This window comes from Carassius auratus, chromosome 22 (genome assembly GCF_003368295.1).
Source record: "Carassius auratus strain Wakin chromosome 22, ASM336829v1, whole genome shotgun sequence".
NCBI classification, from domain to species: domain Eukaryota; kingdom Metazoa; phylum Chordata; class Actinopteri; order Cypriniformes; family Cyprinidae; genus Carassius; species Carassius auratus.
Genome location: NC_039264.1, coordinates 8,161,444 through 8,228,953, shown reverse-complemented (window position 1 = coordinate 8,228,953; position 67,510 = coordinate 8,161,444). Strand labels below are relative to the sequence as shown.

The window sequence follows — 67,510 nt, the reverse complement described above, 5'->3', positions numbered from 1 at the left end:
GAATAGCCTTCCTGATAATGTTCGGGGTTCAGACACACTCTCTTTGTTTAAATCTAGATTAAAAACACATCTCTTTCGCCAAGCATTCGAATAATGTATCTTTTTAATTGTGAGTGTAGTTGCATCTGATCAAAGGTGCATTTTTATTCATTAGCTTGGGTTAAACTAATTTTACTTTGTTGGATCAGCAGCTATGCTAATGATGTCTGTATTTTGTTTCTATGTTTTGCCACGGGATTCACATCCCGTGGTAACTAGGATTTACACAAGCTCCAGTCTGGATCCAGAACACCTGAGAAGAGATGATGCTGACCCTCAGAGGACCTCAGATGATGCTAACCCTGAATGAACAAACAGAACTAACAATTATTCCTAAATGTGTGACTTAATCATATAATAACTTAATTAATAATATTGATAGTTCATCGTCTAGCTGACTACGTCTTGTATTATTATTATTTTTTAGTTTTTCTAAAATCCTGTCAAATGTGCACAAACTACTAGCTACTACTAAATATTGTAGAAACATAATTTTCTGTAAAGTTGCTTTGTAACGATTTGTTTTGTAAAAAGCGCTATACAAATAAACTTGAATTGAAACTTGAATTGAATTTCAGGCAAGTCGTGCCACTCGGCCGCCATCTTGGTAACGCCTCCGGGCAGCTATTTCAGAATAACAAGACCAGCTCCTATCTAAATGAATGGGTAGAGAGTCAGAACTGCACTTTCACTGGTCACCGGGACATAAAAACAGCATGTATAGAAACAGCAGTGAAATATGATAAAATCGCTGAAATAATTTGATGACTTTGCCCCAAAATAAGGTTTAAAATGCCTTTTTCCCCCACAGGTTATACCTTTACTACGCATGCGCAAGGGTTCCTCAACTGTGCGCATACGTCAGAGGATCCAGACGATAGGCTTAAATGTTTCTCGGCTTGACTGTTAAAAGCATATGATTGGCTTTCCAGCGGGAGGGGGCGGGACATGTGCACACAACCGCCATCTTTGCCGTTACGGGTTTTCCTTAAATATGTGTATTGAGGATTGAGGAAGTGACATGTCTCTTATAAACTGCCTCTGCTAATCCTCAGCCGAGTGTACAGCTTAGGGTGCCCTCTATTGGTGAAGCTGAGTTTCACAACGGTAACTCTTTTTCTATAAATACATCATAACAGCATTATCACCAAATGTCACTGTAATTCTTTTCATCAGAACTCCGTTACTGAAATCAAAATTTAAAGGGGCAATGTTTATGTGTCTTTTAAAGGGGCAATAAACACTCAGGGCTACACCTCTTAATTTAGACGTGTCTTTGTATTTTGCAATATTTTTTATCAATTATTAGTAGGGCTGGGCAAGTTAACGCGTTTTTATCGCGTTAACGCATTAATTAATTAACGCCGACAATTAATTTATCGCGCGTTAACGTACTTTTGATTTTGAAAGTCCGTTGCTCACTGTGCTTGAATACACATAGATAGACTGTAATAATACAACCGAATACAACACAAACCATGGGTCATAGGAGGGATGGGATGTTTATCAGTAGGGTAGGCTACTGCGGCTGCTTGGGATGAGCGTCATCGCGCGTCTCAACCAATGAAAGCATTTGTTGTGTGCCTAAGAGAGCTACAGCGCGAAACAGAAAATTTCAGGTGCGGACAGAAAAATGGAAAAAGGTACCGAAATCTTAAATGGGCATTTTTATTTTAAACCTCTTCCACACGGTGGAGTTGATAAAACTAAAGCTATCTGTAACCACTGCAAAGCTGAATTTTCATATCATCGGAGCACTTCGAGTCTGAAGTATCACTTAAATGCAATGCACACCGTTGATGCCAGCAAATCACCCACCCAAACAAACAGTGGAGGAAGGCTTCGGCAGACCACATTGGATGGAGCATGTGGGAGAACTATAGATAAACAAAAGAAAGACAAGCTAGCAAATGCCATTGCGAAGTGGGTAGCTACAAACTGCAGGCCGATTAGTATTGTGGAAGATGTCGGTCTGAAGAATGTTATTAGGATCGCAACGAATGACTGCACATATGAGCCTCCGCCAAGACGCACCATCGGAAGAAAAATACATGAATTGTATGAAAAGGAGAGGACTATAAAAGCGACGGCGTTGCAACGTGCACCAACTGTTGCCCTTACCGGAGACTACTGGACATCGCTGGGTAACCATAATTACCTCGGAGTTACAGTGCATTACATTGATGAACAATGGGAACTGCATTCACATGCTCTGACTGTAATGAAGACTCATGAGAGACATTTTGCTGAAACGTGCGCTGAACATTTTATTCATGTTGCACAGCAGTGGGACATTTCAAATAAAGTCAGCACACTTAGCACAGATAGTGCAAGAAATATGATCGCTGCTGCGAGACATCTGCCTTTTGAACACGTCCCCTGCGTCGCGCACAGTCTCCAGCGTTCTGTCACAGTATCTCTGCACAACAGCGCGTTTGACAACGTCCTGGCCAAATGCAGAAAAGTTGTGGGCCATTTTAAGCACAGTCCAGCGAGTGCTGCAGAATTGGAACAAAAACAAATTGAACTTGGACAAAAGAAGGAGTCGCTTACACAAGACATTCCAACCAGATGGAATTCGACTCTGGACATGATAAAAAGTGTCCGCAGAAACGAACAGCCACTGAGGGATGTCCTCACCACACACAACACGAAGATTGCCATGCCAACAACAGCTGAAATGGACAAACTGCAGAGGTTGGAAATGCTACTGGAGCCCTGCAGGTACATTTTACGTCATATATTTCTCACTGTCTTGTCTGAGTGCATGTGAGAGAGAATTAATGTTTCTGTATGTGTGTGTAAGCATGAATATGAGGAAAATTTTTGTGTGTATAGGTGAATGCAAAACATTTGAGTGAAATGGGTTTGATTTTTTGCAGGTATGTGACTGAACTTCTGGGTGGAGAAAAATATGTTTCATGCTCTGTAGTTCTGCCTGCTTTTTGCCATCTCTCTCGGGTGATGGAGAGCTCAGATGACGACCCTGCCTATGTGGTCAAATTCAAGTCTACATTCAGAGCAGACCTGGAGACACGCAAGGAAAATGCCAACATTGCATATCTGAAGATTGCAACCGCATTGGACCCGAGATTCAAGGACCTGAAGTGTATACCCAGAGCTGAGAGAGGTGAGGTGTGGGCCTCAGTCACTAACTTACTCAAGGAACAGAGGGTTGTTGCAGAGGAACCTGTGGAAGCAACAACATCAAAGCCATCAAAGAGAAAGTTTGCCCTATTGGCTGCTTCATCAGAGTCTGATTCTGAACACGAGGAAGACTCAATTGAGAACGGTGTGCGTCGATACAGAGCAGAGCCCACCATCAGTACAGAGGCCTGTCCATTACAGTGGTGGTCCAAACATGCAGGCTCACACAGCAGGCTGGCCTCAATTGCACAGAAGTACTTGGCCACACCTGCAACATCCGTACCCTGTGAAAGGTTGTTTTCTCTTGCTGGTCATATTGTACAGAAGAAGAGAGTTTCTTTATCATCTGAAAATGTGAATGACCTTGTGTGTCTTAGCAACTGGCTAGGTGCAGATGACTAAGTAAATGTAGAGTTGGAAGAATGGATAAATGCAGTTAATTTTGTCCACTCAACCTGCATCACTGAAATATATATATGTTTTTTGTTCTGAGATTCTCAGTCTCTAAAAGGAGATTGATGTTCTTGCTCGGAAGTGGTCAGTTAAAATGTTATGATCGAGGTTCTGGACATAATATATATATATATATTTTTTTTGCAAACTAAACAAAACTTTAATGTTTTATTTAATAAAAAATTAATGTTTTAATGTTTTATTTATACGTTAATGCTATATTTAATTTGATTAAATTAATGTTTAAGTTTACAAGAGATTTACAAGAAATGTTAACTTAACTTTTAACTGCTGTAAAAAAGCACTTTATTTGTTTAAAGTTTTGACAAACCAAATGTTATTGCACTTTTGTTCATACAGCAGAACTTTGAAAGAATAAAATGACACAATACACTACTTTTGATTTCATTATTGAATTTTGCGCATGCTGCGATTAATCGTGATTAATCGCAGAAAAATCATGCGATTAATCGCGATTAAAATATTTAATCGTTGCCCAGCACTAATTATTAGTTGATGTGTTGACAGCAAATTGCTTGTTCAGTTTAAATGTGAATGAAAGTGTTGTCTCTATCATTAAATAAAATACATTAAAAAAGTAAGGCATTTGTTTACGATTATTGATCGAAGTAAAAAAAATTAAAATCCCAGTTGACACAACATGATTTAGTTGACTGGACTAGAAAATAATAGTCAAGTCAACTTAAAGAAATGTGTTACCTGGACTTATTCCACTCTAATATGAAGTTGCTTCAACAAGAGTTTTTTTTGTCAAGATAACAAAAAATCTTTAGGCAGCGGGATAACATTGTATTTTAGTTGACTCAACAAATAATATTTTACAGTGCAGAGCAAATAATTGCACATTACAGACTTATAAATCCAAAAGACTTACAGAATTTAGAGTAAACTCATGAAATGAAAATATAAGTTGCTTTATAATATGTACAGACCACTGATCTATAATATAGAACTGGATTGCTCATGACGTCATTAAAGTGAAGTCACTTCGCCATATTGGTAATCCCTAGTGTGCGTAAACGTTCTATTGAATTAATAGGAATTTGATTTTAATGAGAAAACATCACCTAACAAGTCAGCGTTTATAAATCTGAAGTATCTCTGTACATTATTACAATGCAAACATCCTAGTCATGTAAACAGTTATTATTTTAAATGTTGGGAATTTCCCCTACTTATTAAAAAGCTATGTTCATTACAGTAACGAGCATCATGAGCATGATAAACATCAGACACGACCTCAACACATATAAGAAACGACAAAGTGTTCGTTCTGGAATCTGAAAAAAAGATTTATGTTTTTATCCCTTGTACAGTTGTGGCGATTTGGAAGAAATCCATGCCAGCTTTTCACTTTTTCTAATGGGCGGAAATCAATGAAGGAAATTTAATATAAAAGCGAGTTTAGAAACGGAAGTGAGGAAGAGGGAAGTAAAAACAAAACACACGTAGGTTGTATTGGAATGGGACGCACGCTACCTGAAGGTCGTTGCTGTTTTGTGCTGGAATCTGTGCATGCGCTGACTGGGTGCGATCGCCGAAGTGTCGGAGAAATTGAGCTCTACTACATGGTTCGGTCGCCTGCCTGGGGATACACAATCCAGACTGGTTCGTTCGCCTGCCTCAGGTACTAGTGATGTTGTCCATCATTTGTTAACCTCACGTACTCTGTCCCCGGCCCGGGATTAGCGGCCGCTACACGGACTTCCCACAGCCACCACACACACACACACACACACACACACACACACACATACTCTCATTGCACACGCATACACCCATACACAAACACTCGTTGGGATTATTTAGTTTTCTTTGTTATGTTTTTTTTTTTTTTGCATTTGATTAAAAAGGAACATGTGAAAAGAACTTTAAAGAGGAAAACGAACTTTAAGACACTTGTGAATCAAGGACTCTCCTGATTTTGTGATTTGTTTATGAAATCTTGAATTGAACTTGAACCGCAATATTGTTACTTTCTGTTTACACGTTTCTTCTGTCATTTGTTATGTGAAGTAACGGAAGAAAATACAAATGGTATGAAAATTTAACTTCATGTAGTTTTTTTTGGAAACCTTTCTGTTGTTGTGTAACAGTGGCTTGAGCTATTTACGGGGAAACCGAAATTAGTTACGCATTATAAATAAATAAATAAATAAATTATTTTATTTTCTTGACAAGTTTTGCTTGTCTGGCGCCCGAACAATTTAAATTAAATATACATTTATGAAGTACCACTCTTTTTGGGGCAGCCACCGTTACATAAATGGCGCCCAAACAGGGACTTGAAAATTAAACGCTTTGATAAACCTGGACGACTTGAAACTTAAACATTTATATCGTGACCACTTAAACGGGTCACTGGAACTTTGAATTATAGTTTCCCTAAAGGATTACTTGAGTGTTGGTTATTGTCACTTAAAACTGCATATTTTTGTGTTTGTGAAATGTATACTGAACTGAGACAGTTTTTCTTTATTGAAGGGTTTTGTGGGAAGATTTTTTTTTGTTCATGAACTTACACGTTGTTAAATATATAATTGTTACCCCTTAGTTGTCTTGCTGCTATACTGATTGACCTAATTAATGTGAAAGCTGGGGAAATAATCATTTGTGTTATTGAAATCTTATTATTGTTTGTGAAATTAAGGGAATTGTAGTGTGAATTGGACAACTGGACAGACATTTCACACTGAACTGTTAGAGTATTCTGTTCCAATTTATTTTTTTTCAAACATTTGTACATTTGTTGTTTGTTTTTTTTCACTCAACGTACATTTCACTACATTTTTACACTGACTACACATACATTGACAATCAAACATGGCTACCACTCCTCTCTCTCCATCCACTTTTGTGGAGATTGAACCACCGGCACCCGATGTTGCTACCCCAGTCTGGCCTCCAGCACCTCGTCCTCTACTTTCTCCACCTGGACTCTCTCGTGTTCCTCTCCATGTCACTCCTACTCAAGCCAGCACCACTGATGTACCAGGAACCCAGGTGCGGTTTGCAACTTCACCACTAGCTGGCAGTACTCCTGTTCAACCCTTCATCTGGGAGGAGGAACCGAATGGCGACTCTATGCAGATATGTACATTACTTGACCCTTCATCTCAATCTTCGGCGGCACAGCAGGACTTGCCTGGTATCCTATCAACTCCTGGAAAAGGAATGCATCAACTCACTCAAGTTAAAGAAAACTGGGAAACGTTGACACAACATATGCAAACCCATGAGAAAACCATTGGTGAAATTGCCATAGAACTTAAAACCCTGTCTGCACGCCAAGACAGCCTGATTTCTAACCTTGCTGATAAACTCAAGCACAATCAACAAGAAGTGCTCACCCACATTTCTGAAAGTAAGAAGCATGTGAAGGAAGAGGCTGATCAACTCACTAAATCACTTAAAGTTATGATTTCTGATGAACTTCACAGAGCTGAGACTACATATGTGTCTGAAGTGCGGTTTATGATCGACCAACTTCAAGTGGAGTTTCAGCAAGACCTCAAATCCTACCTGGTAACCCATCAAAGAAATCATGATCAGTTATCTACAGAGCTCACCCAGTGTACCCAAATCACAAACACATTGTGTGCAACTGTAAAGAGCTTACAAAGTGAACTTGATAGAAGACTCGAAAAGCAAGAGAAACAAATGACTGACCTGCAGGCAAGAGATTACTCCCCTTTGCCTCTTAACGCTCCAGTTTCAGCTGTATCACCAGTGACCACCAGTGCTCCTTTGCTTCCTGCTCCTGTTGTAAAGAGTGATCATCTTAAGATTACATTTCCTACTTTTGGGAGACAGTCAGATGACATGGACCCCTTGCTCTATCTAACTCGATGTCAGGATTTCTTAGCGTTACATCCTCTTACTGATGCTGACATTCTGGCCACTTTCCGCACTGTCCTTTACGGTACTGCCCGGGACTGGTGGGAAGTTGCACGATCCTCAATAACCACGTGGGAAGAATTTGAAGCTGCTTTCCTCTCAGAGGATTATGAAGATGAGTTGGCTGAACGGGTAAGGACACGAACACAGGGAGAAAGAGAGAGCATTAGAGACTTTGCATTTACATACAGAGCTCTCTGCAAAAGGTGGAAGCCCTCCTTGACGGACAGTGAATTGGTGAAAATGATTTTAAAAAATATGAACCCCTATCTTGCAAGCCAGATTCGCAGTCGGGTGAACACAGTCGATGAACTTGTGAAATTGGGCCAACAGCTGGAAAAAGACTACGAACAACAACTGCAATATGAAAAACGTGTGAGTTCTAAGCAACCCTTATCCATGCCTCAAAGACCTATTGCCAACCACCCGGCAGAGAAGCCTTTAGTGCAATGCTGGCGATGTAAAGGCCATCACTCCCCTGGCCACTGTCCTCACTTTGTCTCTTCTCCGTCCCAGTCACCTCAGTCCACCAGCAAACACCTTTCCTCTAATAGCGAGCGGACAACATTTCCAGCTTCTAAAGGTACTGGTCCACCTGGCAATCGCTCTGTGTCTGCCACCTTTCCTCAGAAGTCACCCACAACTGGTAAGAAAACACCACCTACTGAAATTGTTCCACAACAGTTAGTGATACCACTCTGTATTGGTACCTGGAAGGGAAAAGCCATTGTTGATACTGGGGCTAGCTACACCCTTCTACATGAGAATCTCTGGAAGGAACTCTCTTCACAAAAACTCAATCCATGGACCCAGGGTCCACTCTACCTCGCCAATGGGGAAGCAGAAATTCCTTTAGGTTGGGTAAACCTGCCAATTACCCTACATAAAAAAATATTCACCATATCTGCTGTGGTTCTATCAGCCAAAGCCCTGGCCTATGCAGTCGTGTTAGGACTGGACCTTATCTTTTCCAGTGGGCTGCAGATCAATGTTGCTGATCAAAAGTATTCATTTCAGTCCAATCCTAAAGAGTATTATCCTTTCCAGCCAACAAATGCCAGTGTACCAGTTATCAGCTCCCAACATCCAAGGGGAAAGATTGGAAGTAAAAACTCCAACAGTCTCTCTCTACTATCTTCTGTTCCTCCTCCTCAACTTAACATGGTTCAACCAGCCTGTCTGGATGACAAGACCCTAATTGACACTGCTGTACAGCATGCCCACTTACCTCCGGAAGGAAAGCAACAGTTACTGCAGATCCTCGAGTCAAACCCTCAAGTTTGTACCCTTCGCCTGGGACGTACCGAAGTTACACAGCATCACATATATACTACCCACCAAGTGCCTATAAAACAAAGACCGTACCGTACAACACCTGCCAAACAAGCTGTCATTACAGAGCAACTGGAAGAGATGTTGACTGCCGGCATCGTAGAACCATCACATTCTGGATGGGCCTCACCTGTCGTCTTGGTCCCTAAAAAAGACGGAAGCCTCAGGTTTTGTGTGGACTACAGGAAAGTTAATGCCATTACAGAGAATGATGCTTACCCTTTACCCAACATCACTGAGATCTTAGAGTCACTATCTGGAGCCGCCATCTTTTCCACGATTGACCTTAACAGTGGCTACTGGCAGGTGAACATGGATCAAGAAAGTAAACCAAAAACTGCTTTCACAACTCCATCAGGATTATTTCAGTTTAATGTTATGCCGTTTGGGTTAAAAAATGCCCCAGCAACCTTCCAAAGACTAATGGAGACTGTTCTAGGAGAATTGCGTGGAAACATCTGCTTTGTCTACATTGACGACATAATTATTTACTCACCATCTGTAGCCCAGCACTTCTCCGACCTCCAGGCTGTCCTCCATAAACTGCAAATGGCTGGCCTCACCATTAATTTAAAAAAAAGCAAGTTCTGTCTTAAAGAAATAACCTTTCTGGGACACATTGTCAACGTCCAAGGCATAGCTGCAGACCCAAGTAAAGTGGAGGCTATACGGGAATACCCTGTGCCCACCAACATCAAGGAGGTCCAGCGCTTCCTGGGGTTAGCCGGGTGGTACCACCGGTTTGTACCAAACTTCTCCAGGATCGCTGAACCCATCAATGCACTGAAAAAAAAAAGATGTTCATTCTTCTGGTCACCTCCATGTCAGCAAGCCTTTGAACATTTGAAATGCTGTCTAACCTCTCCTCCCATTCTTGGCCATCCGGACCTTCAATTGCCTTTTACTGTTTACACTGATGCCAGTGACAGTGGTTTGGGTGCTGTGCTGACCCAGCGCAAGGAAAAGGGTTTAGAACAAGTTATTGCTTATGCCAGCAGAACCCTGAACAAAGCGGAGACCAATTATACAGCCACCGAAAAAGAGTGTTTGGCTGTAATTTGGGCCCTGGAAAAATGGCAGCACTACCTAGAGCACAAATTGTTCACCGTCATCACAGACCACTCAGCCTTACAATGGGTAATTTCTTCCACAAAAACCAAGAGTCGCCTTATCCGGTGGGCCTTGCGACTTCAGAGATTTGATTTTATCATTGAATATCGCAAAGGAAAACTAAATATGGCACCTGATGCTCTGTCTCGGATTCGTACCAGTTGTAACCTGTACACCAACCAAGACCAGCAGGAGAATGCTGAGTTTCCGATGTCTCCAGCCACAATCTGGGAGGAACAGCACAAAGACCCTCACATCATCAAAACACTTCAAGCACTTGCAGAAGATGATTCCCCTCTAAAAGATCAGTATGAGGTAGTGGAAGATAAACTCTATCACAAAACTCACCTGCCAAACAATCAAGTTCATTACAGAGTGTACATTCCTAACAGCCTTGTGTCGTCCATTCTACACCACTACCACGCAAATCCCTGGAGCGGTCATGTAGGTATTTATAAGACCTACAAGCGTATCCATGATGTTGCATTCTGGCCTGGAATGTGGACTGACATAAAACACCATGTTAAAAAATGTGTCAAATGCCAGACTCTTAAGGGAGAAAATCAGAAACCTGTGGGCAAACTACAACAAGTCACCACCACCCATTCCAACGAGATGCTTGGAGTGGACATTATGGGCCCAATGCCACGCAGCACACAGCAAAATGAGTACCTCTTAGTCGTTGTAGACTATTACTCCCGGTGGGTGGAATGTTTTCCCATGCGCAATGCTAAAACTCAGACTGTTGCATTACTTCTTCGGAAGGAAATTCTAACCCGTTGGGGGGTACCGGACTTCATTCTGTCGGATAGAGGAACACAATTTGTGTCATCATTGTTCAGAGAACTCTGTCAAAAGTGGAGTATCAAACCTAAATTGACAACGTCATACCATCCACAAACAAATATGACGGAGAGGGTAAATCGTACGCTCAAATGCATGATTTCTGCCTATGTGGACAATAATCACAGGAAATGGGACCAATACTTACCTGAACTCCGTTTCGCTATTAATTCAGCTGTCCAGGAAACGATTGGGATGACCCCTGCAGAGCTTCATTTGGGAAGGAAACTGCAAAGTCCCATGGACAAGTTGTTACATGGCAAGAATATAACTCCAGATTGTCTATCTTACGATACAGTCCACCATCTAACTGAGCTTCAGACCAAGGCCATGGAATGCTGCAAAAAAGCACAAAAGAGACAGCTTCGGAATTATAATAAAAAAAGACGAGAGGTTACATACAAGGAAAAGGATCGTGTGTGGATGAGGACTTTTCCCCAGTCTAGTGCACAACATCACTTCACTGCAAAATTGGCTCAGAAATGGAAAGGCCCCTACCGTGTCATAAAGCAGATGGGTCCATTGAATTATCGAGTAGCACTAGAGTCCACTGGCGAAGATGTTCGCATAGTGCATGTGTGCAACCTGAAACCATGCTTTCCCACGGCTGAAGAGCTGGAAAGCCAGGAGAAGAAAATACTCTGCCAAATATTCAATGAATCGTCTGATGATGAGGAATTCATTGGATTTTAAATATGATTAATATTTCAACAACCATAGGTTGTTTTCTCCAGGGAGGGAGAGTGTGGCGATTTGGAAGAAATCCATGCCAGCTTTTCACTTTTTCTAATGGGCGGAAATCAATGAAGGAAATTTAATATAAAAGCGAGTTTAGAAACGGAAGTGAGGAAGAGGGAAGTAAAAACAAAACACACGTAGGTTGTATTGGAATGGGACGCACGCTACCTGAAGGTCGTTGCTGTTTTGTGCTGGAATCTGTGCATGCGCTGACTGGGTGCGATCGCCGAAGTGTCGGAGAAATTGAGCTCTACTACATGGTTCGGTCGCCTGCCTGGGGATACACAATCCAGACTGGTTCGTTCGCCTGCCTCAGGTACTAGTGATGTTGTCCATCATTTGTTAACCTCACGTACTCTGTCCCCGGCCCGGGATTAGCGGCCGCTACACGGACTTCCCACAGCCACCACACACACACACACACACACACACACACATACTCTCATTGCACACGCATACACCCATACACAAACACTCGTTGGGATTATTTAGTTTTCTTTGTTATGTTTTTTTTTTTTTTGCATTTGATTAAAAAGGAACATGTGAAAAGAACTTTAAAGAGGAAAACGAACTTTAAGACACTTGTGAATCAAGGACTCTCCTGATTTTGTGATTTGTTTATGAAATCTTGAATTGAACTTGAACCGCAATATTGTTACTTTCTGTTTACACGTTTCTTCTGTCATTTGTTATGTGAAGTAACGGAAAAAAATACAAATGGTATGAAAATTTAACTTCATGTAGTTTTTTTTGGAAACCTTTCTGTTGTTGTGTAACAGTGGCTTGAGCTATTTACGGGGAAACCGAAATTAGTTACGCATTATAAATAAATAAATAAATAAATAATTTTATTTTCTTGACAAGTTTTGCTTGTCTGGCGCCCGAACAATTTAAATTAAATATACATTTATGAAGTACCACTCTTTTTGGGGCAGCCACCGTTACACAGTTATTCATCGTTTATATAATTTAGTTATAGTGTTTTTATTCCTACAGTAGCTTACAATGATTTCATTAAAAGCATTAATTTTGAAGCAGGTAATGTTTAAACGGTGGTTAAATTCACTATTTATTTAGCATACAACAGTTTACATGGAAACAGTAATAAACATATCAAATCATAAATAATCAAATCCATTTCTTATACTAATAGGTTCATATTTAATAATTCCTGAACAATAATGTTAATAGACATAAGGTATATTTTGTGTTGGATCAGTTATCTGTTTCATCAGCGCGCAGCACCTAAACAGTTTAAATATATCGCTTATAGTGCCCCAAAAGACCGTAAACACTGCAGATAACACCTGAAGTAAACATTAATTTATTACACATAACATAACGAGTCCCGTTTGACTGATTTGCTTCAAATAGAGTGATTTTAGTACAGCGCATTGAATGTGTCTCAATGGTGCCCTCTGCTGGTAGGGTTTAGTAAACGGATCGAACACTTCTGGTTGCTTCACTGTCTGCTGGAAGTTTAGAACGTGATGAGTGATCCAGTCATATATAGATCAGTGGTCAAGACGCATTCAGTTAAGGGATAGTTCAGCCAAAAATCATCATTTACTGACCAGGAGATTTATTATTTATTATTATGATTTTTTTATGAAGACCAGAAGTCTCACAGTGGGGACCAGAAACAGTTTGGTTAACTACAATATTTAAAAGATCTTTTGTGTTCTACAGATCATAGAATTTCCTGCAGTTTTAGAACAACTCGAGTCAAGTCAAGTCACCTTTATTTATAAAGCGCTTTAAACAAAATAAATCGCGTCAAAGCACTGAACAACATTCATTAGGAAAACAGTGTGTCAATAATGCAAAATGATAGTTAAAGGCAGTTCATCATTGAATTCAGTGATGTCATCTCTGTTCAGTTTAAATAGTGTCTGTGCATTTATTTACAATCAAGTCAATGATATCGCTGTAGATGAGGGTAAATAAATGATGTCATGATTTTCATTATTGGCTGAACTATCCCTTTAAGTGTGCCATACACTACTCAACCTTTGGTTATCTCATATCGTTTAAATTTACAATCAAACTCTGTCTGTTAAATACACTGTGCTTCAAAACACTGCACAATAAGATTTACTTAACACAAGGATGAATCCAAAACACTCATATACTATTTGCTTCATGCTTCAGAATATGTCCAGACACATTCATTAAAGGGTAGTTCACCTCAAAATGAAAATTATGTGACCCACAAGTTGTTCCAAACTTGCAGGAGTTTCTTTCTTCTGCTAAACACACAAAAAGAGCTGAAGTACATGGGTAACCCAACGGTTTCTGGTACCCTTTGACTTCCATAAAGCCTTTTATGTCTTGAATTGTTTTAGAATCAAGAATGGGGTGCTCTGCATTCTCACAATGGGTACCAGAAACTGGTTACCCACAATCTTTAAAAGATATTTTTTGTGTTCAGCAGAAGAAAGAAAATCCTACAGGTTTAGAAAAACTAGTGGGTAAGTAAATTTACATTTTGAGGTGAACTATCCCTTTAAGTGTGTCATGCACTGCAGAACTTTTTGTTAGAAAAAAATACACAAAAACTTCAAACTGTCTAAACAAGACAGAAGTTTGATTTGATTGTGCAAGTCAAATTGTGTGAAATAGTACAGAAAAGAGAAGAAATTTAAAAACACATCTGTCTCATGTGAGCTATACCCATGTTCTGAACAAAGTCTCGTATGTTTTGAGTTGTCCAAGAAACAAGAATGGGGTGCTCTGCCTCTTGCAATTTCACATTCTGGTAAACTTGCCAGCTTTCCTTTGCTGATGTGCTCCTAGAGAGTGCTTAGTGACCTTTGACCTCTGACGTGGACCATGGTCTTTTCACATAGGTCCTTTTATTCTTTTGCTTGTCAAGCTCTTTAAAAAAATACAATTAGCTAACAAATATACAACATAGTTTAATCCGGCATATACAGAAAAAGTGGTCAATGCCAAGTTTGAACAAAACCAGTTAACTAAAAAAATGTATAGACTAATTTTTCCAAATTTCATGGCATATTAACAAATAAGCATGATCAGATTTTATTTGCCTCTCAAAACTCAGTTTCATAGGGCAAAACATGAGCTATGCATGAGCTTTAAAGCCTTGCCAGTTAAACATTGTATTTACATACGTTTCTGACATGCACCTTTTCTAAAAAAGTACCCCCAATAAGGTCCAACATTTTTTAATTTTACATTGTTGCCAATGGAGGCAAGACACTGTGGTGGTTAAACGATTAAATCTAATTAAGTAACATAACATACAGGGTCCTGTTTTGATCTCTGTTGTTTTCTGTGAGCATGCTTTTGATATAAGCATTTATATAACTCACTAGCAAAAAAATTGATCACCCGCGTCAGTATCTAACTACCGCGGTTATAGGGTAATGTGTTTATCGTCACATCCCTACTGTAAGTCATCTTTAGGGGAAAAAGAAAAGACCCACAAATCCATGGCCACAGAACAGCAGAATATGAACACATAGGCTTTTATTAAGGGGATTTATATGTATTTTTGGGGGGGGGGGGGGGGGGGGTTATGTTGCGTTTTTATTAATCTTTGAAATCTAATCTTTTCACAACTTGTGTGCTTTACCTTAATGAACTGAAGCAAACTTCTGCGCTAATGGGCTAGTTGCATATCTCCGGCATCTTGGATTTACGGTCTTGCGAGTGTGTGCATAGATATTTCCGGTTGTCCTTAAAGTCAGTGCAGAGAACCGGAGAAGTCCAAATATTACCTTCTATATGTATCTTGTGCACCTAGCCCATAGTCTCATGAATAGTTGTGCACAGAGACCAAGGATCAAATGCAATCAAAATATAGTTAATGCAAACATTTAACTGCACAGTGAAAATCGCAGTCTTGAATCCTAACGGTCACCCCCCAAAAAATACAACTTTTTAGTTTATAAATATAGAAAAATCAATAATAAAAAAATAATGTAACGCATTAAGTCATTATTTGTCTTCTGAAGATTCACCTTTGTCTTGTGTAATATAAAAGCAATGACAACAGTCAATAGACTTTTAGTAAAGGGGTGATAAAACACAATTTCACTTTTCTAACTTTAGCTAGTGTGTAATCTTCCTGTTTGAGCATAAACAACATCTGCAAAGTTACAACGTTCAAAGTTTTAAGCAAAGGGAGATATTTGCTTTTAAAGAAATCCATTTCTAAGGACTACAGCAAACGGCCGGTAGGGACTACACAACATTCCTCCAGGGTTGCTGACGTCGCTAAGCCCAATATTTACATAAACCCCTCCTCCGAGAATAATAAATTAGGTGGGGGGCGAGGCCATATTATATTGCTGTGGAGATTGAGAAGAGTTGTTGTATGCTGGAGTGTCTTTGCCGCGATGCCGACGAAACGCTGTTATTTTCATCATATTTATTGGCTGTATTGCTAATTGTACGTTGTATCAAGGAAGTGAACAAATAACAACGCTGTTTGGCTCTGCAAACCAGTTTGTTAAATGCTTATTCATACTTAACGTTATGCAACAAACACCCTAACGTTACAACCTTTTTTTCTTAATCTCAACAACGAACTTGGAATTAGTGTATATTATTCTTTGATTAGAGTGTTTATGTATTGTTTATCTACATGTTTGTTAATCTGCAGGCATGCTAAACATGGTTCTGTGTTTGATTTGGCTACTATAGTAAAGCCAATGTTTAGTGTTCATTTTGGGTTAATAGTTATAGCGACAGATATTTGGCTAGAAGCGTTCTAAAAATACAAAAGTAACGATTCCATTCAGTACGGATTACTATAGATCTTCACTCTTTAATCAAAAAAATCCCTTTGAGGACTAATATAATTTATCAGAACAATTATATGAAAATCTTGCTTATGAAGCTTATTTTTTGTGGTCCAATGATTATTATCCAGTAATTAAATTTTTTCCTACTATTTTACCTGTCAAATGTATGTTTCAAGCTGTAATTTGATCATTGATTACATATTGTTATTATTTCTTACAGACAACATCTCAGCAGGGTGCGAGTTCCCAAGAGCTCCCCACTACATCTACACTTCATGAAGTTGGATGTCAGTCAGACCCTATAGAGACCGAAACTGTAGCCACAGAGATAAAGCCGAAGATGCGATCAGTGGGCACACAACTTTCAATGGGTACATTGAGCAGTTTCCACTTAAGGAGCAAAGGTATGAAATACAGACATTAAATGTGTATGTGTTACTTTATCATATGCAGTTCTAGTACATATTGTCTTTTTTTATTATAATTGTTATACCGGCTGCTGAAACTTATGTGTATTAGAAAGTGCCTTATGTTTCTCACTGTAAAAATAAATTGTAACAGCATGACCGACGTTTATGAGTAATTGTATTTTTTACTTTTTTTTTTTGTACTTGTAGGCATTCAGTCAACATATTATGGTCATGATGTGGGCACCCAAACAACTGACATGTTTCCTGATGTGCAGCTGTCTTCAACACCAGTAAGGGGCTCAGTCTTCAGGCCCAGTAAGAGACCTCGTCTGGTGTTAGATGAGGAAGAAGAATCAGAATTAAATGTCGAACCCACTGATTCCACATATAACCCAGATTCTGTTGTCACTGAAGAATCAGAATTGGCGTAAGATATAGATACATATTTACACCCTTTTTTTTACCAATACATTTGTGTTTAAAAATATATATAAAACATGTAAGCAACTTCCTAATATTTATTCTTTTTATATTGCCTTAGGATAGATCCACAGCCCGACCACAGCGATAACAAATACATTGTTTTTGAAAGCTGTCTTCAAGAGTGTCCTGTCCAATTTGTAAGACAAAGTGTGTTGTCCAGAGCAGACGAAGGGGGACTTTTGTTGCATTGACCCAGCTTTGTGAAAAGTGTAACTACTACAGACAGTGGCAGAGCCAGCCCATTGTTGGGAGTACCCCACTTGGAAACCTGCTATTGTCTGCTGCAACGTATTTTACCGGTCGATCTTTTAAACAACTAGAGAAGGTATTACAATTTACAATAAATTTCACCAAAAAATACTTTTGTTGTTTCAGTATGTATGTACTGTATGATTTCTATGTTAATAGATTTTCAAAGCCATGAAGCTCCAGATGATGCATTTGGTAACTTTTAGGATTCATGCCAGGAATTTCATTGAGCCTACCATAATACACCAGTGGAACCAAGATCAACTAAATCTTATAAGACAGCTGCAAGAGGGAGGAAATGTTGCTGTGGCTGGAGATATGCGTGCTGACACGCCAGGTACGTTTAAAAAATCACGCCGTTTATTTTATAGTCTTTGAGTTTTCCTAAAATATTATGATACTGATGTTCTCAGTGATGTTCTATATCTGATTATGATGTTTACAATAGGACACTCAGCTAAATTTGGCAGCTACACCATTATGCACATGGAAACCAACAAAATCTGGATCTTCAACTAGTTCAGGTTAGTAATTAAGCATTTAAAAATAAATGTTACATTTTCTTTTATCTGTTATTGTTTATACCCACTCTTTTTGTACATTTGAAATGTTGTGTACCCAACAACAGAGCAATGAGGTTGGTGGCAGTTATCATATGGAAAAGGCGGGATTGAAGCGTTGTCTTGATAAGCTGGAGTCTAATGGTTTAGCTGTTGACTACATCGTCACCGATCGCCATCCGCAGATTCAGAAGTACCTGAGGGACCGCAATATCACTCAGTTCTATGACGTGTGGCACTTTGAGAAAGGTAATTATTTATCTTTGTATTATTCATTGATACTTATTCAGTTAATTGTTAAACCTAACATGTACTTTTTTATTTTTGGGGTAATTTGATTTTCTTGAAATAAGGATTGTACAACCAAGCTTTTACTTTGTACAGGTTTATCTAAGAAACTTGACAAACTTTCAAAAATGAAGGACTGCGAGGTGCTGAAAAAATGGTTGCACAGCATCAAAAACCATGTTTACTGGAGTGCGATTTCCTCTGAGTCTGGGCCAGAAAAGGTGGCTGATGCAAAAAATTAGAGACTTCAATCTTGGTCAGACGGTGGGGTGGTATTTTAGTATGCAAATTTATTCAAAGAATATAGGAAATGAGAATACAACTCATAACTTGCAAACAGATTAGTAAGTATTAAAATCAGCTTCAAATATAGAAAATACAAATCCCAAAATTAATATAGTTTTAAAAGCAATCCATGTATGATGGATGTTGCCCAATTAAAAGTAATACAAAATGCATTATAATATTCAAAAGTAATCAAGATGTTAAAAATAATAATACAAAGTATACAACAATACCTGTATATCCAAAGTCAAAAGTTATACTAATATTCATATAATAACAAATAATATCATAATAATCATATCTGAGATGAATAAAACCTGAGAGAAGTTCAAAGTATTCAAGTGAGCCCGGAATCAAAGATAAAGAAGATGAGAAAAGACTAAGTCCAGCTAGAAGGGTCTAGGCTGAACTCAGTCTGAGCGAGAGAGAGGAGGGGTTTGCACCTCCTTATGTAGTCTCTTCAAGCAAAGAGTCTCGTGATCCAGAAATGAAGTCATGTCTCAAATAGATAGAAAGACATTGGTCATATGCCTCTGGTCCATATAAAGATACCAGATGAGCCTTGCAGTCCAGTTTAACTTCCACATTTTAGAAGATCAACAGATAGTTGTTGCCTTTGGGTGTTGCTCAGCTAAATGCAGGGTTGCAAAGACCTCAGGAGATATTGTATTGTATAGACCTCAGGCTGTATTGTCTCCCTTATCAAAAACCCACAAGGATCAAAAATAACTCAAAATACAGACGTGTGAAGCCAAAACTCAGACAAACAGCGTCATAAGCGCAAAACATAAACGTTCTGTGAGACTAGATGGAAATCTACATCTTTTTGTTTTTCTATTTCTATATTAATACAGAAGTCTTCTAAAGTCTAAAGTTCAGCTGAGGCCTTCGGAACAGACTGTCCTGTACTTTTAAGCACGTAGCAAATGCACACATGACAGAAGTCAGAATTTGGGTTACATCAGTCCCCCACTCGAGTCTTGACAAAAAGACTCGCACCCAAAATCCTTTCCCTTGAAAATAAGATATATAATAGTCAAAGGTAACAAATACATATGCAGAAAAATAAGTAAGTAAAACATTTCAGATAAGCACTTAATCGTGTAAGCATAAAGGAAATATAAAAGTGAATGAATCTTTTCAGGTAGACTGTAGATACCTCTTTAACCCCAGCCGCGTTAAGTTGACAGGAATTCTTCACCAAGCTGATCAGACGAGGAGCACTAAAAGCATCCGACCCCTGACCTCACCTGGACTTTTGCTGGGTCGAGGACTTACTACAGCATACCCTTCTTTCCATCTCTAAACTTATCATCATACTTTCTCTTCTTAATGGGTAGCTTCTTAAGATATTTGTCCTTATCAGATTGGGGTATCATGTCGCAAATTTCCAAACTTTCGTTGATCTTTTTCAACATCTCGTATCTTTCCTTACCCTTCACCTCTAATTCATAAATTTCTTCATCATTGCTGATAGCAATAGGAGTAAAAGAATCTTTTTGATCAATAATCTTGTCAGGCATCTTGATGTAGGGATTTGTAAATCTATATATCAGCTGGTAGATGAAAGCACAAGTCTCTCAGATGATGTAGAGTTAGCGTGCGATGTGATGACGATGCGTCCAGTTCTTGGGATCAAACACTGATGTCCAGCTACGAGCACAGCAACCACTCCCGAATCGTCGATGAGCTGCACTGTTGCAGAAGTCACACCAAAGGGTCACCCTTAGAACCAGTCGTGTGGTAAATGTACGCAGGATAGGTCCGTATCAGCATGCACTCATACCTGTTTAGTTTTAGAGTAGTAGGGACAGAAATATGTGGAAACAAAAAGAACACAAACACAAACACAAACACAAACACACACACACACACACACACATAATGCCAAAGCGAAGCGACAAACATTACATATAACATTTACACACACACACGAACAAGGACACAACAAGACAGATAAAACAACATTAATCACAATTGTTACATGTAAACATTATGGTTTTCAGTTTCATTTCATCATTTTATAAACAAATAAATACATTAGATCCAGGGGAACTCAGCATTGGAAACCTGGAGAGAAGTAAACAATTAATCATTAATCATTGTTCGTCCTTAGCAGCAATTCGTCTGATAGAGCTTACACCTGTTGGACAAATTCAAAGTGAAAACGGTATCATCAACAACCTAAGGAACAGATATGGTGAATTTTGGTTAATTTTGATTCTCTGGAAGCAAGTGAACAATCACTGAATAAATAATCGATAAATGAATCAATCAATTCTTACACTCCTGACATAAGTCAGACCCTCCATCACCTCACAGAGGTTGAAAACAAACATTAATTACAACCTTAATTTTAGAAAGGGTACCCTTAGTCTATAAAAGAAAATCTATTGTGCATTGAGAGATATTGTTAGTATAAGCAAGCTGCAACAGGGGCTTCACTTGTGCAAGATGCTTCCATCGAGTCAAGCCTGGCTCGATTTCAATGAGTAGAGAGAAAAGTTGGAGTAGTCAGCAACACTGAGTAAGGACCTTCATACCTGGAAAACATTGGACCTAAATTCCCTATTTCTGAACCATTACTTTGTCCCCCACTTGTACAGGATTTTAGCCGTTAAATTAAATGCAGCAGTCTTTAAGTCTCCAGCATTTTGGACGCTGAGGGCCCTGAACGGGCATCCTTAAATGCGCATGATGTGTACCCATGATCAGAGGGTACAAAAATAAAATCTACCCGTCAATGTGTAAAAGGTCCTCGCGGGCGAGGACTGTGGCTTATTGATATCATACCTCTTCATAATCGTGGCTTTGTTTGTAAATGATGGATATATCTGGACAGTCTGTCCCTCACAGTTCGTAACATCTCTGGTCAAAACCATGTTTGTTGTAACATAGTATTAGTTTTATGAACCCCTTGGTGTGCAATCCTGTGGTATAGATCAATTAATATCTGCTAGGCGGAACACCCTTTTCATTTAGAGCATTAATTCCTTCTTCAGTTAAAATAGCTCCTAACCTTTTTGACATATTTCATTATCTTCATTTGTGTACAATTTAGAGAGTTTCTGATCCTGCACAATTTGGATGAACAGGGAAAATTGCAGTTACCTCTCCAAGTGATGCACCCCTGGCCGCCTCTCTCGCAGCCTTATCAGCTAGCGAGTTTCCTTTTGCCCACCAACCATTGAAAGTACTGTGACCTGTAACCTTGCAAACCGCAACACTGTTAGGTGAAATTTTCTTGCAAGTTTCAAGAATTTCTTTAATAATGGTTTGATGACTTATTGTCGTACCGGCGGTGGTCATATAACCGCGACGTTTCCAGACAGGGCCATAACTCCGCACTACATGATAACTGTAGGCACTGTCAGTAAAAATATTCACATAAATGGAGCTATTTTCGCTTGCAGTTAATTTAAGTGTAAAATTTAAAGCAGCTTTCAAAGCATGCAGTTCAGCGGTCTGAGCACTTCCTCCCCGTAGCGACCCTTCAGCCAAGACTTCGCCCATCCTCCCCTCTACTACCGCCCAACCTGTGTAGCGTGTTTCCCCCTCATAAAAGCTGCTGCCATCCACGAACATGTCCATGACATTTGCAAATGTCTAATTTCTGACGAAATGTCCTCTGTCACAAGTAACCACCACAGCACAGTCATGTGCCCTCCCTTCGTTCTCCATCAGGGAGGCAGGGTTCGTCCGGTTATCTGTAACAACAGTAAGCTGAGGACTCATTAGAGCAGTTTCCCACTTAGCCCGTCGCTGATTTGAGATCGACTTCACCTTTGTTTCAGGTAGCAAATGTAAAAAGCGATGTGGGGTATGTAAAATAGTCTGGTTGTAGCCGACGATGTGCTCAGTGAACTTCAGTGCTCACTCTGCACAGTCCAACGCCATCAAGCATGGCATCTGTCCTTTCATAGAAGAAGGAATCACAATCGAATAATATCCAACAGTTCCAAAACTTTTGTCACTTTTATGCTGTCCCAGCACGCAGTTGTAAGCATTCGGGCCTACATGTGTCCAAATGTGGAGCGGTTTTGTTCATGTAACGCAGGAGAAGAGGCTAGTGCGGATTTGAGAAGAGTGAAAGACTCAGCCATGTCTGCTGTCCACTCTAGAGGGGAAGCACCCGGAAGGCCTCCCTTAAGAGCCTCGGTTAGAGGTTCTGCCAAATCAGAAAAATCAGGAATATAAACCCGATTAAAATTAAATAGCCCCATTAATGATCTTAAAACCAGTAACTGTGGTTGGCTTCTTTAATTTTGTAATTGTTATGACCCGATCTGGAAGAGGTCTTTCTCCCTCACGACCAACACTCTGACCTAAAAATGTAATAATGGTTGAAACAGCTGTACTTCCCGTTTGTTCAGGAGGAAGCCAGCCTCTTGAAGTGCTCTCAGCAGGAGAGTGAGTACACTCAGATGCTGCACCTTATTTGGAGATGTAAGAAAAATGTCATCACAATATTGAATTATAACAGACGGCACGCACTATTCTTTTAAAATGGTTGAATGATTGGCAACAATGGGGTTGCTTTGGTGGTCACAGCATTCAATGCGGTATAGTCTATAGTAAGCCTATAGTTATCGTCTGGCTTTCTTACAGGCCACATGTGAATCACATTGAGAGGCACATCTTACCACAATCCCTTTCTCGAGCTGGGTCACAATTTGCCTGTGCCGCTCTCTCTTTCTCTCCGAAGAGGATACTGTAATACTGGAGGAGGTGCAGGACCTGAAACATTCAGAGGTTTAAATCTGCAAAGACCAACATCAAGTTTAGAAGTTGACCACAAATCTGAAAATTTCTCAGAAAAATATTGTATCATTGGAGAGCCAGTAGACTCTTTCTCATTTGCTGTAATAGCTCCAATGTTAAATTTAGGAGTTCAATTTTTCTGACGACTGGAATGGGAACTGGCAAAAATTGACTAACTATTTGATTTAGTTAATAAAATATCTGCTTCTAATTTCTCCAATATATCCATTCCCACTACAGTGCCAACTTGACTTTCTCCAACCCAGAACTGCACCCGAAAGGGTTTGCTTAAGTGGATAAATTATTAAGGGAATTAATTGAGACTGTGTGACTGCCATCAGATAATCCTCGAAGAGTCATGTGTTTATTTGTAAAATGTAAATTAGAGTAGCTAAATAAATATGTAGCTATGATCTCAAGTGCTTTGGTCAGCCTGTGGCATCAGCAGCTTAAGCTGTGCCTGCATGTCGATTTCCTTTTTTCTGCATCACCTCTATTTTCAGAGCGAAGCCGAAGGGGGGGGGGCTACTTTGGTAGCCGTAGCTGTTGCTGAAAAGAGGAACCTTTTTAAACATTTTTAAAACCCTCGCTCTCCATCTCGCTCAGGGCACCTATTTACGTAGTGGCCTGTTTCCTGACAATTATAACAGGTAATTACAGAGACAGAGGGCGATCCAATCGCATCATCTGCTCTTTTCGTTTGGTCAACAATATCTTGAGCTCTGGTTCCCCACGTGTGCCGTGTGTAACAGTATATGAGATTTCAAATCAACAGCTTCTTTTGTAGCAGCAAACTCCTTCAAAGCTCATGTGAAATGCTCAGTATATTTAACAAAGGGCTTGTTAGGGCCCTGTCTGATCAATGTTACATTAGTAAAAATTTGGATTCCTGATCCAATCACATGCTGTACTTCAATACGCAGTTCGTTAAATTAAGTAGCAAAATCATTTGCGGTTGTAATTAGTACAGTTAGATTTCATAATTGGCAGCGTGTTTACAATGCTAGGTAAATCACGCACACCAATAGTTCGATAGACCCCCACTTGGCCACCTGCTTATAGCATGGTAACCTTGAATATAATTTCACATATTTGCCCCACTCAGCCTCAGCTCTTCCAAATTGCCAGGAGAAATAACAAACTGTATTCACAATTCTCAGAAATCTGTTACATTTCTGCCAGTTATAAATGTCATCAATCTTAGGAGCTTTGCCTATATCGGCTCTCGGCTCCTTTGTTACAAGATTTTTAATAAATCCCACATATCTTATAGCCTCTCTAGCTGCTTGCGCTAAATTATAAACCTGTACAATTCTACCATTTCTGTCTGTCAAAAGCCCTTTGACTTTCCTTATCTATAAACAACATAAAACACGTGCCTATATCTTCTGTTCTTTGTGATCAGTAATTTCCTTCAACCTGTTAACTGTCACCCCGTCCCGAATACGGGACGCCTGCGCCGACTACACCACACCACAATCAAATCAAATCCAATCCTGACAAACTATATACCATTGGAAAAGTCCAAGACTCTCAAACATATATTTTACCAATATTCTTGTTAAAAGACTATGTAGGAAAAGTAATAAAATTCATTTATGACAAGAGTACACACTCAGAAATCTACATTACAAAAGAAGACTTCCTCGTTGCCTTTTTCTCTATCACATTTCATAAATCATCAGAAGTGATATATCACTTGAAAACATAAAATCTCAAAATTCATCCTTTAAATCCCATTTTAAAATCAGACAATTACATTACCATGTAAATGGCACATCAAAATCATGTTACAAAATATTTTTGGTCATGAATTGTAAAATTTTAGGTTTGTATTATGCAAATTCAAGTCTATCTTCAAAAACGTGAGTGACCGTTAAGGGGTCAACACCCATTCACTCTGTCTGCGTGGAACCGAAATCTCTCTAAATCCATCTTTAACCATTTTCTGTCTTATTTCTTCTACATCACATATTCATTTGGAGTTTCTTTTATTTGAACAGGTGCCATTATCTCATGTGCTGACAAATCCAACAAGGAAAAGGTTTATTCAATTCAGATACACTTAATTAAAATTAATTATTTATCTATCTTAACTTATTTTTACTTATCTTTACTTATTTTTATTTATCTTTACTTACTTTACTTAATTCCTTTACTCATTCTACTTAATTTCCACCCATTTTTACTTAATTTCTACTTATTTTTACTTAATGCACCGTCTGACAATTTATTGATCTAAATTTAGTCGCAAGGTGGGGTTCTGTTTGTGTCGTAAACTGCCAAGTCTAATCCCAGAGACTATATCCAAAAACAAGAGACGGCATTCAGACCCGACCAGCACGCTGTAAGTAAACCCTCACAGCGCGTGTCTCAAAATACTGTTGCATTTTCGGTTTAACCCAAAAGTGCTCGCAATACACCCCCGGTAACCCCGCAGGATGTAAAGCACAGATATTTATCCACACTACCAGTAACCCTCAATAGTGAACAACACATTTAATGCCGCGGATCGCCGTCTCGTCCCCCAGCGCGCGCTGATTTTTCAAATACGGTTAAACCACCGTCTACGGTTAAACCACCGGCTATGACCCAGGCTCGTTCTCTTGCTGCAGTCAAGATTAGTGAACGAGGTGGGTCCACAGATATATCTCCTAGACCCGGCAGGCAACACCACAGAAGCCCATAAAGAGAAAAGGATGAGCTACTCACCTCTCTTTATTTTGTCTTGCGTTGCATCAAAACTTAATAAAATGAAAACTTCAACGATCTCCAGCGGGTGCCTCCAAAACTGATGCAAAAAATTAGAGACTTCAATCTTGGTCAGACGGTGGGGTGGTATTTTAGTATGCAAATTTATTCAAAGAATATAGGAAATGAGAATACAACTCATAACTTGCAAACAGATTAGTAAGTATTAAAATCAGCTTCAAATATAGAAAATACAAATCCCAAAATTAATATAGTTTTAAAAGCAATCCATGTATGATGGATGTTGCCCAATTAAAAGTAATACAAAATGCATTATAATATTCAAAAGTAATCAAGATGTTAAAAATAATAATACAAAGTATACAACAATACCTGTATATCCAAAGTCAAAAGTTATACTAATATTCATATAATAACAAATAATATCATAATAATCATATCTGAGATGAATAAAACCTGAGAGAAGTTCAAAGTATTCAAGTGAGCCCGGAATCAAAGATAAAGAAGATGAGAAAAGACTAAGTCCAGCTAGAAGGGTCTAGGCTGAACTCAGTCTGAGCGAGAGAGAGGAGGGGTTTGCACCTCCTTATGTAGTCTCTTCAAGCAAAGAGTCTCGTGATCCAGAAATGAAGTCATGTCTCAAATAGATAGAAAGACATTGGTCATATGCCTCTGGTCCATATAAAGATACCAGATGAGCCTTGCAGTCCAGTTTAACTTCCACATTTTAGAAGATCAACAGATAGTTGTTGCCTTTGGGTGTTGCTCAGCTAAATGCAGGGTTGCAAAGACCTCAGGAGATATTGTATTGTATAGACCTCAGGCTGTATTGTCTCCCTTATCAAAAACCCACAAGGATCAAAAATAACTCAAAATACAGACGTGTGAAGCCAAAACTCAGACAAACAGCGTCATAAGCGCAAAACATAAACGTTCTGTGAGACTAGATGGAAATCTACATCTTTTTGTTTTTCTATTTCTATATTAATACAGAAGTCTTCTAAAGTCTAAAGTTCAGCTGAGGCCTTCGGAACAGACTGTCCTGTACTTTTAAGCACGTAGCAAATGCACACATGACAGAAGTCAGAATTTGGGTTACATCAGTGGCGAAGTGGAATTCACTGCAGAACCACATACAAAATGTACATGTTCATGAGAACCACCTCTTCCCCAAGTGTGAACACCCAGACAAAGTTTCCAGGGATCCAAAAAAATGGTTCCAACCAGGTATGACTGTATAGAGAGACAAATGACAATAGAATGACAGTAAAATAGTAAAATTTTGAGATTTTCTTCATATTTTATCTGTTTGACTACAGGATCAATAGCACTCCATAAAGTGGAAAAGCTATTATACAACAAGAGAGTTCTCAAGGATATAGAAAAGCTCAGCCACAACTTTCAGACGTCATCACTGGAGGCTTTCCACAGTCTGATTTTGCATTTTGCCCCAAAGAACGTGATTTTCCCTTTCATAGGAATGTTGTGCAGGTAATAATCTTTGACATGTTCAGTAATATTTATAAACATTGTTTCTAACAATTGTTATGGAAATGTTTTTTTTTATTCATTATTTTATTAATATTAATAATCTTTCCCTATAATAAATAATGTTCTTTCCTAATAAGGAAGAAACAGGTAAAATAGGTTAGGAGCCTTGCCTGTGGCCCTATGTTATCTATGTTATGAGTAGTAGATATATAAAGAGATCGAGAGCCTCCCATTTTGGCGAGCACTCTCACATTCTCTTGACTGACTGTGCGACTGTGAGCCTTTCTTGCAAGAAAGGAACCATTATAATCATTGATTGAACATTTGTCTCTTATTCTGAATTGTTTGTTTATTTGTCACAACACAGTCTACTAATCTTTTCATATTTTATGGATTGTGCACTGATTACAGGCTGTATCTTGCAGCAATGCACTATAATGAAAATGCTAACCGTGAGCAGGCAACAACAACTGAAGGACAGGCTGTGTATAAGTTCGTTTTTCCAAAGTCCAAAAAAGGGGAATGCACAGCAAAGCCAGTGAAAATAGAACCAACATACAGTAAGTTGTAAAATGTTTTATTAACAATAATATAAAAAAGCTATAATAAAATAAATATAAGCTTACAAAAAATATTTATAAATATTACACAAAGGTTAATTATAAAACAAAGGTATAATTAACGATTCCCCTGGAACACATGATATGTAAAAATTGATAGCCTGAATGCACTGTAAGTCGCTTTGGATAAAAGCGTCTGCTAAATGCATAAATTTAATTTAATTTAAAATATATTAAAAATAATACATTTTAAAAAAAAAAGACCATTAACATATGTTACAGTGCACCCCACAAACACAATCAAGCCTTCGAAAAACCGTGTTTTACCACCCGAGGTTTTTTTTAGAGAGTAATCTGTGCTCTCTAAAATCTGCAAATCCAATTCTTTTGTGTGAAATTAATCGTTTAGATTGATTAATCAATAAATTAGTCGATAGATTAATAAAAATAAAAAGTCATTAGTGCCAGCACTAGACTACAGCAATGCTCTTCTGGCTGCACTTCCATCATGCGCAATCAAACCTCTACAAATGATACAGAATGCAATAGTATGACTGGTTTTCAACAAGCCCAAGATCCCACGGCACACATTTCCAAATCTAGTCATTGACTTTTGGTTGCAGCTCACATCAGGTTCAAGACACTGATGCTTGCATAGAAAACAGCCATGGCTCTACACTTTCCTACTTCCCCTTGCTCTTTAAGTCTACATCCCCTCCAGAAACCTGCGGTCGGTGACTAAGTGTCACATTGTGGTACAAGTACAGACATGCAAGAAAAACAATTTCCAGAAAATGTTTATTTACTATTACAAGCTGGTAGAATGATCTTCCGATCCCAAATCTGGAACGCCAAATCCCTGACAATATTCTAGAAAACTCACCTCTTCCATGAACATTTAATTGAATCCTGCAAAAACAAAAATAAATAAAAACCTCGGCTTCCACTACTTACTTAATTCCTCCCTATTCTACTTTGTATTGTTGTATCAATGTCTGACATTTGTAAGTAGTTTTGGATAAAAGCTCCATAGGAATAAATAATTAATAAATGTAAATATAAAAACTTATTGATATTTGGATGGTGTTCAGTGAAGCTATGTTAACAAATAAAATTAAGTGGATGTTAAAAATATAAGAATATAAAAATGTCATGTTGCACGTTGCCACATAGTTTCAGTTTTGTTGACAGTGAGAGGTGGTACAAAATTTGACAAAGGCAGCCACTTTGAAATTCTTTATGCAGGAACACTGATCTCTCATATACGCATGCATTACCAGATCGTGTTATGATATGATTTGGTTCAGATTGCATCTGATTGTTAGACAATTTATATTGTGACCAGGATATATCATATCATTCAGCCCTACCCTGTGCCTCCCCTGATGTACTTTGGCAATCCCTCGTTTACATTTTGTAAACCCGTCTTGCTATATAAAGATAAGTCATGCAGACAGTATTTCACATTATGGTGTTTAAGCCAAAATGCTGATGTTGCTGATCAGCCACCTAATGACTGCTCCAGTACAAAAACAAACTAACAGTACTATAATTACTGTTGGATCTTATGATATATTGTATCCAATGTTCTGTTTTTAAGTTGGTTTGGATAAAAGCATTTGCTAAATGGGTAATTTCAAATGTAAACCGTAACCTGCATCAGTTCATCAACCTCAATGTCCAAATTAGGGTTGGCTAATTTGGCATCCCCGTCTGACGGGGATGGCTGATAGACAACACGGTGTTGCACCGACATCCTGACACCCCACCCTTTGAATGCATGATCGCTTTTTAGTTTCAATATCTCTTTCAAGATTCGTGATAAACTCCATTTATACTATGGAATGGCAGTACTTCCCACACATTTTACAAGATATGTTTGTCAGAGTGGTATTGACAATCTGCAAATCATTCACCATTGTCCTCAGACATCTCTCCGTACACCATGTCTTCACTGGACGCAACAGTAGTTGTGTGGTGTCGTATCAACTAAAGACTTCAACACTGGACACGACCATTGAAAATCATTTTAAATGTGTGTCAGCACATCATAAATAGAACACAGCAGTTTACTGTCAGGGATTTGTGTTGTCATGCTTTCAGTCTAAACCGCATCACTAATTATAATGAGTTCTATTGACTGATAGATGGACGTTAAATTGTCCAAGAAATGATCACGATAAACGATAATATTGTCATTCTAAGATTAGTTTCAGCTAATATAATAATAATGGCATAATAACACAGGTACACCTTTTCAGAGAGCAATAATCTTTTATTTTATCCTACATGTTACCAATACCAACATGTTGACTTTGTGTGACTTAAAATTAATTAATTTTGTATATTATGTTTATATGCCAGTTAGGGTTGCTCTTATTGACCGTTTATACATTAAACGAAAGTAAACATTTTGACCGATGAAGGGGCCGTTCACATATCGCATCTTTTTTTTGTGCTGGAGTTCGTTATTTAATGCGTAGTATGCACACTCATAATGGAAGAAACGCGCTTGCAACGCGCACACGGTGCGACAAGGTCATTTTTTCCAGGTGCGTTAACATCAAGTTAAAAACATCTCAGCTTTTCAGAATGACGTAAGCGCACCAGGTCATGTTAAAAGAACCAACGACATCAGCTTCCTTCAGGGTGAAAATACCCGTTGTTTTTGAAAAATGGGTTCACCCAAACACTGCAGAGTTTCCTTGTAACCATAGACTGTATAAAAATGTATAAAATTATGCATTTTATTTATTCACATGCTGTATGGTTGAAATTATATTTTAGTTCACAACTTTAAGTTCTGTTGTTTTAAAAAATGCTTTATTGGCTAATTTTTCATAAACCTTCAGTTGTTATGGTCAAAATTACTCAGGCCAATGGCATTTTTTAATGACATTATTTTATTATTATTATTATTATTATTATTATTTGAATAATTGTAGCTAACATAAATAGGTAAAGCAAAACAAATATTCAGATTGTCCCTTATTTTTTCCCTTGTTTTCCTAAAGAATAAACACATATTTTTTACAAGAATAAACATGATAACATATTATTAATTAATAAAAATAATTTAACAGACCTGCCAACATGTACGCATTTTTTGTACTCTGCACGCATTTTGACCCATAAGTACGCTTGTACGATTCGCTGCTCTCTAGGTACGCATTTTGTTGCGTCTCACATTTCGCCGATTTCAGTTTCTATGCAATCTATGGCGCTGATTCTGCCGCTGATCCACAGCGTGTAAGTGGAGTGAAAAGCTTTCAGCCAATCAGAGCGGTGCATGTTAACCCACCGCCCACCTGCTCCTCCTATCCTATCTTAGTTGGCAGTTAGAAAAGTGGTGGAATGGCTTGAAATCTAGAAGGTCTGAGACAGGCCAGGTTCTGATTAACGTAAGATAAAGGTAACAGTTAGGCTATGTTTAGCCTAATTGAATTTATGGACATTAAAAATGACCTTGACATGACATCATAACAAGCAGTTCAGCTGTGACGAGCTCAGTTCAGTTCACGCGTTCATGTAGGCTAACATGTAGGCTAACATGTAAGGGTGGCCCTGCCAATAAAGCACCTAAAAGCTGTCACAAAGAACCGGCAAAAGTAATGATTATGAATATTTTATGAATATAATTATTAATAAACAGGTAATTTCTGTATCAATGTCGTGTCGACTGCAAAGATAAAGTTGACGATGCTGTCTCGCGATCTTCGCAGGAGTGAATGCGCCAGAGAAATGCACATTTCATACGGATTAACGTTACATAAGCAGAGAGCAGTCTGTTTCCTTTCGTTTTGAAGTGTTCTGTTCAACCCTCTTGAGTCGTTTAACACGTATACGCGTTATGAGTCATTTTCTCCTGATAACCCCGAAAAGAATTTAAATTACACTCTCAGTTTTAATCGTACAGATAAGAGCAATACATCAATCGAATCTGTAAAGGGTCTCCTTTTATTTGGATACAGACATAATAATAACAAAACTTTGTGCGCTTATAAAATAAAGATAACAAACAAGGTGTGCTGTCTGCAGCCTTTGTCTGCGCTGATATTCATTTACAAACACGTCATTAAAATGAACTGTAACTCCGTGAAAACTCAATGAAGAGACCTGAGAAATATAGCTATAGAAAGATTGACATGTCTAGTTTTAAACTAAACAAGTGCCGCCGAAAACAAATATTCTGTGATAAAGTAATCCATATGAAAACAACGCGATGTCTTGTCCGTTTTTCACATCTCCCTTCATTATCTTCTAATTCGACCACGCCCCCGCGCTGAACGCTCTATTCAGATTCTAATGTTAAATAAAGTTTTTATTTTTATTTTACTGTTTGCTTCGCGATGAGAGGAATAAGATATAAGTCACCCCAAAATGTGATGTGGTTGAGTATTTGAGATTTGGATTTCCTCAGAAAAAAAGAATGAAGCACTTTATTCAGCAGAGATAATAAACATGAGTAAGTCTCTTATTATTTATTTATATACTTGTACTAGTGTTCATATAACGTATAAACATTTTACTAGTTAGACTTTTTCCAAACTATAATTCCTGACTAAATGTATAATCAAGTGAAACATTATGAAGTATCAATAACAATATGCAATACTATACCATTCAAAAGCTTGATGTAAATAATATAAATTTAAAACATACATGTAACTGTAACAAATGTAACAAACAATGATGTTCTTTCAATTAATTCCCCCCAAAAAACCTGAAAAAAATATTCTCAGCTCTTTTCAACATTAAAAGTCATCATTGCCTCCAAAGGCTACAAAGAGACTTTCACTGATGCACTACTTAAAAAAAAGCCAAATCTGCAACCTTTAACAAGTTAAACAATGCAAAAGTTTAAACACTTTGCATGGAAAATTCTATTAAAAAAATGTTGTTTGTTTTTAGCAAACTGATTTTGATATTGATAACTGCTGGTTTTGCACATTTATTTTATGTTTTGATTTGTTTATTTACAAAGAATGTCCTCAGTTTACTTTTATTTCTGACAAGATTTTCAGGTGGAAGAAGTTTGCATGGGCTATGCCTCCTGTACAAAATGTTCGGATTGATTGCAGAAATTGTATAACATTTATAGTCTACTTGTATATGTTATGGAGTAACTAATAAATCTTAATTGGTGAAAGGATATTATGTGTATAAAATGTATTATAGTGTTAGGTATCTCATAGGTTTCTCACAGATGTGTGTGCAACTGTGGAGCATACATTGGCGGTGGGCTGTAAGGTTCGCCTGTGTGTGTGTGTTTGGGGGGGGTTGAAGTACTCATAAAATTTCTTTAAGGTTGGCAGGTATGATTTAAGCAATTAAAAACTTTTTTTTAAAACTTGAATTTAAATACTATTAAACTAACTTTAAATTCTCAAGGAGTTTATAAGTAAAAAAAAAAAAGTTCTAAATGAACTTGTGTTAACAATATAATTAGAACTAACAATATAATTCGATTTTTTGAAATGAACAATTCCTGTATAAAATGGGACAGCAACCTTTATATCAGTCCCAGCCAGCACATGACCGACCTTCAACGTTGAAATATGGTTGAAATAAGGTCAGTTGGGGTTTCAACATTGAAACAACGTTGATTCAACGTTTAAAGCTGAATGGTTGAAAAACATCCAGCACATGACCAACTTTCAATGTTGAAATATCGTTGAAATAAGGTCAGTTGTGGTTTCAACGTTGAAACAACGTTGATTTAACGTTTAAAGATGAACGGTTGAAAAATTTCCAGCACATGACCAACTTTCAATGTTGAAATATGGTTGAAATAAGGTCAGTTGTGGTTTCAACGTTGAAACAACATTGATTCAACGTTTAAAGATGAACGGTTGAAAAACTTCCAGCACATGACCAACTTTCAACATTGAAATATGGTTGAAATAATGTCAGTTGTTTTAATGAAACAACGTTAAAAATGTTTAATGCTAAATGGTAGAAAAAGGTTAACAAGTTTTTAAATTATTTATATTAAATTATTTAAATTAATTAATTTATTATTTTAATAGCATTTTAAAATATTTTAGTCATGATACCTATTCTAAAATCTAAAGGTATATGTTAAATATTATCATCATTAACAACAATAAAAATATATACATTTCGCTGCTTTATCACACTGAAACAACTCCCATTGGTAGTTTTATTTTATTACTTCTATCATGATTGGTTAATCTGGCTGTCATTCAGGAAACTGGACAATGAATCGGTTCGCGCCTTTCTACATTTAAAAATATGACCGTTATTGTCGTCTTTCTGTGAGTGAGGCGGATAACTGTGAGCTGCTGCTCGTTATAACTTACTGCTCGGTCGGTCCCGAATTATTTCATATTTGCCTGTACATTTTTTATTTATTTTGAGTGAATTTCAGTCGTGACATGTCAATGGAGAACAAAAACTGTGAACACAAGAAGAGTCAGGTGTTCTGCGAGGTCCTGAAAACATACTGGCAAAATGAGGTAAGAAAACCGCTAACGTTATCTTTATTATCTTTTGAAAATAGTAAAGTATTACCAGATTTTACAAATGGGTAGCTTAAATGACATGTAACCTGCAGATAAATAAATAGCCGTGTGTCTATTTTTGCATTGCTTTATCACAGCTGATCAAGTTAGATGCTCACCTAATGTGTTGCTGGTGAGTTATGTGTTAATGTCTGTCTTTTAGAGATTTTCCCATATTTTCCTGATATGAATCCCATGCATTAGGTGTGTTATATATGTTTGTATTCTTATAATAGTTTCAAAGTGTTTTCTGAAACATATAAGTGCAAATGTCGGTATTTAAATAATATAATTTTAATGAATTAATAATAAAAGGATTGTTAAAGCCATGGTTCTCAAAGTGTCAGGCCCCCTCTAGTTGTTATGCAGGTGAAACACTTAATTAAACTAATTAATGTTAATACATTTTAACTTAATCTTTGAGTAAGTTTTTTTTTTTTTGCACTTTTAAGTATGTTACAGTTAAAGTACAGTACAGTTTTGTAACTTTTGTTTCATAATTACATTTAAAATTACATTTTAATTTAAACTTTTTTTTTTCATTTACCTGTGTATGTAAGCACAGTGTAGTGTTAATGTTCAAACTGTATTTCCCATGGTAAAGTGTCTGACAACAATTAATATTCTTATTCGAATAAAACTGCCTCATTTTTTAACTGTAGAGCTGTAGCTGAATAGTTTGGCCTACTACGCTGCTGAAATTTACTGTTGGTCATTATGGTGGAACTTAATATTTAATAACAAATATTTTCTGAAGTGGTACTTGGTATAAAAAGTTTGAGAACCAATGGTTTAAAGAAATGGTATAATATGAAATCCTGCTTTTTAAGAACTTTTCAGTAAACTCTTTCTTCTTTCCCCTTGTAGAGTCATCGAGGATCCAGCTTGTTCTTGAAACATTGGTAAGAAATTGTTCATCTGCTACATGGCACTGTCACTTCTGCTAGAGATGCTTTGACCTTTTGTGATAGGTTTTGATTGTGCTTAGTTTAATAAAAATTTACTGAATTAGATTTGACTTATTTTACTACACTGTATTGCTAGTGTTCTGATTAAAACAGTGCAACTGGGGGCTCTGAAAACACTGCTTGTGAATAATTTGTTAATATTGTAAATTTTCATCTGAATACATTAAATAAGTGTTTAATGAATAGTGTTGTCCACTTTGTTTCCAACCTCACTGTTACTGAACTGTAAAGTGAAAATATTGTGTGATTTATTTTGCATTCAGTTTTCAGTTAAATATATTTCACAATATCAAAGTTATTGTGAAACATTGTGAACATACCTAAACTCACTGGTTAAATCTTATGTGCCCTCCAGAAGTTTGTGCCCTGCAAGTGAACGACTCCTTGTGGTGCCATCCCAAAGAGGTTCATAATCACTCTCAAGGACCTTTTCCTGGACTGTGCCCAGCTGGTGGAATGACCTCCCAATCTCAATCCGAACTGCTGAGTCTTGACTCATTTTCAAGAAACATTTTAAGACTCATCTTTTTCACAGGAACTTAACCAACCAATGCTAGCACATTTCCTTCATATCTTGTCTTTCATATAAAAAAAATATTTAAAAAAAACCTGGCTATGCGTTCTGTGCTAGACTAACTGAGACTTGTCATGGCACTTGTATACTGTTGTTGTTCGCTTGTTGACCTGACTGCTTCTGTTGTTCTTATTTGTAAGTCGCTTTGGATAAAATCGTCTGTTAAATGATTAAATGTAAATGTTTATACAGGACGGTACAGAAAGTGCACAAGTGGGAGAGAGTGGAGGGGATGGCATCAGAAAGGACCTAGAGCTGGGACACTTTCAAGGATCACCCGAAGCACAACCATACTATATACACGAGGCTGTTGGTTCTAACATTTTAGAGTGCCCTGCCCTAGAAATATCATTCTGCATTCCCCACGGTAAAGAAGACACAGTCCGGGGGGGTTCCCATTAGAAATCAACTGGTTGAAGGTTCCCTGCTCGTACTGTGCAACACATTTTCACTGCACAAATGTAGACAACTCTTGTAATGAGACACATTACTAAAACATGTTTTGGACAGAAACTGTAGTTTTCCACCCAAATAAAAGATCCACTGGTTTCAGTCATAAAGGTACAAGGGTTTGTCTTGTAAGTGCTGCAAAAAATATGCATTTATGTGCCAATTTTTTTTTTACAAAAACCTTCAAATATTATTGTATTTGGATTGTTCTACTCCATGTTTTTAGCATTACCTCCATGCATAGGCTACTCTGCATAATAAAGTGTGGGATTATTTTCATCTGTTTTATACAGTATGTTTCCAAAATTAAACTGCTGTTTGACAATTTTGAGCATGTGGTAGTTTATTGAAGTTGTTTGTAAAGCCATTGCTGGCAGTCATTAGATTTTTAGCCTTGCATGTACCGAGTTGATCTAAATGCCCACTAGGATCTAGGTGTATTTATACACGGTGCAAGGTACGACGGGGAAACAACATTGATTAACTTTTCAAAATCAACACCTCATTCAGCTTTCATCCCAGGTCTGCAGCACGACCCTAATTCATCCGTAATGCAGGTAAGACGGTGAAACAGCGTCGCGATTTCAAGGGTGAATGCACGTCGTGATTTCAACGTTGATCCAATTTGCTAAATCGAAAGGTAATTCAACGTTGATTCAACGTCGTGATTTCAACGGTGAATCAGCGTCGTGATTTCAATCGTACACCAACGTCACGATTTCAACGGTGAATCAACGTCGTGATTTCAACGTTGATCATTTGCAAAATCGAAAGGTTTTTCAACGTTGATTCAACCATGGTACCTGACGTTGTTTCAACGTTGAAATGCCGGCTGGGGTGGTTCTCAACCTTTTTTTCCAGCGAGCTGCACTATGGTCTAAGTGCAAGTCTACGCATATAATTTACATATTACGTCAGCAATACAAACCAACCTGATTTATAATATTATAGCCTAACTGTTATGATATATAATCTATTACATTCATTGAAATAAACAATTCTACTCCCCATAAATAAAACACCTGATGCTGTCGGGAGCTGACCAATTTTGTGAGATTCAGCTTGAAAGGAGTAACACAAAGAAGTTGCGATTATAACATCTGTTATACTTTCCGCATGAGCAATCCTGACGCAGACACGGCCAGCGCGGACGCAGACTTCTTCAATTTATACTTCTGAATGCGCAGGCTGATGGCCAGCTCTGCAATTGCCCAGAATTATTGCACATCGCTGTCTTTATATTCTTTTATTGACGGATTGCACAGGTTTGAGTAGCAATGAGCTTCTTCACTCTGCCTGCACATGTGCAATTTTGCTTTTGAAGCCTACTGACCAGGCGCACCTGTCCAGCGCGGTCGTATGATAGAGCCTCTGCACACACTCTCCAATCACGCCTACCTAGCGGATATAGCGGACTCGCGGACACAGAAAGTTTGACAGAGGGTTTAAGATGCAGGCTTGCATGACCTGACGCGCAACATTTCAGAAAATGTGCGTTCACAAATGTAGCCTATTTTGACCCAAATATGGAAAGCACTATTGAATTTAATAATATGAGGTTCTCTCTTGAGATATTTTGCCACATTTCTTCAATTAAGGATCGTTATATAGTGTGGTGTGTGATTTATCTGAACTTTTTCAAGTGAGTTGCGGGGCAAAAAACAAACAAAAAAAAACGAAAATCCAACACTTCTCCTTCAATACTGATACTGCGACTATTCACAGTTTGTACACGTTTATTCGCTGGCATTTTTTGAATTTCTTTTTTTCTCTCTTAAAATACAAATTTAAAGGCAATTTACCTAATGGCTGTTGTACAGACGTTGTACAGCTGTTGATGACTCTTTGAATTGAATTCTGCCAAAGTGCGCGCTTGTATGTGTTCGTTAAAGGGAAGTTTCGGAAAGTTTTTTTCGAGTATGGCTCTGTGTGACGTTAGATGGAGCGGAATTTCCTTATATGGGTCCTAAGTGCGCGCTCTTCTGCCGGAAGAGCGCGCGCTCCCGTATAGCAGAGCACTGAGAGGCTGTGCACAGCCTGATCAGAGCGAGAGCGTCGCGAAAAGTCACAAAAGAAGTGTGTTTTTGGTTGCCAGGGCAAGACAACCCTGCACAGATTACCAAAAGGGAAACAGCATTAAGGGACCAGTGGATGGAGTTTATTTTTACAGAGCTTCAACGGAGTTGTGCAAGTGTTTTTGTTTGTTCCCTGCATTTCGGATTGCACATCGTTTATTTCTTAAGGATAATGCAGTCCCAACGGAAAAGGGTCACGATTGTGTGTTGGAACCACATGCGGTGAGTAAACTTGTGACAAACCTAAAGAGGTTTTTTTGGAACAAAAATACTCCTTCAAACGTACAACTTAATTTTTGAAACTTTGTCCATGTTTAGCATGGGAATCCAACTCTTTAACAGAGTAAAAAACTCAGTATTCATGAAATAGCATTTCACCCCCCCTTTAACTATTATTCATGAGGTAAATAGGCTGTGTGTGTTTCAGTATTGTCAGTAATATGTCAAAGTGCTCACGGCGAATGTCTGGTGAACGACTGCTGTTTCCAGTGAATATGTGCGCGAGGCACCAGCGATCAAACAGCTGAAACAAATAATACTTAATTTTTGGTCACACATAGGGCATAATTAAAAAATGCTGGTAGTTTGAAAAATCAAGAATAATAACAGAGTTAATACTAATTATTGCTAAATGCTGGACCGTTCCCATTTCGCTCTGCATATGGAACCTGAAGATTTTTTTCGAAATGAAAATGAAATTAAACATTTAGCTTTTTATATATATATATATATATATATATATATATATATATATATATATATATATGTGTGTGTGTGTGTGTGTGTGTGTGTGTGTGTGTGTGTGTGTGTGTGTGTGTGTGTGTGTGTATATATAGGCCTTATATTTATTTACTGTTTAATAAAAATAGCATGCATATGATCCTTTGTGTTAAGGTCTTTTAATTAGACTGTAGTCTAAGACTATCCTACATTTAAAAAATGAACAAATTGTAAAAAATTGTTTTTTTTTATGTTACAATGTTATATCATTATGTCATTGTTGTTTTATTTCCTTCTTTTATCTCATTTTACAATTACATTCATTTTGCAATCCGTCCCTTTGCGCCACCTGGCGGTAGTTTCGCAAATGATTTTAACACGCGACTGAATTACAGTTACCAGGCTGGCCACCTACTGTATGTAGTGTTTGAGCTCTGAGAAATGATTGCACACTATAGGAAAACTGAATAAGTGGAGTGGGCGTGACAGTGAGAGCACTTGTAAAAACACAATTCCACTAATCCTTTAAGTCAATTGAAAAATTGTGACTTCTGGGAAAAATGGGACATCTGGTCGCCTTACAGGCATCTGGCCAGAGTGCAGCAGACAGAGTCGGTCGAGTGATAAGTCTCCTGCAGGTGAGAATCTAGCCGGATCTGGTCCAAGTGTATTTTGCTATCTGAGCTAGTAGCTATGAGTAGCGGTCCGTGCGTCATTTTTTATGCCAGTCGTATCATTTTGTTTTGTTATATTTATCCGTCACACCTTAAAGCCCAGTCCGTGAAAATATTGTCAGACATTAAACCGGTCCTTGGTGCTAAAATGGTTGGGGACCGCGGCCCTAAATGATTTTAATTGGGGCATACAGAACTCATCGTAGTTATTTTCAATACAAATGTGTGAGTGGCTCACAATATGATTAATACTAATTTAAGGTCAAACTAAATAATGTCTTCTTAATTAAGAAGCATTACACTATATTTGTGATCAATAAAGCATGCATCTCATATTACCAGACTACAGAATGTATTTTGATTACCTTTGAATGTGTTCTTTTTTGACAAGCCGAGGAAGGTCAGCTCCTCTGTAATCGTAGGTTATCTCTTGGCCTTCAGAAATATGTTAAATTGCAATCAGAGGTTGGATTGCCATTCACCTCTATTTTCAATATTTACACATTAGTCTACCCAGTGAATCATCATCATGTGATGCATCAATGCTGTAAAAAAAAAAAAAAAAAAAAAAAAAGAACAGAAAAAAGTTTTTCTTTTAAAAAGTTATATAACATTTATACAAATCATAGACTCGGGTCCTGGAGAGCAGCCCTGCAGAGTTCAGATCCAACCCTAACTAAAACTCACCTGCCTACAGCTTTCTAATAACCCTTCAGTCCTTGATTAGCTTGTTCAGGTGTGTATGATTATTCATGTTTGTTGTTGGCGGCTGTACTGCATTTGAGCTCCGTCACTATATTCTTTTAGTATATTATATATTTTTAACTTAAAAATCAATTTTATACACCATCGTTTCCGTTTATACGTTCCGTTTAACGTGTGAATATATCCTCTATTGTATTCTACAACAAAAACAATCAGAGCACCTCGCTATCACTAGTTTTATTTTGATCTCCTGGGTCCGCTATTAGCTTATAGCCCGTTAGCATTAGCAAGCGTGGTTGCTTCTAACTGCGCTTACATTCCTAATACTCTATTCACACACATTACCACTGCTGTACTCACTGTTACTTGCTTTAATGGCGGATGAATGTCTCCACTCTGTGCAGCTCGAGCTCGAGGCCGTGGGGAAGCAGATTCGCGACCTGGAGGTGAGGCAGGCCCAGCTGAGAGAGCGGAGAGCCGCGCTGGAATCATCCCGGGCTAATGCTCACAAGTTCGGGGTAAGTATACAGCGTGCTGTTAACAGTCCCATCATGTCTACTCCGTGTGTTTCTCTGCACAGGCCTGGTGCACCCAGGACGCGATCTTTCCAGATGTTCTTCACTGCGACGCTGGGACACCACGGACCCTGGGTGCATCCACAGTGGAGGACGCGAGCCGGGTCCCGTGCGACGACTTCTCCCCCTCCTGCCTTCGAGATCTCCATCCGGAACCGCTTCGCTCCCCTCCGCGAGACAGGACGCGACGCTGTGATCATCGGAGACTCCATCGTCCGACACGTAAGTGCTACGTTAGCCGAAGGTAAAGTGCACACTCATTGTGTCAGGATCAGTGTTGGGTAAGTTACTCAAAAAAAGTAATCCACTACAAATTACTAATTACTGCTCTAAAATTGTAATTTGATTACATTACTGATTACTGCATGTAAAAAGTAATCAGATTACTAATTACTTTACTTTCAAGTTACTTTGAAAACCTATTAAACATACAAGGAAAAAAACTACAAACAAAGTGAAACTCAGTTCTTTCCGTAATTTAATATTGACTGAAAAATATTAGAGAAATATGAAAACAGCAACTTGAATTAAAAATGCAATGCATTTCTATAACTTAACATTCTTAACATAAACTTGCCTAACATGAAAACTGTAGTCTTTTTAAATGTATCTACAGTAGCTATGTCTTAACTACATGGGTGTCCTTCCAAGGAAGATTCTATTATTACAAGTCCAGATGTCTGCGGTTGTGGAGACATATTCCAAACGATCGAATGTTTTTTTTTAAGTACATACTCCATATCCGCATAGGGCTGTCACTTTTCGTTCGAAAATCGATTGCACAATCGATCGGACCAACCAAAAAAAGTTTCGAAAATGAAAATAGGGAATCGATTTTGAAATAATTATCGATTTATTTAAAATAATTAAACAATTAAAAATATATAGATGTAAAAAACTTGTGTTAGGACTTACTTTATATCATGTTACGCTGGCTCGGGCTTGCGCTCCAGTTTGTGAGGTAAATGAACGTTCATGTGATGTGTTTCGATTAGCACGAGAAAGATGTGAAATGGATGCTGAGTAGATGCAACGGAGGCTTGCCTCTGGCGAAAATACGTTTTGGTTGCACCAGCAACTAAAGCAAAGTTCTGAGGTGTGGAAAAGTTTTGACCGTGTTTATAATGAGAATAATGAGTGAATAATGACGCACCATCAGTGAGCGCAGGAGCGCGCTGAAGACATCTACAGTGGATTCAATCATTTTCCTCCACAAAAACATGTAGACCTAGCCTAATCTCTGCGAGTAAAGGTTTTTCAAATGATAACTATATATTCATTAAGGCTTAAATGCATAATGTGGACTGAGTATTTACGCTAATGTTGGCATTATTCTATTATTAAATGTCAGCTGATATGTGGAGAAGAAAACCCGGCGGAGCCTTTATCTTAATTTCGTTATTGCCAAATACCCATCTTAATTTAAAATTTATCTTAATTTAATCTGTTAAAAAAAGACTCCTTTTTATTGATGCGTTTTTTTTATTTATAGGCTAAATGAGTCTATGTCTATTTAGAGTGCTGAGATGTTACGATGTTACAGAGGACTTATTTTATTTCTTTATTCCAACTTCCAAGTGGCCTAGTCTACGTTAGTTATGAATAAATTATGTTAAAACATGTATGACTCATGACTCATTGTTGACAAAAGGCAAAAGAGCTGTGTGTGTATGCGCATATCTGAATGTCGGGCTGCGCTGCACACGGGTTCGGGCTTTAAAAAGCTGTCAATCAAAATGTAATTCTTCTCGGGCTCGGGCCGAAACCTGTCGAGCTCGGGTCCTGTCGGGCCTAACTTTTAAGGCCCGATTAAAGCTCTAATGCCAATAAATAAGAAATATAGCCGACTTGTGCGTTTCCAAGCGCTCTCGTTCGTCCGATATGTGGCGTTGAAAAAAAAGGAAACGTCTTTTTTTTTAGACATGGAAAATCGATTTTACAATCAATTCAATGAACACTTATGTCTTAAAAATCGAAAATGCTTTTTACACAAAAGTGACAGCCCTCCATCCGCATAGCATTTATCTAGATACCTTGCAAATATCTTTCGGTCCTGCAAGGGTACAGAGCTGTCCGTCACTATCATCGTAAGCAAGTCTCTAAATTTCCTCCACCACACACGCTGCTACAGCTCTTCACCTGTCCAGAAGTTACCTTCCCTCCCGATCTTGAACAAAAATCTCCGTCCATTTTAACAGCACGAGTTCTCCAGTAATTCATTAAAGCGCATGCTCAATAACTGACGCAGCCGCCCCAAAACGTGATTAGAAATGCATTTTAATTTATTTACTTTAATATTTTTTCTTACCAATACATTTGTAACGCAAGTAACGTAATTTTATTGACATCAGTAACTGTAATCAAATTACATTTATTTTAAATGTAATGAGTTACATTACTGCGTTATCACGAAAAGTAATTAGAATACAGTAACGCATACTTTGTATTACGTTACTTTGTAACGCGTTATACCCAACTCTGGTCAGGATCCTGCCCTGACTGTCTTGTCTGTCCTATCTTTGTTTAATGTGTCTCTGTTCATTTTGTGCCTTAGCACATGGTTGTGTCTTTGTTTATGTTGGCCGTGTGCTCCCCTTGTCCTGCCTCCTCGTTTCTAATCACCACGCCCCCTTGTTTAGTCCTTTTTGTTTGTCTAATTGTTCACCTGATCCTTGTGTGCTCTGCTCCCTTTATATTGTGCTCATTTCCCTCTGGTACTTGCTGGTTTGTTTTTGTGTGTGCCTTGTGTACACTGTCCCAGTTAAGTCAAAGCCTGTCAAGTCGAGTCTTGATAATTGTGTGTTTATGTCAGTCCAAGTCACTCAAGAACTGTGCAAGATGACGAATTCTGGTCCTGGGGGGCGTACGGGTAGGAGGTCCCGTGCAAGGATGGCTAGAACCCTTTGTTCAGAGACCCCTCGTATACTTACACTGGATGATCCCAAGTTGCCTGATGCTTCAGTTATGGCCATGGAGGCAGGTTCTAAGCAGCATGTTTTTCATGTTATGGTAACGGACGTCATTCCTGAGCAGCCCCCTCTCTCTGTCACCGACACTCATGTCAGGCCTGAGCTGGCCACTCCTAACACTACCATGGACACCACTCCTAAACAGCCCACTATGTCGGTCACATCCATGGAAGGCATTCTCAAGCCATCAGCACCCACAGGCACTGAATATGCTTCTGCCCTGGAGCCTCCAGAATCTTCACAAGCCCCTCACCAGAGTCTAGAGTCTTCATCCCAGTTCCAAAGTCCATTCCAAAGTCTGCTTCAGAATCTGCTTCAGTACCAGTCCAGAAGTTTGTTCCTGAAGACCCAGTCCCTGCAGCCCCAGAGGCCAGTCAAGCGTCCGCATCAGTAATCCAAGAATCTGTTCATGAGTCTGTTCCTGCAGCCCCCAAGGGCACTAAAGAATCCATCCCAGAGTCTGTTGCTGTGGCCCCAGAGGACCGTTTAGAAGCCACAGGAGGTGTTCCTGAGACTGTCTTTGAGCCAGTTCCAAATCTGGAGAGTAGTTCAGCAGCCTCCGAGGGCCATCAAGAGCCAGTTCCCTGGTCAATCTTCGTAGCCCCAGAGGGCAGTTTGTCATCCCCCAGCAGGAGTCAAGAGTTGGTTCCTGAGCCTATTCCTGCAGTCCAGGAGGGCATTTCAACAAGTCCCAAGGGCTGTCCAGTGTCAGTATTTGAACTTGGTCCAAAGGATCCTAAGAGCATCCCTGTTATATCCCCAGAGCCCGCTCCAGACTCTCCCCCCACTACAGAAGCAGTTCTTGTCAGTCTTGTCGCATCCTTGGAGTCCAACCCTGAAAGTCTTGTCAGTCATGTAAAGCCCACAGAAGATGACATTATCTCTCATGCTGTACCTTCGAAAACTGTCCATGTTCTATCCAAGGAGGCCCTTCTAGAGAGCCCTAAACTTCTCGTCGATGCCACCTCTGAATCCCTTGTGAGTCATGTCTTGCCTACCAAGAATATCCTGGAGTTTGGCCGTAATACTCAGTCCAGTAGGAGACTTTCACCTGTGAAATGTGCTGGTAGAGGTGCCATTAACTCTTCCCCCACCCTTACCCCACCCTCTGTCTGTCCCGGTCTGCAAAGTTTCCCTAAGATGGCACCACCCTGGTCAGCCTTAAACCATTCCCCTGGAACATTTTCCGCCCTTCCCATCCCACCCCCTGTGTTTCCTGACAGGCCTGGACATCCATGGGTCCCTTCCCACCCACCCCCCAAGTCAGTACCATTTTGGCTCCCCACCAACCCTGTGACCCATTTAACTCAACCCAGGATGGACGCCAGGAGGCGTCCTTTGGAGGGGGGGGGTACTGTCAGGATCCTGCCCTGACTGTCTTGTCTGTCCTATCTTTGTTTAATGTGTCTCTGTTCATTTTGTGCCTTAGCACATGGTTGTGTCTTTGTTTATGTTGGCCGTGTGCTCCCCTTGTCCTGCCTCCTCGTTTCTAATCACCACGCCCCCTTGTTTAGTCCTTTTTGTTTGTCTAATTGTTCACCTGATCCTTGTGTGCTCTGCTCCCTTTATATTGTGCTCATTTCCCTCTGGTCTTTGCTGGTTCGTTTTTGTGTGTGCCTTGTGTACAGTCTCTAGCTTGGATATTTAGTCTTGTTAGAACTCTTTAATCAGTATTTTGCATCTTATTTGGTTCCCTCTTATTTTCTAGTTTTTATTTGTTCCCATGTGTAGTCTAGTTCTAGTCTTTGTAGTTTAGTGTTTTGTTCTTTAAACCTTTTGGGGTTTTCCCACCTTTTTATTTTCTTTCTAGTTTTCAGCAAGGTTGTTGTTTTCTTTATTTTGGTTTGTAGTTCTTGTTAGTTATTCCTAGCTTTTTCCAATTGTTATCCTTTTTTTCAGTTAATTCCAGTTATTTCTAGTATTACTCTTTGTTTTTCCTTTTTTAGTTTTTGTTTCGTCCTAGGCATTGGTTTGCAAGTTTACTTTCATCTGTCAAATTCTTGTCTCCCCTGTTTTGTCTTTGTTTGTGTCTGTGTTGGTTCCTGCCCTGCTTCCCGAATCCTCCCTGGTCGCTGGTTCTTCGGACCTGACAGACATTGTGGTGCTACAAGGGGTTCCTTCAACTGGGTCAGGTCCTTCCTACTTGAGTTGCTACCAGGTCTCCTTTTGCCACAGAGTCTGGAGCCATGTCCTTCTGACCAGCCTGTTCTCCTGTCGTGTGCCCTGCCCTATTGTGGACTGTCTTACTGCATCATCTGTGTTTCACACTTGTTAATAAACTGTTTCCCCCTTGATAATTCTGCATCTAGGTCCTCCCTTGCCAAACCCTGACACACTGTTTGCCTGGTGCTCGTGTTCTCGATGTTTCTGTGCAGATACCCGCGATCCTGAAGGCCAACGAGAGCCCCAGAGCGGTCGTGCTTCACGCCGGGGTTAACGACACCATGCTGCGGCAGACGGAGACGCTGAAGAGGGACTTCAGCAGCCTGATCGAGACGGTTCGCAGCACGACGCCCGCGGTGACGATCGTCGTGTCAGGACCACTGCCCACGTATCGATGAGGACACGAAAGGTTCAGTAGACTTTTTGCTTTAAATGAATGGTTGTTGTCATGGTGTAAAGAACAGAAACTGCTATTTGTTAATAACTGGAATCTTTTCTGGGAGCGTCCTAGACTGTTTCGAGCTTAAATGATAAAAGTACTTGCACTGTAAAATCTATTAAGGCTGTCTGTTCCCCGAATAGTGAGGTCAAAATATAAATATAATGTAGGATCTAGAAAAAATCTTATCGTAATTAAACCAGAAAAATTTAAAGTAAATGAACAAAATCAATTTTTAAAGTTTGGGCTCATAAATATTAGATCACTCACACCCAAAGCAGTTATTGTAAATGAAATGATCACAGATAATAGTTTTGATGTACTCTGCTTGACTGAAACCTGGCTAAAACCAAATGATTATTTTGGTCTAAATGAGTCTACTCCACCAAACTACTGTTATAAACATGAGCCCCATCAGACTGGTCAACAATATATAGTGATATTCTCAATGTTACCCAGAAAACAGGATACAGGTTTAACTGTCACCGTGCCCACTCATCGTTTTAATCATACACTAGATTTAATTATATCGCATGGAATCGATCTTACTGCTATAGATATTGTATCTCAAAATGATGATATTACAGACCATTCCCTTGTATTGTGCATGCTGCGTATAACTGATATTAACTATATGTCTCAGCGATACCGTCTGGGCAGAACTATTGTTCCAGTCACCAAAGAAAGATTTGCAAATAACCTGCCTGATCTATCTCAACTGCTATTTGTACCCAAAAATACACATGAATTAGACGAAATTACTGACAACATGGGCACTATTTTCTCTAATACATTAGAAACTGTTGCACCGATCAAATTGAAAAAGGTTAGAGAAAAACGTACTGTACCATGGTATAACGGTAATACTCACTCTCTCAAGAAAGTAACTCGTAGTCTTGAACGCAAATGGAGAAATGTTCGCCATCCCTGCTATAGACAATCAAGTGATTTAGAAATTCAGCATGACTATAAAATGCAGCACAAATTTCAAAACTTAAATTATGATTGCTTTGACCCATCTCTATGCAACACTAAATCTAAATCTGAAAAAAAATTACAGTCTGTGTAAGGATACCTAAATATCACTTCAGATGCAACTTCAGGGCTCAACATTAAGCTTTGAAAAGTGCTAAATCAGTCAAAAAGTTACTTGTCCAGGACATTTTTTTGGGGGGTTGTGATGTAAATGCTATTTATTCAAAAGTTATTTTCTCATCAATGTTCAGGCCTTATATTAATCTGCATAACTGTACTTTCTGCCCACCTAAGTTGATTTCTAAGACACTTTTTCTCTGCCACATGTATGTTCTTTTTGTTTTTTAATATATCTGTTGTTTCCTGTGTTGAATCAGGCCTATTTGTCTTTGTTCCCATTTTCGCACCACACTGACATAATGCCTGGCAAAATAAACTTTTTATACAGACACTGCCAGCAAGGTTTTATGTGATGGGAGTGAACTATTGAGATGAATGCACTTTTGATCTACATTTTAATGTATATGATTGGTCCATTTGATCATGTGATTTGTATTCTGCTTGTTCTTTTAACACGTCTGTTGATAGACTAATCAGTGACCTAGTGTAATAGGTTGCTTACAAAAAGAGGTGGAGACTGTTGCCCTTTAAGACCATGCTTGAGAAACTGACAGGTGTCTCGTCTGGATTGCATCACTACGTGGAAGGCGACGCCCTGTCAAGTGTTGTGTGCCGTTGCTGGCATCTGAGAAGGAACACCAGAGCAGTGATAACCGAACATTTTACGGCTGTGCAGAAAACCATGATTTGAAGTGTTGTGAAGACGTAGAGCAATCACAGGCGCAGCTCTTGGAGACGAGTGAGTCAGCATGTTTTTGGAGTCGAGTGCATCAGTGGTTGACTAGCAGAGTAACCACGTTTGTACAACTGTTTTGGAGACAAGTGAGACGGTGACGGAGGGTTTGTGCAACACTGGAAATCAACTAGACTGGGTATTGGGCACTGCTACCCAGTCATCCCTTACGAAAAATAACCATAGTTTTATTATAGTAAAACTGTAGTAACCCATGTTTTTTTGGCGTGTTGACTACCATTTGTATAACCACAGATTTACTACAAATACCATGGTTATACTATGGTTAATTTAGCAAAACCATGGTTAATTTGTGGTTACCATAGTTTAACTATAGTAACCATGTTTTTTTGGTTTTATTTGTAGTAAAACCATGGTTAATTTTCTTAAGGGATACTGGGAGTACAACCCCAGTTTGAAGATTGTTTGATGGATGTTATTGTGTCCATTTTTCTGGCATCTAATTCCTAATTAATAGAGACTAAGAACTAATTGCCAGTGTACTAGCCATTTAGTTTTCCTTTTTGTAGTGGTGTGACTTATTTGGTTGCAGTGTATATTGGTTGGTGTGGGTATCTGTGTGCACAAGTGAGAGTGGTAGTAGGCTACGCTAGTTCTTGCTAACATTGGACTGGACATATTGGTAGTTGTTTCTTATTGCTCTCTAGTACACGACTGGCTGGATCTGTGGAGACCCATGTGTAGTGGGATCAACCCAGGACATTCATTCGGTTGACCATAAAGACATCATATTGGACTGTGCTGAGGACTGCATCTTTTTAATACTTGTTTCAATATCTGGATCATCCTGATTGTATGGTAATAAAATATTTTGTAATTCAATCTACTACTGTTGAGTATCAATCGTGCCCAGCCCTCAGTCAATAATTGAATTGGATGAACTTGGGTCCTAGGTTTACGTAAACATCCTAGGTGGCGTAGTCAATATTCTGAAAGTTGTAGAATATTGTTTGACATGTAACGTTACTTGGATATTTTTAGGGATAATGTTTATATGATTAAAAAAAAAAAACACTGGTTGAACGATATATTCCCACAAAAGACAGAAATCAGACTGAAATCATACAGTTCAGATAAATCAATGATGATTTAACTGAAGCAATGGAAAGAATCGCCTCAAAATGGTGACTCATTTGTAAATTAGGCATCAATGTTTCAGATTCTAACACGTACTTGATGAAATGGTTGCTTTAATATGAACAAGAATACTGATTTCTACAGACAGACGTGTGGTCAGAACTGTGCTGTACACACCGAGCGCGCTGAGGAGAAGCGCTGGCCTGTAACAATCGATCTCCATCATTACAAACTCTTCATACAAAAGAAACATATATTTCTAAATAGGTTTAAATGGAGACAAAAGACATTAAGGAAGTATTCGATTGTGGTTGCTAAATTGCTAAGTTATTATTTGCACGTATGAGTTTCAACTGAGGTAAGTAATGCTGGAACTTTATAATTCACTTTACAAAATGTAGTAGATTAATGTATTCAAACTGCACAGACGATATTTACATAGACATATAAAATGATGTAAGACAACTGATATACGTTTTAAGGTTTTTAAAATACAGAAAGTTTTTTTTTTCAAAGGCACAGATTACTTACTTAGTACGTCTCTGACGCAGTCTGAATGACTTCAGGGGAAAAATGATTGACATCCCAGAACAACCATCCTCCGCATTTTCATTGGTCCGTGTTGTCAATCACAGAGGAAAAAAGCACGCAACCTGTAATCACTTTTTATTTATAGTTTTATTCTTTTTTTCAAATTTGACTCTTTAATTTTAAAATATCTTGTGTAGGAGAAAATGGTCCAGTCCAACGAACGGCGTTTACAAAACTGACCAATTAAAAGAACCTCATGTAGGCTAAAGCAGAAACACACTGTATTATGCAGCGAAATCTATAAGGTTATTAGACAATAATACATTTCTATTTTTAATATTGAGTCATCAAAATTTTTCTGCAAAAATACATTTTAAAAAATCATTTCCCGCTAATAGTTGTAAAATTTCCGCGAGATTGTATAGGTGTAAAATGGCACATCGTGGTTAAAGGGGAACATGCTTCAAATTCATACACATACACATTGTGGTATATAAGGTCTTTTTTTTTCATTAAAAACTTAATAGGGAGCATTATTTTGAGTCCGAAAACAACATAATAGCTTCCAGAATTACGAGGACACCGAAATGTCTTTATAAACCAAATGTCCTTGTAATGCTGGTGAGTAACCTGACATTTTGTCCTCATAAACCATATATTCAAGAACACACTCTCTCACACACACACACACACTCACACATGTTTGTTTTTGTGAAAAGTGTGTTCATCCCATAAGCGTAATGGGTTTTATTCTGTACAAACTGTATATTCTATCGCCCTTCACCAACTCTAACCCTAACCCTCACAGGAAACTTTGTGCATTTTTACTTTCTCAAAAAAAACTCATTCTGGATGATTTATAAGCGTTTTGAAAAATGGGGACATGTGTTATGTCCTCATAAGTCACCCTCTCCTTGTAATACCTGTGTCATACCCATGTCATTATACAGAGTTGTGTCCTGATACGACTCAAAAACAAGAGCACACACACACACTCTCTCTCTCTCTCTCTCACTCACACTCACTCACACACACACACTCACACACACTCTCTCTCTCTCTCTCTCTCTCTCACACACACACACACACACACACACACACACACTCACTTGTTCCTCTCTGTTGTTGATGATGATCAGATCTGCTGCTCTCTCTCTACAGTATCTTCTGCTCTCAGTCCAGTTCTTCTTCTCAGAGGAAAAGAAGTAAAGACTGGATTGATGGCACCTCCATCCATCTATAAACACAACCAGATACGTTATGATCTAAACTCTGATCCACACCAAGTTAAAAAGGTTATGATAGAGGTGTTTAAGTTATTTCAGTTATTTGTAATATGCTGTTTATATCTTTTACATTTGTCTTGTTGTGGACTGCTAATCTTATTTCTTATGTCAATGGATCAGTTACTGTGATTATTATAGGATTATCATTTTATTCGTAATGCCATGCAAAAACTAAATGCATTTATTCATGCTCCCCGTCCCAAATGCAAATTCTGTAATACGAGATTATTTTGCACTATTTTAGTAATTCAAGTGTGAAAGTTTGCAGTTTTTCTTGATTGCTTACACTATAACAGTTTCATATGGTACAATTTTCCAAAACATTCTTGAAACAAAAATGCATGTCAAAAGATTTAACACATTTCATGTGTTTTCACACACGTACCAATTTGCTCAATGTTTTTTGTTAAACTCAAGAACAAATGTCCTCATTATGAACAGTAAGTTAAGTAAGTAATTTTAATTTATAAAGCACATTTACACAGCGCAAAACTGACCAAAGTGCTGTACAATGAATAGCTAAAAAGACAATAAAAATATAAACACATAGATTGAATAATCATAATTATATAAAACATTAATAAAAATAAGCCTTCAATATCACGTCACACAACACAGAAATACAGAAAACAAACAGAGGTACCAGGTTAGGGAACAAGGAAAGCCAAGGAATAAAAATTAGTTTTTAACCTGGATTTGAACAGGTTTAACATGCTCTCATTCAGAAAACACAAACACAATATAATTACCTCAAGTATCACAATATAAAAATGTATTAAAAATAACACATTTCATGGAAAATTTACTTTTCTTAATGCTTATTGCTGAACTGTATCTGCACCCTTGATTTGTATATGTCACAGTGTCTGGGTTGTTGTTCCCTGGGGTGCCACTAGATGTTCTCCTTTCTCACGGTGTCTGTCACCAGATCACTTCCTGTTCCCTTATTTGGTCACCTTCCTCCTTGTTATGTAATTGATTGTCCCCCACCCTTCTCTTGTTCCCTCATTATCCTTCTGTCTATTTATAGCCAGTCTGTCTTAGTCTGTGTTACGGAGTCCTTGTTTAATGTTGTGTATTATTCAGGTCCGTCAACTCTTGCCTTGTCTTGCCTTGTCTTGCCTTGTCTTGCCTTGCTTTGTCTTCGTGTCTTGTTTATGTTGGATTTGGATTATGTTTGGTTTTGACCCCTGCCTGGACTGTTTACCCCTTTGGATTATCCCTAAATAAATGACTACCTGCAATTGGTTCTATCTCCGTGCCTCTTTGGATCCTTGCCATGACAGAAGGACTCCGTCAACACGAGAACCAGCGGTATGTCGTTTTTCCGTTCCCCAGCCAAGATGGCGGAGAGGCAAGTCAAGTATCTGAGGTTGACCGCCCTCCGCCAAGAGGGCAATGAAGTGGGTGCCCTGGCTCAGGTGTTCTGGTCCCTGGCCGAGGGCATGGGCTATAACGATGCGGCCCTTAAGGTCTATTTTAATGATGGGCTGGATGATCCAGTGTCTCAGGATGAGATGGCGCAATTAGAGACACTGGAATTCTGGGAATTCATGCGCTACCTGCAGCATCGGTGTCGGTGGGATGCCCCAGCCACTCCTGTCTCTTCCGGCGGGGTGGTCGTCAGCCCAGCACCACTGCCCAGGATGGCTATCAGCCCAGCGCCACAGCCCAAGATGGCCGCCAGCCCAGCACCACAGCCCAAGATGGCCGCTAGCCCAGCGCCACAGCCCAAGATGGCCGCCAGCCCAGCGCCACAGCCCAAGATGGCCGCCAGCCCAGCGCCACAGCCCAAGATGGCCGCCAGCCTAGCGCCACAACACAAGATGGCCGCCTGTCCAGAGTCACGGCCCAAGATGGCTGCCAGCCTAGCGCCACAGCCCAAGATGGCCGTCAGCCTAGCGCCACAGCCCAAGATGGCCGCGAGCCTAGCACCACAGCACAAGATGACTGTCAGTCCAACGCCACAGTACAAGATGGTGCCTGATGCAGAGGCGGTGCCCGATGCTGTTCCAGATGACGAGGCGGTGCCCGAGACTGTTCTGGAGGTCGAGGCGGTGCCCGATGCTATTCCGGAGGCCGAGGCGGTGCCCGAGGCGGTGCCCGAGACCGTTCCAGAGATAGTGCCAGAAGCCAAGGCGCCTCAGGTCTTCACAGATAGTCCAGAGTCTAGTCAGATTCCTGTGGACTCTCTGGAGTCAAGTCAGATTCCCGTGGACTCTCCGGAGTCGAGTCAGGTTCCGGAGGACTCTCCAGAGTCGAGTCAAATTCCCGTGGACTCTCCGGAGTCGAGTCAGGTACCGGTGGACTCTCCGGAGTCTAGTCAGATTCCCGTGGACTCTCCGGAGTCGGGTCAGGTTCCGGTGGACTCTCCGGAGTCGAGTCAGGTTCCGGTGGACTCTTCGGGGTCGAGTCAGGTTCCAGTGGACTCTCCAGAGTCAAGTCAGATTCCCGTGGACTCTGCGGAGTCGAGTCATGTTCCGGAGGACTCTCCAGAGTCGAGTCAGGTTCCGGTGGACTCTCAGGAGTCGAGTCAGGTTCCGGTGGACTCTCAGGAGTCGAGGCAGGTTCCGGTGGACTCTCAGGAGTCGAGGCAGGTTCCGGTGGACTCTCAGGAGTCGAGGCAGGTTCCGGTGGACTCTCAGGAGTCGAGGCAGGTTCCGGTGGACTCTCAGGAGTCGAGGCTGGTTCCGGTGGACTCTCAGGAGTCGAGGCAGGTTCCGGTGGACTCTCAGGAGTCGAGGCAGGTTCCGGTGGACTCTCAGGAGTCGAGGCTGGTTCCGGTGGACTCTCAGGTGTCAGGGCTAGTCACCGCTGACCCTCCAAAGTCAGGTCTAGTCACCACTGACTCTCCAGAGTCAGGTCAAGTCACCGCTGACTCTGCAAAGTCAGGTCAAGTCACCGATCTTCAAGTCACCACGTGGACGTGGTGGTCATCCGCTCCGCCCTGGGGGACTCTGGCGGCGACCACGAGGACGTGGTGGTCATCCGCTCTGCCCTGGGGTACTCTGGCGGCTACCACGAGGACGTGGTGGTCTTCTGCTCTGCCCTGGGGGGCTTCCGCCCTGACCACACATTTGTTGTGATCTTCCACTCCACCCTGGAGGGCTCTGGCTTTGACCACACGGCTATGGTGGCCCTCTGCTCCGCCCTGGTGGGACTTTGTTTTGTGTTCTTGGTTTCTGTTTTGTTTCTGTCTGTTCCCCTAAGTTATTCTTGCCCTCCATCCCTCCCCCTGAACCTCCTCCGTTCCTCCTCCCTCCTGGTCTCTGTGTTGTGTCTTGTCATGGAGCGTCTGGGAGCCGCTCCGTAGAGGGGGGGGTACTGTCACAGTGTCTGGGTTGTTGTTCCCTGGGGTGCCACTAGATGTCCTCCTTTCTCACAGTGTCTGTCACCAGATCACTTCCTGTTCCCTTATTTGGTCACCTTCCTCCTTGTTATGTAATTGATTGTCCCCCACCCTTCTCTTGTTCCCTCATTATCCTTCTGTCTACTTATACCCAGTCTGTCTTAGTCTGTGTTACGGAGTCCTTGTTTAATGTCGTGTATTATTCAGGTCCGTCAACTCTTGCCTCGTCTTGTCTTGCCTTGCTTTGTCTTCGTGTCTTGTTTATGGTGGATTTGGATTATGTTTGGTTTTGACCCCTGCCTGGACTGTTTACCCCTTTGGATTATCTCTAAATAAATGACTACCTGCAATTGGTTCTATCTCCGTGCCTCTTTGGATCCTTGCCGTGACAGTATTGTATTGTATTCTCTCATATACATTGATCCATTCCCAAAAGCAGGTTTCTGAACTGATCTCACTAGTTCTCTTGGCAGTGAAGTACTCTGTGTATTTGACCGGTTTGTGTCCAAACTTTGAATAAAAGAGAATGTTTTTGACTAAAATATTTGATTTTGAACTGGAAGTGTAAGTTTGTACGAGATGGTGTGTAGTTTTGAGAATGTGTTTATAGTTGTGAGTAAATGCGAGCATTAGCCACATGACAGATCCAGTACAGTCCACTTTCAAATCTGAGTCTGCTTTAGAGCAAGTTACCAGTTAGACTGAAGAAACTTACCTGGCCAACACTTCTGAAGATCTTTTCTTTCTGATTTCAGCTGGTCTCTCTCTTCTGTGAGGTTGGTGATCTTAGTAAGTAGCTGGTCTCTCTCTTCTGTGAGGTTGGTGATCGTAGTTAGCAGCTGTTGTCTCTCTTGAGTGAAGGTGGCACACAGTATAATGCGTGCAGTCAGCAGAAGAACACACAGCAGCACAAACACTACTGCAGCTGCTCTGGACCTTCTGATCATCACACCATCATGTCCTGACCATCAACACAAACATTACTTTATTACCTTTATTTATCCACTTTACACGGCATACAGCAACTAAATCATGAAAGCTGAGCACGTGTTCAGGCTTTTTAATGATTTATCAAATTTGTGCTATGTGTGATGAAATATGTTTAATTAATCTCAGTACCTGTGAGTTCAGATGACTGGATTCTCGTTGTGTGACTGTCTGTAGTCCTTTTCCCAAATGTTCCTTTTGTAACAATGTCATTTTCACAGATATCATTGATGCTTTTCCCATGTTCTCTCTTCATTTTCCCTTTATTAACTATATTTTTTTCCACTTTCTGACAGTTTCAGTGTCAGTAATCTAACAGTAATCTGTGTTGTGTTCCTCTTCTGTGTTTGTGAAGCCACTATTTATGCAGAGAGGAACTGTTTTTTTTAGAAATGTTTCAAGTGTTTATTCATAAAGGAACTTCAAATCACCGCAGAACGTCACCAGAAATATCTTAAGATTGTTGCTTGTGTTTATTTTAATGATGTTCAAATACATTTATTATCATTCACACAGTGTTTGTATAAATTCTTCAGAGGTATGTTCATTTTGATGCTGGCTGGTGTTTGGGAACATTTACGGCTTTTGCAGGGTTCATGTGGATTTTTTAAAGATCCTGCGTGTGTAAATTTTGGGCTAATTCTGTTGATGTTTATTAAACTAAAATATATTTAGTGATCCCTAGTGCAGTTAGCTTACCATCAATATAATTTTTTAATAAAACAGTTTTTGTAATATAATTGTTAAAATTGTTTGAGCAGCCTTCTGTTGCTATGGTTAACTGTCAGGACATCACATATACTGTAAGTTACAGTGTTTAAAAACTGCTTACATACTGAAAGTGTCCCAGTCCTCATTCTCCACTGTCAGTCCCTCACAATGATCTCAGTCAGCAGAGTTTTAATCACCCGCACATGTCCCTCTTCAATACACTCATAACATCTTAAATTTAGGACAGCCCCAGAAATCCCTAACAATAATAATTATTTAATGAATTTATTGGTTTATTTCAAATTAATTGTTATATTTAAGCATTACAACAACAGCTACATATAATACACAGGAGGACTAGGGATGTGCTTGAGTTTTCTGAAGGGACAGCGATGACCGTTAATGTAAACATGATCGCTCATATTTCATCTCTATGTGACGCTTTTTGCTGACTTTAATACTCATTAGCAACTCTAAAACAAGTAAGATAGGGAGCTTTAATTGAACGCGTTAATTTGAGTTTATAAATACATAATCTTTGGCAGTATTCAGCTAATATCAATGCGCAGGACGCATTTGCTGTAGAAGTGCGAACTCAAATACCAGAAGTATTCATTTCAGATGAGAGCGCAAAAACAGCACCAAATGAATGAAACCTATCGCTGCAGCTTGAGACAGACTGTTTTAAAAGTAACTTTTCAAAAACAGGCTGCATTAAAAACGTGAAGCTGAGCTCCAGTCAAAAGTCGTTGGTGCATGCTTATTAAACAAGAGACCAAACAATGCAGATGAGCTGAAGGCCACTGTCAAAGAAACCTGTGCTTCCAGACCACCTCAGCAGAGCCACAAACTGATCACCTCCATGCAAATATAAAGTATTTGAATTTGTTGAGATAATGAGAATGATGAGATGTCAATGGTTGGGTTTTTGTTAAATGTGAGCCAAAATCATCCCAATTAAAAGAACTAATGACTTAAATTCAGGGCACACAGACTGAAGTAGTTTATGTAATAAACAAAGTTTCACAATTTGAGTTGAATAACTGAAATAAATGAACTTTTCCACAACATTCTAATTGACTTTTGGCTTTTTGAGATGATAAAAAAGACTTGGCAGGATGGGAAGTACTACCTTTCTCCATGTTGGGCAGAGCAGAAACAGTTAAAATGAAAATATTACTAAGACTTTCTTTGTATTTCCATCCCTACCGGTTTGGGTTCTACTCTCAGCATTTAATAAACTAGAAAACAATTATTTCAAAGTTTATTTGGAAAAAACAAAAGACCATGAATGAGACTTAAAATATTTATGTCAAATAAAGAAGTGGTGGGGTGGGTGGTTTAACCATCCTAATCTTAGATACTATTATTGTTGCTCAGCTGAAGGCTGCTTGGCTTGGTATTGATAATGAGGCAGAATGGAGAACTCACTTCCTGGAGTTTTTCTGACAGTTCTGCCATTCATGGATTTGCAAGAACACAGAAAAGTGAAGGTAAAAAATGAATACAGTATACTGTTAAGATTTGAGAAGTTTAGAGGAGTAAAAGTCTTATCACTGCAATACCCATTAAAGGTAACCCAGATGTTCTTCCTTCAATATTGGATGGTGTCTTTAGTAGATGGAAAGAGAATGTTTTTTGTTTTTTTTGAAGTAGAGACCATAATACATTTTACTCAATTATGTTAAAGGTTTAAGTTGAAATATTTTATAAACAAATATTTTATTAATATTATTGGTCTACCTATTAAAAATCATATAGCACATATTTGCAGGAAGTTAATGCAGGACCAATCTGATGACACGTTTCATATCAAAAGAAACTGGGAATTATAGTTAAATACTGTAATAGAGGATGAGATGTGGAAAAAATATATGTGCTGGCTGTCATAAGGGTATTTTTAGTCAAATGTGGAAGGAATTTGATTAGAAAATGCGATTCTTCAGAGCTCCATTAGTGGTTGCCAAATTTGACAGTACATCACCATTATCAGTGTGTAGGAGAGAATGAGGAATGGTGGGGTCTAAGTGCATTTATTCTGGGAATGTCCCAAAGTACTATTTTATTGGCAGTGGGTAAAATTTTAGGAAGTGATATATCAACACCCATAGATGATTTCCTCTCATATCAGTTTAGCAAATATAATTATTTGTATTATTATTTGTATTATATATATTACTGATGGCAGAATGTGCATGAACATATGATCAGATGGGACACAAAGACTCAAAACGGATATATATTTGAGAAAATGACCTCTGACCTGCAGTTAAGATCTGACTTTTTTCAGCAGAAGTGGGCACTTCTTTAAATTAAAAATTTTAATTAGCTCATTATTATCTCACCATCAAGCTATCCTAGGCGTATATGGCTTCCTTCTTTCAGACAAATCCAGTCAGAGTTATATTAAAGGGGTCATATGACGTTGCTAAGAAGAACATTTTGTGTATTTAGTGTAATGCGATGTGTTTATGTGGTTTAATGTAAAAAAACACATTCTTTTCCACATAATGTACGCTATTGTTGCTCCTCTGTGGGAGTGAAAGGTGAACTGATGTAAGGTGGTCTCAAGGTCACGAAAGTCGATCCCCTTGGGGCAAGAGGTCAGAGGTCAAACAGGAAGTCAATCAAAAAGTTGATGTTTGGTGCTTCTATTGCAATCAAATAACAGTTTGTTCCATTTTAACTAGGGATGCACCGAATCCAGGTTTCGGATTCGGCCGAATACTGGGCTTTTTGACGGGGTTCGGTTTTGGCCGAACCTTAGGTTTTTTTTACACCGAACCGAACCCTAGGCTTGCGCTACGCTTGTCGATGTCACACGGCCGTTGATTGCGTGAAGGTGAATGTTAGGAGGAACATGGCCCGACAGTTTGCTCTAAACTAAACTGTTCAGGAATCTTGAGTGCTTGGATTGGAAGGATTTATACCGTAGCAATACAGAGCCAGCCAGTCACATCGGGGTGCTGACGTGGAGATAAGCGGGTTTTTTTTTCGGTGAGCCTTTGATTCCTCTTGGAGAGTATCCTCTTCAGTGGTGGAAGACAAACCGATTTACACATGCTGGCAAAAATGGCAAAAATCTACCTCTGTGCCCAGTGCTGCTGGGGACATTCGTTCCCACACTCGCAACCAGCTGTTACCTGTTAATGCAGAGCGTCTTGTTTTTTTGTTTTTTGTTTTTGTAAAGATGAGAGGTTTTACGTTAATTTAATTATGATGCAGGAGATGTGTGTGATTTTCCGTAATATATTTTCATAATATTTGGCTACTGTTCTAATCGTAGCCTATCCTACTGTTATAAACGAAAACTAAACAGCCTACTATCCATGTTTATTGAGTTAATGTTCAACATTAATTTCAGTTAAGTCACCAAACATATTCTTTGCATTGCTGCACTTTTATTGAAAGGTTTTGGTAGTTTACTTGGGTAAGCATAAGCTTGGTAATTGTCAAAAAAGTTTTTCTCACTTGTCATCCTGGGATAATGTTGCCTATTTTTTTTTTTTTTTTACAGATAAAATAAAATGAAATGAAAAATACATTGTGTCACGCTGTCAGTCTCTGTTTTCCTTGGTGTTCCCTAGTGAGCTCACTTCTCCTTAGGCACTTCACCATAGGCACTATAATTCCTCTAGTTTGGTCCTATCTTCACAGTAATTGCACTCCAATTAAATCGCAGTTCAGCCAGAAAAAAGTGAAGATAAAAAATACAGTATACTGTTAAGATTTGAGAAGTTTGGAGGAGTAATAGCTTTATCACTGCAATACCCATTCAAGGTAACCCAGATGTTTTTCCTTCAATATTGGATGGTGTCTTTAGTAGATGGAAAGAGAATGTTTTTTTTTTTTTTTTTTTTTTTTTTGAAGGGGAGACCATAATATATTTTACTCAATTATGTTATATGTTTAAGTTGAAATATTTTATAAACAACTATTTTATTAATATTATTGGTCTACCTACTAAAAAAATTATAGCACATATTTACAGGAAGTTAATGCAGGACCAATCTGATGACACGTTTCATATCAAAAGAAACTGGGAATTATAGTTAAATACTGTAATAGAGGATGAGATGTGGAAAAAATATATGTGCTGGCTGTCATAAGGGTATTTTTTTGTCAAATGTGGATGGAATTTGATTAGAAAATGCGATTCTTCAGAGCTCCATTAGTGGTTGCCAAATTTGACAGTACATCACCATTATCAGTGTGTAGGAGAGAATGAGGAATGGGGTCTAAGTGCATTTATTCTGGGAATGTCCCAAAGTACTATTTTATTGGCAGTGGGTAAAATTTTAGGAAGTGATATATCAACACTCATAGATGAAGTGAGCACTTCTTTAAATAAAAAATTTAAATTAGCTCATTATTATCTCACCATCAAGCTATCCTAGGCGTATATGGCTTCCTTCTTTCAGACAAATCCAGTCAGAGTTATATTTAAGGGCTCATATGACATTGTTAAGAAGAACATTTTGTGTATTTAGTGTAATGCGATGTGTTTATATGGTTTAAGGTTAAAAAACACATTATTTTCCACATAATGTATGTTATTGTTGCTCCTCTGTGGGAGTGAAAGGTGAACTGATGTAAGGTGGTCTCAAGGTCACGGAAGTCGATCCCCTAGGGGCAAGAGATCAGAGGTCAAATAAGAAGTCAATCAAAAAGTTGATGTTCAAAATTAGTTTGTTCCATTTTAACCCATACACCATATAAAATATCATTATATATATATATATATATATATATATATATATATATATATATATATATATATATATATATATATATATATATATTGCACATGTGGTATACACATTTTACATGTTACAAAATGACATATTTACACACAATAATATTATTATTACAGCTCAACATAACAGTATTATTCTGTTCACTCTTCCTCCTGCACTAAAATGACTGTATATAGATGCTGTAAGTTTAGTTATGATGAAATATGATGTATGAAGAGTGTCATGTATTCCAGTAACTGATAAAAACAGACTGTTGCATGATGATTAAACAGCTTTACCAGCTTCACGTATTCCTACACAGTTTGAGTAAATTTATTTTGCATGTCTACAAAAGTTTATATTGAGAATAAACAGAGGTTTATCTCTAGTCAATGCTGAACTCTACTGCAGTCAGTCAGAAGAGGGACACAGTCTCGTCTCCATTACCGTCTGTCTCAGTGTCACATACGAGTACGTTTTCAGTCATATTTTTGAATAACTTTTGTTAATCTATAAACAAGATTTTTTTTCAGTACATCCTCCACAGCAGGGGCATTTTTTTTTTTACACGTTCCATAATATTTACATGTGTATATATATATATACGTTTTATTTTAACTTCTTAAATATATGATAAGTTTGCACTGTGTAGTTCAGCTGCATTTTCTGGACTCTGGGTGACAGTTGAGAGAGTAGAGTTACAGCGCATTGCAGCGCATCCTCAGACAACAAAGAGGACTGTTAAGGAAACAACTAATTCTTGTTTCTCTCTCTCTCATTTAATGTCAACGTTAGTTAAATTAATGAAATGTAATACCAAACCATTTTTGCTATTAATTATTGTATTAATAATTTTAAGACACTTACTGTACGTCATAGAAAGGTTAACTCATGTATCACTTACCTGAAATACTTTAGTTGTTTTCTTATTTCAGGCCAGTTGTAAGAATTAGGGCATTTCTGTAAATTCAATTAAGGTTGCTATCATTTATTTGATTATTTGATCTATACAGTGTGTATTATTTTTTACCAACATGTTAATGAATCATTTTGTGATTCAAAGTTTCGGACCCACTTTATATTAAGTGGCCTTAACTACTATGTATTTACATTGTAATTAATCATTTAGTACAATGTACTTATTGTGTACATACATGTTTTTACATTGTACTTATATTTAAAAATAAACCGACATGTAATTACATCTGTATTTAATTCCTGTAATTACATTTATAATTACACTGTTGACCCATACTTTACACCTTAACCCACTCTTAAACTTACCCATACCTCCAACCCTCTCCCTAACCTTACCCCATCCCACCTCAATAGCAGCAAAAGTGTTTTACAATACAATATGAACACAATAAGTACATTGTACTTATTTTTTTTTATGTAAGTACATAGTAGTTAAGGCCACCTAATATAAAGTGGGACCAAAGTTTCTTCCTGACTCTGAAATACAAATGTGGGTCCCACTTTATATTAGGTGGCTTTAACTACTATGTACTTACATAACAAATAAGTACAATGTACTTATTGTGTTCATATTGTATTGTAAAACACTTGCTGCTATTTAGGTTGGATAGGGGTAAGGTTAGGGAGAGGGTTGGAGGTATGGGTAAGTTTAAGGGTGGGTTAAGGTGTAAAGTATGGGTCAACAGTGTAATTATAAATGTAATTAAAGAAATTAAATACAGATGTAATTACATGTAGTTTTTTTATATATAAATACAATGTAAAAACATGTATGTACACAATAAGTACATTGTACTAAATTCATTGCCAAAGTAACTTACACATCACGGCTGACCTGCTCCGGGGCAGGTTATGTTCTGGGTTAGAGATCTCAAACTGAAGCTGGACCAATCAGATGTGAGCAAAGAAACATATTGGTGATGTCACATATCCCAGTGTCTGTTGTTATGGCTTCACCTTTTCTACCAAATCCTGTGGATATTTCCACACAAATAGTTAGACGAGCACTTCGCAAAGGACGAGTTTTTGGGGACAAACAAAATCCCCTTGCTTTTCATGATATTTTATGAAAGATACAGTTTCTCCATGGAATCTCTTATATTTGTGAACTTCTTAAGCCACACATAACAAATGTGACACATCGAAGTCATGCCTTTACTGTACCGCATGTACCGTGGTCCTCACACTTCAAGGGATACTTAAATAACTTCATAGCGTTCCCCGGATATTTATCGACCATGTCCATAAAAGAGGGCTTTTATGAAATTGCTGGTTAGATTGATAGGGTGTGATATTACATAAACAGATTTAATTTTATACATTAATTTTTTTCTTCTACCAAAAAAGAAGATTTCACTTCGAAGATACATAGAGTCATAGAAGCAATAGACTGCACATTTGTTTTAATCTCCACAGCTCTTGGAGAACATGAGGCAGATTATGTGAATGGAAACTCTTTTCAGAGCCTCAATGTTCAGGTAGTTGTTCTACACATGCAAGATGGTTTTAATTTTCAGTGAAATGAATCATTAAAACATAATGATCTACTGTACATTTCATCTGCAGATGACGATCACAAGCTTGGGTGCCAAATGGCCTGGCTCAGTGCATGATTCACAAAGTTTCCGTGAGTCTGAATTTGTGTCAGCACTTTTAGGAGTTAAATTTGGAACCATACAAAATACTTTTTTTAAGTGTTCATTTTAATTGACAAACAAATTTCCCCATTTCTTTCTGGAACAGGGATTTTTGATGGACTGTTGGTGGAAATTTTTGCAAACCCCCATCCTGAGTGTAAAAAAAATATTACCAATTAATTTTAAAGTGAGTGAAGTGAAGTGACATTCAGCCAAGTATGGTGACCCATACTCAGAATTTGTGCTCTGCATTTCCCATCCGAAATGCACACACACAGAGCAGTGAACACACACACACTGTGAGCACACACCTGGAGCAGTGGGCAGCCATTTATGCTGCGGCGCCCGGGGAGCAGTTGGGGGTTCGATGCCTTGCTCAAGGGCACCTAAGTCGTGGTATTGAAGGTGGAGAGAGAGATGTTCATGTACTACCCCCACCCACAATTCCGTCCGGCCCGAGACTAGAACTCACAACCCTTCGATTGGGAGTCCAACCCTCTAACCATTAGGCCACGACTTCCCTTTTAAATGTCACATTTAGTAGAATTAGACTTATTGCATCTGTTTTTATTCCTAATAATGGCCAAGTTATGGCTAAGGTCTTAAGAATAGGAAAATTACCTTGACCATGAACTTTTATGGTAAAAAGTCAGCCAATATGGACATTAAAATATCAGAAAGTAATTCCACATACCATAAGTCTAAATAGAGGTATTACATGTGTATACACAGTAGGTGGCCAACCTAAATGAGCAGTACCGTCACACCGCCGCACCGTTAGCTGCAAGTCAGTCGCATGTTAAAATGATTCGCGAAACTACCGCCAGGTGTCGCAAATGGACTGATTGCGAAATTAATGTAATTGTAAAATTAGATAAAAAACATTTTTTTTTAAATCAGAGTGAGTTAATTTCAAAATGTAGTTTAGTCTTAGGCTCCAGTCTACTCTTTACACAAAGGATCATATGCATGCTATTGTTATTAAATGGTAAATAAATATGAGGCCCTATATATATATATTTATATACACGGATAAAAAGCTAAATGTTTTAAGGGAAACAGGTCAGTTTAGCTCAAAGGGAATCATTTAAGATTTTAAAGGGAATTTGAACAGAATCACTGTTTCTCAGGCTGATCACTGAGACGCTCAGCGATTCACTGAACGGGCCGTTTAACATCAAATCTGCGCTGGATATTAATATCCAAACTATAGTGAAAACACTATTAATTAGCACAGTAACAAGATCGGCAATTTAAGACATTAACTTGTAAGCATAAAAAACAAGATACTTCTCTTTTCAATATGAATAAGGCTTTATTAGATAAATCTAAGACATATAAACTAATCTAATACACAAGTACATGCACTAACAAATTCATACAAGTTGCAGGAAGATAGAAAGTTAGGGAAGAATGAGTTTGAGAGAACAAAAATGTGGAATCCCAAGTTTACAGCAATACGTGAAACTGCATAGACAAGAACAGCCATTAATCACTTAATTAACCCTCGCATTGAGTTCCTCAGTGAGGTTAGAATTATATTAGATACACCAGTAGAAATGTTTGGAGGAGTTACTTGAGTTTCCTGTGTAAACGGGTTCCCTTTGTTGACATTGAAAGGGGGTTTCCTGATGTCGCTGATTGGCTGGAAGTTTAGTAATCGCTGAAGTGACGTCTTGGGAAGCCCGTGGTTGGGCGTTGGCTGACGATGCAGAGTTGTAGGCTGGTTGAAGTTGAACGGGCATTCGAGGTCAGACTCAGAGACACGGGCGTTACAGAACTTAACTCAGAATACGAAACTCTCAACGGAAAAGAAAAGAAACTAAAGTAAAAGAACAAAAGTAAAGTTTGATGAGACTAGGTGGTGTTTCTTCTCATCGTGCCTAAGTAGCAGCAGGCCTGCAGGCCGAAGCACGCTGGAACTGCACTCAAAGAAACGCTAACAGTGATGACTAAAAGCATGACTAAAATCAAAGCTACAAGCTAAAATCCGGCATGACTGATAGCAAAAGCTCAACTCAAGCTAAAAGCTAAAAGCAGGCATGACTAATAGCAAAAGCTAAGAAGCAAAGATAAAAAAGAAGAATTTTATGATGTCCTGAGTATTTAAACTGGCCTTTTGGCCACACCTCAAATGTTGTCTTGACCAATCAGATATTTTCTTTGCTCAGGGTATCATAAATCATGTCTTATCAAGTGCGTGGTCCGAATTTTCCCGCTCTTGCAGGGTATAATTTTGGACATGATTCCTATAACAAGAATATGATACATTTGATAAATAACTGATGGTCAGGACTGTTTCAAGCATACACAATAAGTGATTATAAACATGATAAACTCTTGTTTGTTGTTGGCGTCTGTACTGGGTTTGAGCTCCGTCACTATATTCTTTTTATCGACTATTTTTTAACTTAAAAATCAATTTTATACACCATCGTTTCCATTTATATAACGTGTGAATATATCCTCTATTGTATTCTACAACAAAAACAATCAGAGCGTCTCACTATCACTAGTTTTATTTTGATCTCCCGGGTCCGCTATTAGCTTATAGCCCGTTAGCATCAGCGGCATGGTTGCAGCTAACTGCGCTTACATTCCTAATACTCTATTCACACACATTACCACTGCTGTACTCACTGTTACTTGCTTTAATGGTGGATGAATGTCTACCTTTGATTGCAGGTCGGGACACAGCTTATACAGCGTGCTGTTAACAGTCCCACCACGTCTACTCCGTGTGTTTCTCTGCACAGGCCCAGTGCACCCTGTACGCGATCTTCTCAGATGTCCTTCACTGCGACGCCGGGAGACCACGGACCCTGGGTGCTTCCACAGCGGAGGACGCGAGCCGGGTCTCGGGCGATGAGTTCTCCCCCTCCTGCCTTCGAGATCTCCATCCGGAACCGCTTCGCTCCCCTCCGCGAGACAGGACGCGACGCTGTGATCATCGGAGACTCCATCGTCCGACACTTAAGTGCTACGTTAGCCGAAGGTAAAGTGCACACTCATTGTTTGCCTGGTGCTCGTGTTCTCGATGTTTCTGCGCAGATACCCGCGATCCTGAAGGCCGACGAGAGCCCCAGAGCGGTCGTGCTTCACGCCGGGGTTAACGACACCACGCTGCAGCAGACGGAGACGCTGAAGAGGGACTTCAGCAGCCTGATCGAGACGGTTCGCAGCACGACGCCTGCGGCGATGATCGTCGTGTCAGGACCACTGCACACGTATCGACGAGGACACAAAGGTTCAGTAGACTTTTTGCTTTAAATGAATGGTTGATGTCATGGTGTAAAGAACAGAAACTGATATTTGTTAATAACTGGAATCTTTTCTGGGAGCGTCCTAGGCTGTTTCGCGCTGATGGATTACACCCCAGCAA

General features: G+C 38.9%; 1 protein-coding gene and 2 long non-coding RNA genes across 4 annotated transcripts; 2 read left to right on the top strand and 1 right to left on the bottom strand.

Moving 5' to 3' along the window:
* The first annotated feature begins 1,636 nt into the window (after positions 1-1,636).
* Positions 1,637-3,779, top strand: LOC113040649 (zinc finger BED domain-containing protein 1-like). Its single transcript, XM_026198929.1, has 2 exons — positions 1,637-2,763; positions 2,922-3,779. Exons 1-2 carry the CDS (start codon positions 1,673-1,675, stop codon positions 3,586-3,588), a joined length of 1,758 nt encoding a protein of 585 aa, XP_026054714.1. The 5' UTR covers positions 1,637-1,672; the 3' UTR covers positions 3,589-3,779.
* A 12,785-nt stretch (positions 3,780-16,564) lies between these two features.
* LOC113039575 (uncharacterized) lies at positions 16,565-18,569 on the top strand. 2 transcript variants are annotated; one of them, XR_003275049.1, is made up of 6 exons: positions 16,565-17,189; positions 17,304-17,570; positions 17,701-17,831; positions 17,943-18,018; positions 18,123-18,303; positions 18,439-18,569. It is a non-coding gene; the product is annotated as an uncharacterized LOC113039575 (long non-coding RNA). The 2 variants fall into 2 exon arrangements; XR_003275048.1 differs by having other exon boundaries at positions 17,654-17,831.
* A 7,022-nt stretch (positions 18,570-25,591) lies between these two features.
* Positions 25,592-27,198, bottom strand: LOC113039576 (uncharacterized). The gene is made up of 2 exons (XR_003275050.1): positions 26,557-27,198; positions 25,592-26,179 (listed from the first exon to the last, which is right to left on the bottom strand). It is a non-coding gene; the product is annotated as an uncharacterized LOC113039576 (long non-coding RNA).
* Positions 27,199-67,510: the final 40,312 nt, after the last annotated feature.

Coding starts and splice junctions, on each gene's coding strand:
- LOC113040649 (XM_026198929.1), top strand. CDS start 1,673: ATGGAAAAAGGTACCGAAATCTTAAATGGGCATTTTTATTTTAAACCT. Junction 2,764..2,921: donor ATGCTACTGGAGCCCTGCAG/GTACATTTTACG, acceptor GATTTTTTGCAG/GTATGTGACTGAACTTCTGG.